The following is a 72,089-nucleotide window of genomic DNA, read 5'->3' as shown; positions in this document are numbered from 1 at the left end:
GCCTCATTCAGCAGGGGTGGTCCTTCCGCCCTCCGGGCCGGGCCTCGGACCCTCTTCATAATTATTTTCTTCTACGAGACCGCCTCTCGGTCTTGGAAGGAGTTCTCCTTCTGGCTACCGATGATACATCTCCTCGCGTGGTTGTTCCTGCAGGTTTACGAAGGGAGGTCCTCACGTTATTACATGCAGGGCACTGGGGTGTTTCCCGTACTAAAACCTTGGCTCACAGACATGTGTACTGGCCCGGTATTGACAGAGAAATTGAGCACTTAGTGGCCGCCTGTTCCCAGTGTGCGAGCCAACAAGCATCTCCCAGGGCAGCGTTCTCTTCATGGCCGCCGGCAACCCAAGCATGGGAACGTGTTCACATCGATTTTGCGGGCTCGTTTCTGAATGGCTTTTGGCTCATTGTCATTGATGCTTATTCCCGATTCCCATATGTGGTTCGCTGCTCCTCAACCACTTCAGAAGTTGCAATCCAGGCACTAGCAAAAATCTTTTCTGTGGAAGGTCTGCCAATCACCCTGGTCTCAGACAATGGACCGCAGTTTATTTCGCAGACCTTCCAGGATTTTTGTAGGCGCTTCGGTATTCGGCACGTTTGCTCTCCCCCCTTCCATCCACAATCGAATGGGGAAGCCGAGCGCATGGTGCGCACATTTAAGACGCAGATGAAAAGGTATGTGCACGAATTTCCTGCAGAGGAAGCCTTGACATTTTTCTTGACGGCATACCGGACCACACCGATGGGCGAACGCAGCCCCGCAGAGCTCCTCCATGGGCGTCAACCTAGGACTCTGCTGCACCTCCTCCGGCCTGGTCCTCGCCAGTCTTCACAAAACGGAGTACCTGGCTTTCCACTGGGTATGTCGGTCTGGGCCCGTGGGTTTGGTCGCAATCCACGTTGGATACCGGCGGTGGTCCTGCGCCGAAATGGCCTCCGGCTCTATACCTTGCAGGCGGGGGATCGGGTGGTCCGTTGTCACCAAAATCAGCTACGTCCACGTTCGGGTACCCACCCTCCGACCTCTCGGACACCGGCTTCCCCATTGCCGGCACCTGTCTTGGTTTCACAGGGGACGTTACCTCCTCTCCCCGCTGTGACTCTGCCGCACTGCGATGGTTCTCAGCCTTGGCAGCCTCCAGTAGCTCCAGCACCGGCATCGACATCATTCGAGATGCCCCAGCGAGAGCCGGCCCCCCTAGCAGGCCCGGTTTCTCAGGGGGCTAGTTCACCTGTGGTCGTCCCTTCCCCTTCGTCCCCGCCACTGGGTCTTGCCCCTCCCGAGGTGGAACAGGATCCGGAGTTCGACAGCTTGTCACCCGTTCTGTCCCGAGCTCCGGTTGTGGGATGACGGGGTCCTCTTCGTGTGGGTCACTTCCAGCCATATTCGAAGGTTCCAGCTCGAGGGTTGGCAGATCCCCTCGACTCCGGCCATCCAATGGATGTGGAGGTCATCGCTCCTGCCCGACGCTCCACCTTCCGACGCAGTGGATCACAGTGGCTTCACCCCCCGAAGGAGGAGGAGTGTAGTAGCCACCAGAAAGATCGCGGGAGGCGCACATTGGCATGGCGCGTCACGGGCGATAGTTGCTGCAAGTAGAGTCCCGTCCACCAGAGGGCACGCGAGAATTCGGACGCGACCTCTGCCGGCGTAACAACAAGAACAACAACAACTACTCCGGCAGCACGGGCCGTGCCCAGTCAGTTAACATCGGGCATGCCTAGGACACAGTCCCGGTCTACGCTAAGTGAAGTGTGACGTAACGTGAACAGTGTTACTACAGATTCTTTTAACAACCATAATGACCTAGTAGAAGAACAGATAAAGAAAATCACAGGCACAAACACAAATATTGAAGTCACACAAAACTAGTTAGTTTTGACAGTAAAAAACTTAACCACTGTCATTAACAAACTAAATAAACACTATGAAGGCGGACCTCTAGCTGTAGAAGAGCTTACTTTAAGGGTAGCATCATTAGAAGTTAACTCAGCATGGGCTAAGAAGGAGAGAGATAATATCAATGAAAATTTGAGTGATATCATTAGTCAAGCTGAAGCAGGGTAATACCATTGCAGAGTAGTTAGTAACCGATTGTAAGTTATACACAGATGTAGTAGAAAAGGCTATTCAGAAAAAAGAAAATGAAATAGTGAACAAGGTAAACATTAATCTAAAAGCCACGGAAAATGGGATGTGCAATCTTTTAGAAGAAAATATTACTGGGTCTCGAAATACGCATTTAATAATACACAGGCTGCAGTGAACAAACCACAACCTGTTGGTATCCATTCACAAATTGTGACGAGTCCCACAGTGGATACCAATGACAGTTGTAGAGTGAAAAAGGTAACCATACCCACAACTCCAATACTTGAACAATTACCAGCCAGAATTAGAGGTAACTACAATAACCATCTAATATGACCGAAAATGGCATGTGTATATCACCTATTTTTGCAGACATAGGTTTGCTGAGACTTCAACAATTTCCTACATTCACTACCGAAGGTAAAAGAATGAATCCCGTAGTATTTATCAGTGCTTTTCGTCATGTATTTCCACACAACTGGACGGGAGCATAGAAAATCAGATTTGTCTTGGGATATACGCAAGGTGATGTGCTTTTATAGGCAACTGAAGCGGCCGAATGTTGCAGCATTTATATCCAATTTGAACGAGCTTTCCTCGAAAATACTGGTATGAGGAAGTACAAGAAAGACTCAGATGCGAGGCTTTCAAACCTGCACCATTCAATGGCAAATACAGTAGTCTACATGGCTACTTTGACAAATACCTGAACAAGACACACTACTGGACGAACTCAATATCACAGGTAGACGCGTTAAAAATTCTGAAAAGTCATTTACCATTGCACATCAGAGAAAAATTAGTCACAACGAAAGAGCACGACACTGAACTTTTTCTGTCAATATTTGATTCTGTCGACTTAATCGATGTGGAAAGACCTGTACCCAATACAGCAACAGAAAATCAGGTACAACAACAACTTAATTATGTAAATCAGTCAGTATAACGGGATCTAAACACACAGCAAGGATGGCACATACAAAAGCAAAATTACATACCCAGAGGTAACGAGTATGGTAACGTGAACGGAAAGAACAAACGATTTAAAAGAAATTAAAAAAAAAAACAGCGGTAATTTCAATGCACGAGCGAATCACAATTCACCATCACAAGGCCCTATGCTGAACATGAATAGAAACAGTCAACCGCTGCAGTGGCCGACGCGCGGCAACAATGCGATGCCTTACACTGTACCGCAGCCGACCTTTGGGCAGCAAAATAAGTGCACAACATCTAACGACACAAATTGGCGAAGTACCCACACAGTGAAACTAACTGAAATATCTTCAGGTAAGGTATTAAGTCACACTACGCCGTCGGAAAACACCAACAGTTCGTAGTTAAGATCCAGGCTATTGACCTCTTAGGGAGTGGGGGCAGGCAGAACTACAACTATGTTTTATGAGGTTTGACAAACAAGGTGACATCAAGGATGGTTTGTATCACTTCGAGTTAGATATTGTAGATAAAGTCAAGGAAGAAAAAATACAAGCAATCGTTAAGGTAAAAATATTTAACATTGACACACAGTTAATTTTAGATACAGGTTCAATTAATAACACAATGTCAAATGAATTTTTTGTGAATTGAAGAAGGGAGGCAATTTCCTAACATTTCCCGCCCAAAATTGCAAGGTGCAGACTGCTAAAGGCAATAAGGCTAAATTGGTTCAACATCAGGAACTTATTCCATTACAAATTGAACACTTTACAGAGAAGTGCAGCTTTCTAATAATCGACAAACTTATAGTTAATTGTGTCATTGGCATGGACATGTTTAGAACATACAAACACAGATTGATATAGGTAATGGTAAATGCCACTTTTTTTGTAAAGGATCAGATCTTTTTTATTGATTTAGTCACAACACCTGATGAAAGTAACAAAAGCAAGCCAGAGTCAAATGTAGTGGTACAATATTCCTTTCCAGCTGTATACGAGGGCTATTCAGAAATTAGGGAATGTTTTGGCATTAAAAAAACTATGTACAAGAAATACATTTTATTATATACCTCTATTTGAGGTTACTTTGCTCCACTTTTTCAGATTTTTTAAGAAAATTGTTTAAAAACATGGGTTCCTTCATGTTTTTGTTCCTCAAAATGATTTGATTATTTACAACAGTCTTTTGCAAAGTAATGTGTATTTACACCTCTTAATATAACCTTTTATTTCTATTTTTTATTGTTTTTTAAAGAAGTGGTGCAAAGTTTCCTTGCCTTGGATGCCTAAATTTCATTAAAAATGAGGATTACATACGTCTGGAGTTATGTTTGACCATAGGAATGAAAGGGTATAAATCAATTACTAAAGAAATAAGGACTACAGAGTACTGGAACAATAATTGACCATCAGAATTAAGAAAAAAATAACAATCTCGTTAGCACAAACAAATTTTATTACCAAAATAGTTTAACAAATTAAAGACTTAACACAAAATGTAGCCTATATTGTGAGTTAATAGGTCCAATGTCCTTCAAGCTGTCGTATGGAGAATAAGCCATGTTTGCTTATCTGTTTTGAAGGCTGAATGGTGCAAATTATTTCATTGAGTCATACTTCATTTCATCTTTTGGCGTTGGCCACTACCTTGATTTCTTAGACTTTTGCATTGAACTTATTGTAGCTCCATCATCGCTTACATCAGTAATTAATCCAGGAAAATATTCCCCCTCATATTTGAAGATCACATACTAGCCCACAGTGTGCACAACTTCACCAAATTCTGGACTTTTATTCGGCCTGGTTAGTAACTGGGTTTCATCCACTTCAAACTCTACAGGTGATGGTGACAGATGAACAAAATGATATTCTCACCACAGAGCTCTAGAACATAAGTTGTCAAATGTGAGGACAAATTGTCACAGATTACTACTTTCTTTCCTTCGAGCTTTTTCAGTCTTAGTAGCATCAACTTGGTGAACCACTCGTTAAATGTATTACTGTCAAACCAACCACTAGGACTATGTGAGTAAAGGCAGCCAGTGGGCCCATTTTCTGTCCATGTAGACCATAGATGTGCTGATTTGTAAACAACAAATGGAGGTGAAACTTCTCCCTCAGCATTGCCAGGAAACATTATAGGTATGCTGCTCTTGGGGGAATTACAGATGTTTTTTGAATATTTTGAACCTCTTTTTGTGAGTACTTTCTTTTTCCCTCGATTGTCGGTTAGGTTGATTTCATCAATATTCCACATATTACTAGCTGGCACATATCTTTCAGTTCAACTTGCAAATGTTCAACATATTCTCTGACAACTCGCTCATCAACTGCAGCTCTACTCCTTTTAATGTTAGTTGCAAAACGTACAGGAGGTTCAGGATGGCGTTTGGTGAAGCCCAAGAGCCATTCATAGCCTGGACAATTGTCTTTGCATCTAGGAACTTTATGTCCATGTTTGGCAACGTATGACTTCACAATCATTTGGAGTTCCATTGGACTAACAGGGAACCCATATTTACTCAACTGCAACACACATTTTACAAACTCTGCTTCTTCTTCATTGGTAAAACTCTCTGGGAATCCTGGACGTGAATTACTTCCTTCCTTTGACTTCAGTTTATTAATTATGGTTCTTCTTGGGATATTAAAAAGTTTTTCAGCTTTCCTTTGTGACATCTCCTTCCTTCTAATGGCTTGTAGGCATTTCTCCAGAGTTTCTGGGCTGTAATCAAAGTATCACCTATTTCCGACCATTCTCTTATACTTTCGTGGCATTTTCACCAGTCTGAAAGAGATTACAAACATTGTTCACTGCCAGCAGCACACTACGGAGGTAAAATAAGTCAGAAATGTTTGTAGATGTGGAAGAAATGCACTCTGGGGATACTTTGCACCACTTTTGTTGTGGTGCAATGTTTCCCCAAAGTAAGATTTTTCGTAACCTACAACAGTAAATTGACAATGACACAAACAATAGTCCATCAAACGAAAAACTACGATACTTTTCTGCAGCTAGACGTTCTGAGTAATTAAAATAATGGTGACTGACCTTCACAGTGACCAGTTCACCCTGTGAAAAACACACATTTTCCAGCTTAAATTTATACACACTTATGAACGTCTTTACTAAGATGCTTGTGAAAAATTCAAAATGGCTGACAATTGAACATGCAAGCAAGGTTGCCAACCTGTAAGTGCTACCTTTCATAGAAAACATTGTTCACAGATATACAGCAAGTAGTGTAGCATCTATGAACCATAGAAACTTTTTTTTTCAAATGGTGAAAAGTTTGACACTATGGAGCAAAGTAACCTTAAATGATGGTATATCTGAAATAGTGACTGATGTACTACTTTTCCACATAGCCATCAAACACATCGAGGCACTTATCAAAATGGTGGACAAGCTTTGAAAGACCTTCGTTGTAAAATTGTGCCGCCTGAGACTTCAGCCAGGAGTCACGGCCGCCTGGAGTTCTGCATCGTCATCAAAGTGCTGTGTTGCAAGCCAGTTCTTCATCTTGAGAAACAAGTTGAAGTCGCTTGGTGCAAGATTGGAGCTGTAGAACAGACGAGAGAAAAATTTCCCATTTAAATGAATTAAGGAGTTCTTTAGTGCAGCTTGCCATGTGAGACCAGGCATTGTCGTGCAAAAACAAAATTTTGGACATCAGCTTTCCTCGTCGTTTGTTTTGAACTGCTCTTCTAAGGCTGTGCAAAGTTTGACAGTACCGGGCAGAATTTATGATTGCTACTCGTTTGAGAAAATCAATAAGAAGCACACCTTGCCTAACTCAAAACACTGTCGCCATGAATTTCCTAGCTGGCAAGGTTTGCAAACATTTTCTTGGTTTTTTGTGGGACCTTGTGTGCCCACTCCATGGGCTATAATTCTGTCTTGCAATTGATGTGTTCTACCCAAGTCTTGTCACCAGTTACGATTCGATCCAGTAATGAATCACCATGTTTGTGGTAGGCCTCCAGAAATGTCAACGTTGGCCCCATTCACTGTTCTTCATGGTGCTCTGTAAGCATTTTGGGCACCCATCGTGCACAAAATTTATGGTAGCCTAGCTTTTGAGTGACAATTTCACTCAAAAATCGCTCTAAGCACTGTGGGACTTAACATCTGAGGTCATCAGCCCCTAGACGTACAACTACTTAAACCTAACCAACCTAAGGACGTCACACACATCCATGCTCGAGGCAGGATTCGAACCTGCAACCGTAGCAGCAGCGCTCTTCCAGACTGGAGCGCCTAGAACCGCTCTGCCAAAACGGCCGGCCAATTTCGCAGTTCACGATAAATTTCTATAGGTTTTAGGTTTTTGCCAACAAAAACCATATCACAGACCGCTCCTCACAACTGGCGGGATTTTCGATTGCAGCGCACATTTCAAATTCGATTATCGAAAAAAAACAGACATGCAGAGACGTTCCCGCTATCAGGGATGGATGCTGACTGAGCTGCCAAGCATGCACATACCAAAACATACGCGATCGACACAAGCCTAGCGAGGTCAGATGGAAATGTTCCCTACTTTCTGAACAGCTCTCAACTTGTTATTTAAGTATGCCAATGTTTTCATTAAGGAGCCAGGAGTAATCAAAGACTATGAATATAAAAAATGGCTCTGAGCACTATGAGACATAACTTCTGAGGTCATAAGTCCCCCAGAACTTAGAACTACTTAAACCTAACTAACCTAAGGACATCACACACGTCCATGCCCGAGGCAGGATTCGAATCTGCGTCCCTAACGGTCGCTCGGTTCCAGACTGTAGCGCCTAGAACCGCTCGGCCACTCTGGCCGGATCTATGAATATAAATTTGAAGTCTATTCACATGAAACATTTTGTGTAATGTCATATCCTATTCAACGGGCAAAACAAGAGGCACTAAGGAAAGAGATCAATCATATGATTAAACGGGGAATTATACAACCTTCATTTTCTATCTATTGTAGTCCAGTATGACCAGTAAGCAAACCAGATGGCTCTGTAAGTTAAGTTCACAATGCTAGAGGTATCAATAAGATTATACTACCAGTATGCATAAGACCAGATAACTTGGAAGAACAGCTTCTAAAGTTTTACAATACAAAATATTTCAGCATACTCGATCTCAAAATGTTCTACTGGCAAAGAAAGCTCCATTAAGAAAATCGAAAATATACAGCATTTGATTGTGGTGGCAGAAGTTACGAACCCCGTGTTCTACAGCTTGGACTGAACATTAGCACAGGAGTGTTTATATCTGCATTGGACAAGGTTTTAGGACCAGAATTGCTTAGCAAAGTCACTGTTTATGTAGATGAAATGCCAATAACCACAACCACTTGCTTAGAACATATCAGGCACATTGAATAGGTGCTTCAACGCTTTGCAGATTATGGAGTAACAGCCAATTTAAAAAAGTTTGGTTTTGGAAAGGAGGTGGTCAAATTTTTACGACATGTTATGTCAGAACAGGTATATTACCTGATCTGAAAACACACAATTGTCCAGCTCCAAGGAATAAAAAACAACTGAAAGCTTTTTTAGGACTAGCATCCTTTTTTCGTAAATTTATACCACAGCAACTGATGAACAGTGATGTATTGCTCAACTTGTTACGAAGAAATAGGCTTTGGTTATTGGATGATAAGTGTCAAGACGACTTTAATAACATTAAGCAGGCATTAGTCAATGCAAATATTCTTAGCCACCCTGGCATGTCCAAGGATTTTTGTCTATGCAAAGATGCCTCATCTCAAGGGCTGGGGGCATGCTTATTCCAGATGCGAGAGGAAGAAGGTAAGGAAGCACCCAAGGTCATCAGTTTTTCTAGAATTAAAAAGTTTAGGTGTAACATGGGTATTTAAAAAGTTTGTATATTTTTTGTGGGGCAAGAATACCAAATTTTACGGTGACCATTAGTCACTGTTATTTCTTTTAACATGTAAACTATTAGACTGTCGATTAGCTAGGTGGTCTCTATATTTTCAAGAATACAGTTTTGAGATCATTTATATTAAAGACAGTCAAAATGTTATTGTGGATGCCTTGTCCAGGTTACCACAAGGTTTAGAGGAATTTGGTGAATTAACATCAAGCCAAGCTAAAGTTTTCCGGGCACAAAAACGTGCAGTAAGAATTACATGTGGTGTGAACTCAAGAACATCCTGCAGAAGCCTGTTTAGGGAACTAGGGATACTAACTACTGCTTCCCAATATATTTATTTCTTAATGAAATTTTTCATTAAAAATATATCACTTTTTCAAACCAACAGCTCAATTCATGGAATCAATACTAGGAATAAGAATAATCTTCACAAGGATTTAAAGTCACTTAGTCTTGTTATAAAAGGTGTGTATTATTCAGGAACACACATTTTCAATAACTTGCCAGCAGCCATAAAAAGCTTAACAACCAATGAAATTCAGTTTAAGAGAAGCCTAAAGGATTTATTGGTGACCAACTCCTTCTACTCCATTGATGAATTTCTTAGTAAAACCAACTGATTTGTATATAAGTACAACATAACTTCTGCACAATTTCAGTGCAGTAATGTGTTCATTGAAAATTTGTGTGTGTGTGTGTGTGTGTGTGTGTGTGTGTATGTGTGTGTGTGTGTAAGTATAATCTAACTTCTGCACCATTTCAGTGCAGTAATGTGTTCATTGTAAATAAGTATTACAGTAGTTGTATTACATGTTTATTACCTTGTAAATAAATAAAAAACTTTTTTATTTTAAATTCAGTGCATTAGTATTTGTAAAATGACTCTTAGTGTTCGTTAAAAAATGACGATCATTCCACTTGGGACCTGTGGAATGGTACATTAGCTTATTTGTTTTAGTTGTAAATATTTGTCATGTATTGTTGTTTTTCTGACACGTTCCACATCCTGGAGGACCTCCTCACTACGGATCAATTGGAATGAAAGTAAATCTAATCTAATCTAAACAGAGCAGGCTGCAGAAATCAGAACATTATTAATGCAAGGTACAGCACAACAGACTGATTACCAGAAGGTTTGTAAGCAAATGCAAATTATATAACAGCTAGATTGCAGATGGAGTAAAGTCATGCAAAACCTTCAGCAAGATGAAGGTGGAAAAGTAAATAAATGGTGTCAGGAGTACAAGGGTGTTTTGTTTCATAGGAAACATGGAAAATCTGATCAATGGTGTGTGTGTGTGTGTGTGTGTGTGTGTGTGTGTGTTCATGAAGATTATATTGACGAATTTATGAGACACACACATGAAGTATGGGGACATTATGAGGTAGGCAAATGTACTGAAAAAATTGAAACACTTTGTTATTTTTCAAATTCGAGAAGGCAAGTCCTACAAGTATTAAGAAAGTGTGCAATATGTCCAAAATCAAAACAGTCCAATGTGTCAAAATATACTGAGCTACACCCAATACTAAAAACCCTATACAAAAAACCCTATAGTGATGGTATCCCTGGACATAGCTGGTCCATATCCAGGAAGTAAAGGAGGAGTAAGATACGTAGTAGCACTATATGATATTTTCTCGAAACATATCAAAATGTATGCCATTAAAAATGCAACAGCCACAAATATCAGAAAAAGTACTGAGGGAGACTATTTGAGAAGAGTGGGTAAACCAAAGATACTACTGGTAATGCTTCATATTTCGTTGGGCAAAAGTGGAAACAATTTATACTTCACAGGGCATAAAGCACATATTAGTAAGCCTTTTTCACCCAGAAGCAAGACCAGTAGAACGAGTCTTTAAAGAATTTAACTGCTTTATTAGGACATACACACTTCACAAACACACCCGAAAAAAAAATGGTTCAAATGGCTCTGAGCACTATGGGACTCAACATCTGAGGTCATCAGTCCCCTAGAACATAGAACTACTTAAACCTAACTAACCTAAGGACATCACACACATCCATGCCCGAGGCAGGATTCGAACCTGCGACCGTAGCAGTCACGCGGTTCCGGACTGAAGTGCCTAGAACCGCACGGCCACTGCGGCCGGCAAATACACCCGATGGGTGGGATATGTAACTCCTTTCATGCAAGTGCTCAATAACCTTCCACATTCTTCAACAGGTTTCACACCTAATGAATTGATGTTCCAAACAAAACAAACGAATGAGTGGTAGTTGCCATACCAAAGGTACCCACTACAGAAATGACACTACAAGACAAAATCAAACATGCCACAGTTACACTAGAAAACAGGGCTGAGTGTAGAAGGAAAATTTATGACAAAAAACTGAAACATGTTACACAATTTTTTTTAAGGGCAAGTCCTCTTACGGACGCACCATAAATCGACAAAAGTTGGCAAACTGAATAAGAAGTGGCAATTACTCTATTCAGGACCATATGTACTCCGTCTTCAGGCCAGGAGTGGCCTACCAGGAGCATCTGACCGCTGTGTCATCCTCAGTGGAAGATGCAGATAGGGGGGGGGCATGGGGTCAGCACACCACTCTTCCGGTCGTTATGATGGTATTCTTGACTGAAACTGCTACTCTTCGGTCAAGTAGCTCCTCAATTGGCATCACGAGGCTGAGTGCACCCCGAAAAATGATAACAGCGCATGGCGGCCTGGATGGTCACCCATCCAAGTGCCGACCACGCCCGATCAGGACCATATGTAATTTCCAAAATACCATATCCTGGAATCTACAGGTTAGTTTATGAGAAAACAGGAAGAGACAAGTGTCTCCACCCTCCACCCTCACAAAGATATAAAAGCCTTTATAGAATGACGAAGTGTGGTAACATTTTTTTATTGTAAGATAATAGTCCATAGTGTACATAATTCAAAGTGTAATTTTTCTTCAAGAGTGTATTTTAAGATAAAGTAATATGTATAGGCATAGATAATTCCTTTGATTTTGTACACGTAGGCATAAAAATTAATAACAATGAGAAGTAACACACCGCTTCATGCGAAGTGAAAGTCTAAACGAAATTAGCTTATGGGTCAGCTGTCACATGCTCAACAATATGCGCTGACGTCAGTAGCAGGAGAGGAGACATTGACTTGTGTGCTTTCGCAACAGACTGGCAGAAGACGCTACCAAAATTGGAACGCAATATGTACCTAACCTAAATACAAAGTAAACAGAAATACTACTCAAATATATCTACTATCTAAAAACTAAGGAATCTATTGATATACGTACACAGAGATTTAATTAAATAGTAAGCTACATACAACATATTTACAACCAAAAGGAAGCATTATGAAAACTATATGAGACATTCAGGCTAAGGACTAATGACAAAATACCGTGAGAAATGTCAAATAATTTTCTTTGCAGAGTAAATGATCATAATGGGTAACAGAATAAACTAATGTCTATGAAGTTACACGAAGTATGGAAATATCTGCGGACGTATGCATTGACCAAATGTATCAGTGGCCACTGAGCTACAAAATGCAATTAGTTTTAAGTTTTTTTCTTTCAGCGAGCAGTGCATAGTCTTTGTGCAGAAGAAGAGAATTACGTCGAGAGTAGCAGGTACCAAATGAAGAAACGGGTCGCACTTAAATAAACAATTTAGTTATAAGGATATTTTAAAAAGATCATAAGGCAAACGAAAAATTAAATATGCATCGTAGCAGTGGGTCTCTGTGACAATTATCAGTACCTATTTGTGAAAGGTACACATAAACATTTAAGCATGAGATTTTACAAAAACCAGTTTTTACTGTGTCAGATGAAAGCTTGAATGACATTTCCAGGTATTTGAGAAGGCTAAGTCTGCGATGGTTAAAACGTCATGTTTCACACTGAAGTAAACAGCACTAGCACAAGAAGAAACAACATGATACTACATGGGTGATTAGTCGGTACACCTTATTTGAGTGAAACCAAAGTTCCTTGGCAACTAGTCCATCATTGTATGAGTAACATTTCCTCATAAATCCTTGAACCTTCTTCCTTCCCAAACAAAGGAGGCAGTGCCAAGCGTAGTTAGGCCAGCAATGCGTATTGTTTTAGTCCTACTTCCAACGTTTTTCTCCCTCGTCTATCTAAGGAAGAAATGAGCTCCCATAAGTGATGAAAGCCAATCCATAAAATGAAACATAAATGTATCATATGCTTGTACTGTGTCATGATAATGTGATATGTAATTAATTTGTACACGTGATGTGAACAAAGAGGAGTTGAAACTAACAAACTGTAGTAACAGAACCCAATTAATGAAAATGTTATGACTTTTAAAACTTAAGAAATTTATGTTTGTAATATAAATGATGGATGGAATGTCAGCCATAGGTACAAGCTATCATGTTGTGCATATTGTTGTAATTCAATACTTGTATGAATTTTCATTGGAAACCAAACACCATATGAAGAAATGAGCTTTAAGGACAAACAATTTATACTATGTTTTGGACAGCTATATGTGTCTTTCAACAAGTGAGTGGTTAAGTTTGATGACAAGAACATGCGAGTGCAACGAAATAATGTCTGAGTATCGTGGCTCACAATGCTTCACACATTGACAAGTGAAATATAGTTGTTCAAGCCGGTACTTACCTCATCGACAGATGCTGTTGATCAGGGTTCTCTCCATTGAAAATGCGAGTACAATAGGTAATAATGATGCCCGGGCCATAAATATGGAGATCTTCTGCCACAGCATTGGATTTTGAACAATAAGCACACACCCATTGCTCCCAGAATGAAGACAAATGCAACAGCAGTTCTTCGATATGTGACACTCGGGTGCAAGTGTGATATTCAATGTGAAATCAACACTAAGAAAGCGAGTGCACACACGTGCAACGGTGGCTTTTAGCAAGTTGACCATTAGTGTCTAGCTCTTAGACGCCAAATCGGCCAGTGCGCCAGTGCGAAACACGGCAGCAAGAATGAAGCAAACTGAACATTATTGTTAGCGTGCTAAATTCAAATATTTAATGGACTGTCATATTATGTATACTGTCTTTTAATTTCTTGTAGAATTCTAACATATATGGGATAAGCTGAAATATCCATCCCATTAAATAATAAGGAAGCCGACAATATAGGGCATCGAGCGCTATCGGCGAAAGTATAAAACACTGTACATCTCCATACCATGGCAACATACAGTGTGTGGGCAATTATGTAGGTGCATGATGAAAGGCCACCAGGATGCAGTAAAATTAAAATTTATTAAAAAAAGAACAATAATAAAAAAATAATAAAAAAAGTGCCGAACAACTGTAAAGTTGGCAAAAACGTTAATTATGAGTGCACGGTAAGGGCAGACAAATGAAAGAAAAAACATTCCATTTTTGTACAGTTTTTTGTTTTTCTTCTTACACACACTCACATGTAGAAGGGCGATGAAGATGTGTGATTTTAGATATGAAGCATTGCGAGGTCTACGTATCATATGTGTGTGTAGATAATATTTATTGAAGAACAGTATCAAGTACTTCTTTCTTTTATTTATTGAAGTGAAGTGAAGAACATATAAGAAGGATTATCTTGATTACGACAAGCGCCGCGGTTCCCGGAGTCCACCGCCTCCAGCTACAACTAAAATATAAGAGAAGTCCGATGGCCAAAAGATACAAATAAGCACAGAACATTTTAATAACGCAATCATATTATATCCTACAAAAAGGTGTCTCGATATGCGTAGTCAATAAAATTTAGTAATATTTATTCTTTTTTATTACACTCTTTGTTCACATGAAGTGCTATTGACAAGGGATTTTAAATTGTTTCCGTATTTCTGGATTTCCAAAAGACTTTTGACTCCATATTTTACAAACAGATTGCAATCAAATTGCATGCTTATGGGATACTGTCTCAGTTATGTGATGGATTTGTGATTTCCTGTCAGTTCGTAGTAACCGACAGAAAGTAATGATTTCTGGTGTTCCCAAAGGTAGTGTTATAGGGCCTCTGCTGTTTCTTATCTATATCAACAATTTAGGAGACAATCTGAGCAGATGATGCCATTGGATACTGTCTAGTCAAGTCATCAGAAGGTCAAAACCAATTGCAAAATGTTTTAAATAAGATATCTGTACAGTGCAAAAATTGGCAATTGACCCCAAATAATGAAAAATGTGAGGTCACCCACACGAACACTAAAACGAATTCATTAAACTTCAGTTACACACTAAATCAATCAAATCTAAATGCTGTAAATTCAACTAAATACCTAGGAATTACAATTACGATAAATTTAAATTGGAAAGAACAAACAGAAAAGGTTGTGGGGAAGGCGAACCAAAGACTGTGTTTTATTGGCAGAACATGTACAAGATATAACAGATCTACTAAAGAGACTGCCTACACTGTGCTTGTCCATCCTCTTTCGGAGTACTGGGATCCTTACAGATAGGAGTATTATCGAGAAATAAAGGAGAGCGTGTCACGGACATGATACAGGATTTCAAGTGAACATCATTACAACACAGGCATTTTTCGATGTGCAGGATCTTCTCACACAATCACCAACTTTCTCCCCTGAATGCGAAAATATTTTGTTGACGATGGTCTACATAGGTAGAAATGATCATCGTAATAAAATAAGGAAATTAGAACTCGAAAGGAAAGACACAGGTGTTCCATTTTTTCCGCAGGCTGTTTGAGAAAGGAATCAACAATTAGTGTGAAGGTGGTTTGATGAACCCCCTGCCAGGCACATAAGCATAATTTGCAAAGCAGCAACATAATGTAGATGTAGATAACTGCTCTCCTGAAAAATCTACAAAATGGACTTAACTCTTTCTTTTCCTGTAGTTTTTTTCATAATATGTCATTATTCTACACAATATGCACCGCAGACTGATCAAGAAGAAACTTTTACTAAAAGATTGGCATCTCTCTGACTGCCAGGCTTCATCGTATCCACAATGACGATGTTGGCCGAAATCTGCAAGGATAAGGAGGATGGGTAGAAATGAGGAGGAGGAGGAGGAGGAGGAGGAGGAGGAGGAGGAGGTGGTGGTGGTGGAAGAGGAGGAAGAGTTAGCAATGAGGAAAGAAAGCGAACAGAGTTATAAAGTCGAGAACTGGAGCATAAAATTTGTTGAAGAGAGAGCTCCCACATACACTAAAAAGCCAAAAACATTGTCACCACCTCTTAATACCTTGCTGGTTCACTTTTGGAACACAATTCAGCAGCACTTATGCACAACATGGATTCGACAGTTCCTTAGTATGCTTCTAGAGGTATATGGCAGCAAATGTTGATGCACAGGTTGTACAATTTCTGTATATTACGAGCTGATGGTTTGTTGGAGTGGAGCTGGTGCCCAACAGCATCAGAGATGTTGAAACTACCTGGAAGATTAAAACTGCGTTCCGGACCGAGACTTCAACTTGGGAACTATCCCTTTCACAGTCAAGTGCTCTACCATCTGAGCTAATCACCACCCTTTCTCATAACTTTAATTCTGCCAGTACCTCGTCTCCTACCTCAAAACTTCACAGAAGCACTCCTGCAAACCTAGCATTCCTGGATGAAAGGATACCGTGGAAACATGGCTTAGCCACAGTTTCCAGAATCAAATTTCCACTCTGCAGCGGAGTGTGTGCTGATATGAAACTTCTTGGCAGGTCAGTCAGTAAAGCACTTGTCCGCAAAAGGTAAAGGTCCAGAGCTCGAGTCTTGGTCTGGCACACAGTTTGAACTGCCAGGAAGTTTCCTATCAATGCACACTCCACTGCAGAGTAAAAATTATATTCTGGGTTAAAGATGTTTTGTATCAGGTTCAAATCTGACAAATTTGGTAGCCCCCACTGTAGCACAATTCTGGGCTTGTGACACGGACAATCATATTACTGGAAAATACCATCGCTTTTGGGAAAGACATTAGGCATGAAAGGATGCACGTAGTCTGCAATAATGTTCACTCAGTCCACAACTGTTATGGTGCCTTCAAATGCTACCACAGGTCCCATGCAACTCATGGTGAATGCCCCAAATAGCATAATAGTTGTACTATAGGCCCATGTCCTGGATGTGGTGTATATTTCAAGCAGCCATATGCTTGGATGATAGCCCATTCAGACACGAACATCAATCTAGTGTAATAAGAAATGTTATCAGGGTTGCCACAAGTTTCCCCAAGTGAAATTCCCCAATTTCCAGACAAATTTTAGGATTTTTCTCTGACAAATTTTGAGATTTCATGGGTAAGTTACAACGTAAGTTGAGAATCTGTCTTTGCAGCTACGGTACAAGAAACAGTAGTGTAAACGAGGAAAATTCTAAAGAAAAACTTGCAAGCAGATGGCATTTCCTGATGTGGGTAAAAATCATAAGTACTAACATCAACATCTTTTGTAATGAACTGTTTTTAGAAGGAAAAAGCAAGCCAAATGGTATGTGTGTTTCATTAAGATCAATGATGTTATTTTATTTCAATAAAACGGAACTAATTTGATGATAAACATATGAATTTCCTTGGAGTCTCAAGACAGATTGAAAATATCTTCACTGATTTCACAAATAATCTCAGAAAAAAGTGGACCCCTTAAAAGAAATGTGTAAGGTGGGTTCGACCTGTGTAAACCAATGCTGTAGGTGACTGTCGATAAAATGTTGGTTCCACTACGTTTTTTATTGTCGGTTATTGCCCACTATGTTATATCTATAATTTTACAAGTGGTTTGTGATTTTTCTTTTGAGAAATATATGAGTACATAGTGTACAACCCACCAGCAACTGACACAGTTTTCTTATCCTTATCATACATACTTTCTAACATATAAACTACTTTTGAAGTGCCAAAATGTACTAGAACAAATAAAATGTCTATAAAACACCACAGCGTACAACGTACTTGAGGGGAGACAGTCGCAATTCCTGAAATCGATCCCCCATGGCCTCTAGCCTGCTGAGGAGCACCGCAGTCTTGGGTAAAGCATGAAAATCTGCTGTATTACGCCACACACAAAACAGACCCGGCCTGTGGGCAGAACGGTGGGACTAGATCCAACGGGCGGGGTCTGCACATTAGTGGGAACCGAATGGCTTCAGATGAGTAGGCCCAATCCATTGCACATATCTGCAGAAGCGACCTGCAATTTTTGCCCGTCAAGGAAATCCACTTGTGTGGCCAGCATTTCATGAGCCACAGGCAAAGTGTTGGTAAATGAGACCATGGTGGTCAGTCCATACAAAAGATATCTTGTTCAAATACTCAGAGAATCAATAACAATTAGGATAGGTAGCAACTCGCCATAAAGATGATAGTTGAGCCACAGACAGGCACATAGAAAAGACAATTACCCTCGCACAACTAAATTTTCAGCCATAGCTTTTGTCAGAAAATGAGAGCATGCACTTATTCACACAATCAATCACACACAACTCACGCACATGTGTTTGCCGTCTCCAGCCACTGTGTCTACAATATCTGAAGATCCGATCCAAACACATCACTCCTCATGCCTCCCACCTCTCATTGGCAGCTGCTAGGCTAGCGGCAAGAAGTGGTGGCAGCACTGACTGCAAGCTGAGGGGAGTGGTAGGAAGGAGAGAAGCAGTAGTGATGAGGGAGTAGGGAAGCGGTGCACATACTCAGCTGCGCCCAAACAGCAACGATGCATGACACCACAGTAAACAAACCATTTCATCTACCGAGACAAAAATGAGATTTTTCCTGTGTTTTTCTAAAATTTTTCCTGATTTCCCTGACATTTTGAAATTCTCTGATTTCCAGAACCTGTGGCAACCTTGGCTATTCATCTAACAAAGAAACATGTTTCAACTGATTCAACATCAATTTCATTATTTTGGAGCCGACATGCATGCTGAATAATAAGTTATCAATTTTTTTTTTGTGTTACATTCTATCACACAGACTGAGGCGAGAAGTTAATGAATAGTTTATTCTTTCTCATACTAAGTGAATGTAACATTCTTTCTCTCTCAGGTTGTTGCTGATTTTTAAAACCTTTACACAGTGATCAGAAGCACTCAAACAATAATTCTTTCTGCACTCAATATGTGAATGGAATGGAAAAAACCCTAATAACTGGTACAATAGGATACATCTCTGCCATGCACTTCATGGTGGTTTGCTGAGTGTTGATGTAAATGTAGGTGTAGATGACTAGTTCACCTGCTGAGTCACTGAACTAAAACTATTGAGCAGCTGTTTATGTACATTACAAATGCAATACATACATCAAACTAAAAACAGAAAAAATCACCACTTGATTTGCCCAAGCCCTGAGGAAAAAAAAGTGGGGAGGATAGGAGGGAATACACTTCCACCTCACAAGTGTACACATTCTGTACTGTAATATAAAACAAGACACTACCCCACAACGTACGTTTTAAGTATTCAAAATTTTAATACTGAAAGTCAATATAAACCATGCACTTTATTTAAACAGTCAGCATAAAATATTTGTATTATTATACAATAAAAATGGAAATAATATTACATCAACTATTTACCGATCACAGATGTTGCACAGTGTCACTTACAAGGAAAATCCATGAAACAATTTAACTGTCTATTAATGACACGATAACTGCTACATCATTTTCACGTTCTTCTTCCTCTTCTTCGAATGCTTGCTTTTCTTCATCACCACTGTCAGTATTAGAACTGTCACTCAATGACTCCTGCCTCTGACGGTAAAGCATCTGTCCACTTATATTGGATAACTTGAGACCCATGTTACCACACTGTTCAGCTAAGCGCTCTTGTGCCTGCTTCACTTGTGCCTCCTGTAAGAAAAACAATGTTACAGTCTGAAACAGTATTTAAAAATGCAAATATACAGTCTACAGTTATTATTATTATTATTATTATTATTATTATTATTGAAGTTGAGAGAGCTAATAATCTGTTCATTGCAGATCTAGATTTCAGTCACTATGTGGCTCTAATCATTGCGGTAACATGAAGGTCAAATCATCATTGTCACTTTTGCCTATACAAATAGCTCCTACTACACTATCCATGTTAGTATTTCAGTTCACATCAAACGATCAAATATTGGTCATTACACTTTTGCTGTTCACGCAGTAAAACTTCATCACAGGGCATGACATTTCAATTGATTACTTCTTTAGTACTAAATCTATTTACAACTGATTTTGCAGAAAGTATCCACATATACCACTCAATGTACTGGGGGTCCATAATCAAAGTTCCAGTTTGAAAACACAGTAAAAAAGAGAACCACTGCTCAGAATGACATCAAATTTAAACAGTGCCTTACTGACACAGGATGAATATAAATGAGCTCAGCTACGAAAGACAGATGAATTGCAGTACAACATCTATGGTTTGAGAAGCGCATTAAACCATCCATACTATTCACTGCGCATGACTGCACACGTTCAACAGTTGACAGTGGTGGCATCGTTAGTTAGGTAAACCCATCCACCACGGCACGGTTGTACTACATCTGACAGGAAAAATAATTTTTTAATTGTCCTGAGGCCAAAAACTGCATAAAAAGCAACATCGGTTTCTAATTATTGTCAGACTGACAGAAGGTATGTTTCAATGTGATATCAACCATTTTCTGCCACAAGCTGAAATCAAAAAACAGAATGACTGGAGTGTCGCAGGGATCACATTCAGAACACATTGCACAATGTGTGCCTTCAGTTCAGCTATGTTCCTACTTGGAGCACTGAACACATCATTCTTTCAGATAACCACAAAGCCGGAACTCTCACGGACTACGATCAGGGGATTTGGATGGTCACGCTGTAGGGAAATGATAGCTGATAATTCTACCATATCTGAAAGTTCTCTGCAGCCGATATTTGACTGGCAGCGCAATGTGCAGGGGAACAACATCGCAGTCTTGCACAAAAATGATCCTATGTACACATCCACTCTGTTGAAGTGTTGGAATGATGTTGGTATGCAAAAGACTCTCATTGTGTTTACCAGTGATGATACAGGTAACAGGACCTACAGGACTAATCTCCTTGAAAAAATATGACCCTACGATAAAAGATGCCATCAATCTGCACCACACAGTCATCTTTGCAGAATGAGTGGTGTTGGTTGATGCGTGTGCCTGATTTTTGTTTGCCCATATTCTGCAATTCTGTATACTGAAATGTCTTTGGAGCTGGAAATGGGCTTTGTCTGTTGACAGAACATTTCATGGCCACTCATTGTCCATTCTGATGTTAGCAAGAAATTCCAGGGCGAACGTTTGTCAGCAAAAAATGGTTCAAATGGCTCTGAGCACTATGGGACTTAACATCTGTGGTCATCAGTCCCCTAGAACTTAGAACTACTTAAACCTAACTAAGCTAAGGACATCACACACAGCCATGCCCGAGGCAGGATTCGAACCTGCGACCGTAGCAGTCACGCAGTTCCGGACTGAGCGCCGAGAACCGCGAGACCACCGCGGCCGGCCGTTTGTCACCTGGAAGCAACTCCTGAACAAGGGTGATTTTGTATACATAACAATGCAGAATGTTTCAAAGGATTTTATGCACTATGCTCATTGGCATGTCCAACATTCGGGCAATTCCCCATATACTGCACGTTTGCACACCACTGCTCGACTCCTCTTGCAATGCTGTGGATACATCTTTGACAGACATTGGATCAACTGCTTTTCTCCCTCCGGCACATTGCATTTTAAAAGAACATGCATTTTAAAGTTTTGTAATCTTTTCTCCATACCCTCAGCAGACACTGTGAAATATGCTCTCCCGGCTGAGACACAAAGTTGAAATATGCTCACTATTTTTTATTTACTTAAATTTGGCATATTTCGTGGCAGTACCTTTTCCGTATAATGTTTACAAGGCGGTATTGGTCTTGGCTTCAGTTGTCTAGTGGAAGTATGATTCCACAATGCATCTTTGTCGGCTGCAGAAATGACCTGGTTCAATGTGTTTGCCTCATTTTTGGTGCTTCAAATACCATTTCTTCGAATGTAGTTTCTTCTTAAAGTTTATATAAAAAAATAGTAACATAATTCAAAATTATTTATGACGGTGACCTGCACATTGTTCTACCGTCAACACACACCAAGAGTTCACTGCCGACTGACTATAGTCAAAGATGACTCCAGCATCAAAGACATTTTACACAACACACAAGCTTCCACTTGTAATCAGTCTCTTTGCTATTCTTCAACACATTTACTAATAGTAATCAATATGCTTTCACTCTCAAAAATATAAGTAAATTAACATATAATAAGGCAAATTATAATAAAAAAATTCTGACAAAAAATATAAGAAAACATTTACAATTTGGTATCGACAAATCCGGTAGAAAATAACACATCTCCCAGATCCATTACAACTGGAACAACGCCTTTTTTTTAAATCCTTGAGTGTCCGGAACGTCTGCAGTACTGCTGGTGAACAGTTGTTGTTCTTCTAAAAGAGCTTTACCAGCAGTGCATGATCCTTCATGGAGATAGTCATGTTGAGCATTCTGGGCACAAACTGAGTAACAGCCATGTGTTGTGCATCTGTTGGTATGCTTATTCTGATGCTTACAGCACCGTCTATTGGTCAATACTTTTTTTGTTTTTTCCCCAAGATGTTTGCACCCTGCACCAATAACATGTTCTTGAAATTTAATACCATTCTGTGCAGTGATTCTCTCTCTAAAACATTTTGAAATTGGAACTTTAATTATGGACACCCCGTACATACTAAATTATATCACTGCATTATGCATAGTTCAGGAAATATGGTGTCATAAACATTGAAATGTATGAAACACCAGCTTTTCTTAAAATGGAGCATGAATTACACAGAATATTCTCATCTAGTATTCGATAATAAGAGCACTTAGTGACTTGCAACAAACTTTAAACGTAATTTCAAACCCTTCCTGAACTTTTTCTCATTTACAGCCCCACATGCTTAACGAAATATTTGGCACATTAACTCATTTCTAAAATAATCAGACATTTGATGCAGTTTCATACAAGGAAGTTCGATTCTTTAAAGACTCTGGTATGAGGGAGTTATCTGTTCTTCCAGAACAAAACAAATTGAAAATTAATTTGTTAAGGACCAAACAGAACTAAAAATTTAACCAATAATAAAAAAAGATTCCAATATATCTGTAACAGTCTGTGTTTAATAGTAATAATCCATGGTGTTTTAATGTGGATTTTGATCAAAACCTGGGGATTGTCCAGCAAGTCATGGAGAGATTTTTGTTAGGAATCACCAGGAGAGTCATGAAAGCAAATAAATGGAACAAGGAATATACTGGAGTGGAAGAAATAATTATTAATGTATTGAAAATGAAGTTGAAGTGGGACAGGACATTTAGCCACACAAATGGATGAAGATCCAGACTACTGAGTTGCTAACAAGAACACAACACAGCAACTAGATTTTTGTAATTTTTTCCATCTATGGAACACCAAGTTCAAAACTCAAATATCGATATCCAAAAGCAGTTCAATGCAACTCTCAAATAATTATGAGAAAATCAACTTTGAAGTTGAGATCTCTGCCCAAACTCTTTGTCTTTAAATATGTCTGCTTGTGAGATGTCTGCTTGTGTCTGTATATGTGTGGATGGATATGTGTGTGTGTGCGAGTGTATACCCATCCTTTTTTCCCCCTAAGGTAAGTCTTTCCGCTCCCGGGATTGGAATGACTCCTTACCTTCTCCCTTAAAACCCACATCCTTTCGTCTTTCCCTCTCCTTCCCTCTTTCCTGATGAGGCAACAGTTTGTTGCGAAAGCTTGAATTTTGTGTGTATGTTTGTGTTTGTTTGTGTGTCTATCGACGTGCCAGCGCTTTCGTTTGGTAAGTCACATCATCTCTGTTTTTAGATATATTTTTCCCACGTGGAATGTTTCCTATATATATATATATATATATATATATATATATATATATATATATATATATATATATATATATATATATAGGGAAACATTCCACGTGGGAAAAATATATCTAAAAACAGAGATGATGTGACTTACCAAATGAAAGTGCTGGCAGATCGACAGACACACAAACAAACACAAACATACACACAAAATTCAAGCTTTCGCAACAAACTGTTGCCTCATCAGGAAAGAGGGAAGGAGAGGGAAAGACGAAAGGATGTGGGTTTTAAGGGAGAGGGTAAGGAGTCATTCCAATCCCGGGAGCGGAAAGACTTACCTTAGGGGGAAAAAAGGACGGGTATACACTCGCACACACACACACATATCCATCCACACATATACAGACACAAGCAGACATATTTAAAGACCAAGGTTTGGAGGAAAGGTTAACTACTGAATTAGGGTGTTGTGGTGCCAGATTGTGTTGATTGGAATTTTGAGGTTTTGGAGGGAGTGGAGCTGGAAGTGGGAGACTGAGTAGATGGGAGAGACTGGGTTTGTGTGCAATGAGAGGTGGTTGAGGTTTGCTGGAAAGGTTGTGAAGGGTGAGTGAGTTGCCTTTCCGGAGGTGGGAAACCAGGAGATTGGATAGTTTTTTGAGGTGAAGGGTGGCATGCTGTTCTAATTTGCGGTTGGCCTGTAGGAGGATGCTCTGAATAGCCGGTGTGGATGTGGGAGAGGAAAGATTGAGGACTTTTATTAAGGATAGGAGTTGACGGGTGTGTTCATTGGCTGAGTTGATGTGTAGGTGAAGGATTAGGTGGGTGAGGGCAATGGATTGTTCAGTTTGGAACTGGTATAGGGACTGATGGAAAGAAGGGTTGCAGCCAGAGATGGGAACTTTAAGTGTGAGGCCTTTGGGGGTTATGCCAAATGTCAGCCAAGCCTGAGAAAATAAAATATGCGAGCGTAATCTGGCTAGGGTGAAGGCATGTTTGCGGAGGGAATGTAAGTAAAACTTAATGGGGTCGTTGTGGGGGTGTTGTGAGGGTGACATGGTATTAGAAGGTGGAAAGTGTAACATGAGGTTGAAATGAAAATGAAAGATAAACATATATGGGGAGAGATAAGGGTGAACTAGAAAGTAACTGGAGATCTGGTATGAAAAAAGGCGAAAAAGTGTTGGTTAAGTTGATCTTGTGGTGAACTTGGGTTGGTAGACAGCCATGTGCATGAAGGTTAGGTGGATGTGTTGCCACTAAAACACGTTAAAGGACGGAGAAATTCGGGAAAATTTCGAAAAAACGTGTAAATGTATTAAAGGAGTGGTGTTGTGGTGAAAGATTACGAAAATGGGGCTAACAAAAGTAATAATGACGTTAAAACCTGTGGGGAGCGGTTAAAAATGATCAGTGATGTGTGAAAAACGGAAGTGGAAATAAAGTGAAAGTTATTAGAACTAGTCGAAATGGTTGTTTAATACGTGAAAGCAGCTGTTATTGAACTAGAAACGGTGGATTTTATAGCAGCGGTAGTGTTGAAAGCGGAAAATAAAAATTTTTTGGTTATGGTTTGGAAGTGGGTTACGTTTATTGAGTATATATAGGCGGGATAAAATTGTATTACGCTAAAAAGGGGAAGGTGAATACAAAGTGAGACTACTGGTAAAAACGGAAAGAGAAAATAAAGAGAAAATAAGACGACAGGAAAGATTTCGAAATGCAACAGCGACAATAACAAACGTAATTGTTGGGTTCAAATTAATGATATGGTTATAATAGAGGGAAACATTCCACGTAGGAAAAATATATCTAAAAACAAAGATGATGTGACTTACCAAATGAAAGTGCTGGCAGGTCGACAGACACACAAACAAACACAAACATACACACAAATTTCAAGCTTTCGCAACAAACTGTTGCCTCATCAGGAAAGAGGGAAGGAGAGGGAAAGACGAAAGGATGTGGGTTTTAAGGGAGAGGGTAAGGAGTCATTCCAATCCCGGGAGCGGAAAGACTTACCTTAGGGGGAAAGAAGGACGGGTATACACTCGCACACACACACACATATCCATCCACACATATACAGACACAAGCAGACATATTTAAAGACCAATATGTCTGCTTGTGTCTGTATATGTGTGGATGGATATGTGTGTGTGTGTGTGTGTGTGTGTGTGTGTGTGTGTGTGCGAGTGTATACCCGTCCTTTTTTCCCCCTAAGGTAAGTCTTTCCGCTCCCGGGATTGGAATGACTCCTTACCCTCTCCCTTAAAACCCACATCCTTTCGTCTTTCCCTCTCCTTCCCTCTTTCCTGATGAGGCAACAGTTTGTTGCGAAAGCTTGAATTTTGTGTGTATGTTTGTGTTTGTTTGTGTGTCTGTCGACCTGCCAGCACTTTCATTTGGTAAGTCACATCATCTTTGTTTTTAGATAAAAAGGTAAAAATGATGTATTAATTAGAATGTAAATGATGAATTTTATATTTGAATGACGTAGGTATTTGATATGAATGGAACCAAACGAGAAAAAATAGTGACTGAATCAAAGCTTAAACCAGTGATTACGCCTTGAGTACTAAAACTGCCCCATCCCCTCCTGACCCATTTTTGTGTACTTTATGCTTCATGGAAAAACTCATAAAGCAAAGTTGGTTTTCTTGTCAATTTTTGAGAGTCACATCGAAATGCTTTTGGTGACTTATTTGAGTTTTGAACTTCAAATACCATACGAATGAAAAAATTACAAAAACCTGATTGCCCTGTTGTCGATTGTGGAATAGGGTCTCATCCTAACTCTGCACATATATCCAGATTGTTGCAGCAGCAAGGGCAGTTTGTTTCATTCTGGTAGTGGCTACAAAATGAATGATTTACCAAAAAGTGTTCTCGGAAGTAAGGTTTAGATCCAACATAGTGAGATGATTCATTTTAAAAATTAATACTGAATTCTAAGAGAAAAAAGAAATTTGAGATTACGGGATCTGTCAGACAAGTATTTCCAAAAAAAAGTCCAACTTAAGAAACTGACTTCAGATCTCGTGTATGAGAAGTTTCCATGTAAGGGGTATGAACATTATCTTGTAATATCAATGGGTAATCAGCATGAATACGATATACTAAACTGTCAGCAACTAATTCATTGTTAAGCTTCCACAAGATTAACATGAGGATGCAAGTCAGTGGTCCTCATTGTACGTTTTCACATTGGTCCACGTTTATAGCATTTGGAATTAGTGGATTAACTGTAGCCTTCACTTCTTCTTCACAAACTCACAAGCAACCTGTAACCTTTCAGCCTAACCTAGGAATCAAGCTATGTCACAACAACTAAGGTTTCGTATTCACATACATTGGTTATGCAGATTAATAATCAAATTGTCATCTTGCAGTGCAAGCTACACTTCGGGTTACACTACAGATCAGTCTGACGCCACAACCTACATTCCAGAAAAAATATAGACACAAAAAAGTTTATATGTGTTTTGTTCTCTCTGTGTTTGTGAATGTAAGACGTCACATGCCACAACAGCATTATTTCACATGACGAAGCTGACATCCGGTATCAGTATGTTCAGTTAATCCAAATTAAGAGGCATGACAATGGTAGGCACACAACTCTGTTCTGTCCCAATTTTGAATAGATTAGCCATATAATTTCTACAATTAATATTCTCTACAAACTGTTCTACTTCTATATAAAATTTTCTTACAAGACATGATGTTTAATATTTAGTAAATAAGCAAGTCATACTGACCTTTAATCTCAATAACTGTTCTTTCTGAAGTGCAAGTGATTCCTCTAGGGTTAACACCTTAACATCATTATAAACTGGGGGTGGAGGTGTGGCTGCAGTGACTTCCCAATGGGGTCTAGTTTTTTGTATCTGGGGCTTCTCTTCCTTATCTGCAGATTTCTTTGACATATTTGGTTTGAAACGTTCTTGTTTTTCTGTATCAGGCTTTTCCACCTTGTGTATGACACTTTTTACATAGGGTACTTCTCCAAATTCTCTTGCAACTTGGTTAGCTGTTAGATTTCTTTCTTGCTTTTCCTGGCTGGAAGATGTAATTTATTTATAAGGATCAAAAAGAAATCATATATCATAAGGATACTACAAAAACAAGAAGTTCAAGAAATGCCACTTTGAGAGTCAATCCAGAAACATCTCTCACATAACTTGGTAAAGCCAACTATTGTACAAACTTGGAAAACAATCTAGAGGTACACAGCAAAATTTGTACAAGATTCACAGAAATGTCAAAATTAAAATAAAAAAATATATACAACAATGGAAAATCAAGGATGAAATAATGATAACAGTATGTCTATCTGCGACTCAGTATCTCCACTACATGGTGGGTAGCAATCTATCCTTTTCATAATATTATATAAACATCCACTGAGAGCAATTCCACTGAGTATAATTCTTTTTCCCGCCTGAAAAATATAGATATGAAGAGTACACTCACCAAACATTAAATCAACTGTGTGATTATCAACATTTAAATATATCAAGTTCCACAAAGAGGTAAGTTTTTGAAGCTTCTATTTAGGTTCATAATACTGGAAACTACTTTCTTTGGAATGCCTTACACTCTTTGCATCTCACAGTGTTACAATTTAGTTATAGGGCTACAATGCCTGATTCAAAAAAAAAAAAAAAAAGTGAAACACCCAAAGGAGATGAAATGAAACTGCACACATTGACTGTGTCATAAAACCATTGTATTCTCTCCTTATTAGGCAGCTTATTCCTTCATATTTAATTTACAGGAGCTTTCAATACATTGCCCAGTTTTATTCTTTTATTTATCAGTTGTTTCATTGAAGAAATGACATATGTGTCACAAGCTTGGTATTTCATATTCATGTATGTGTACCGTTCCCTGTTATTCTTAAAACACAAAAAAACTAAAGAATGACAAATAATTTAACAAAGTTCTGGAAGCAAATTAAGGAAAAATGTGTTCAGTCTCAAATTACAACTTCATACAACATTCTACCAAAAAGTATAACAATTTCATTAAATTTTCTACCACAAACCTCGAAAGTGATTCTGTAAAGATGATACACATTTCAATTACAAAATTGTTAGTAAAGCTCAAGTCATACCTTTGAAATTCAGAGTCTTCTGAAGATGAAATATTCTTCCTTCTTGTTTCATCTTGGCTTACTTTCTTTTGACCATTAACATTTAAACTGGGACTGCCTGACCATTCCACATCATCACTTCCAATTTTCATGTCAGCAAGAATACTGGTAACTTCTTCAACTTCATTCCTGTTTGCTTGCTCTTCTTTCAAAGCACTTAAAAATTTTTGTATTTTTTCGCCTTTATCGGGTAACTTGCTAAGGAAAGGCCTGAAACAAAGAAACCACAACATCACTGCTTGTGATATAATTTGAAATTTTACAGTTAAATGACTTAGCACACCTCATTCTCCTTTTTCAGTCTCCCACAATCCCATTCAATATTTTTTCCTGCACCATTGACCACATAGTCTTCCTCCTTTTTCACCTGGGTTTGTGTCTAGAGAAAGGAACATGTTCTTAACAAGACTGAGTAAAGGTGGTCACATAAAAATATCTTTTGGTCATATTAAAACTTCAGATTGTGCTTTCCTCTGTTTTATCCAATACAAAACTTCTGTAATGACCTGCCTCTGTATAAATACAATTGTATGCTGTTCTGGATTTTCACTCATTTCTCATTTTGGTAACAAGTGGATCAGTAAGTGCAACCCAACTCTCCATTTTAACACAATTCATTCAAGACCTTACAGTTCACATTCTATATGTTGGTGAACCTCGGGAAATCAAAACTGCATTTAAGCAATGAAAAATCCACACTGGAATATCAACAATTACGAAAAGGATAGATCACTACTCTCCGCAAAGATTACACACTGATTTGCAAACTGGCATAACAAAAGGACTGATCCACACTGAGCTTTTGGCCAAAGTCTTCTTATGGAAAGAAAGGAAACCATACACAAGCACCCCTCCCCCCCCCCCCACACACACACATGACCCCTATCTCCACTCTAGCCAGACTGAAACTGTTGTGCTGAACTAAAGCAGCAATCGGGAGTGGGGAAACGAAGGGGGACGGATAGCACAGTATGGGTGGGGGGAAAGAAGAGAGTTGTCTCAAAGGGTGCGCACAAACTACAGGGGGGAATGGGGAGCAGAAAAGGAGAGGGGGTAAGACTGGCGTGTGAGATGGCAGAGAGGTAACACAATGCGGGTGAGAGAGCATGAACTGGAAGGAGGTTATAGGAGAGAGGGGACGGCAACTGCTGGGTAGAGGGTGTGAGGACAATAGGTTATCGTAGGTTGAGGATGGGATAATTTCGGGAGTGGAGAATGTTTTGTATGGATAACTCCCACCTATGCGGTTCAGAAAAACTAATGGTGGAGTGGAGCAGCTATTAAAATCAAGTGTATTATGTTTCACTGCATGTTGTGCCACAGGATGGTGCACTTTGCTTGCTCACAGTTTTGCGGTGGCCATTCATTCTTGTGGTTGATGGTCATACCAATACAAAAAGCTGTGCAATGATTGCAACAGAGCTCATATATGACATGGCTACTTTCACAGGTGGCCTGGGCTCTGATGGGGTAGGATAGGCCTGTGACAGGACTGGAATGGGAAGGGGATGAATGAATTGGGTATGTCTTGCACCTGGGTCTTCCACAGTGATATGATCCCTGCAGCAAGAGCTGGGATTTGGAATGGCACAGGAATGGACTAATGTGTTGGGGAGGTTGGGTGGGTGGCAGAACACCATTTTAGGAGGGGTGGGAAGGATCTAGGGTAGAATGTCTCTTATTTCAGGTCACAATGACAGAAAATCAAACCCCAAGACAAAGGATGTGATTCAGTTGTTCCAGTCCAGGAAGGTATTGGGTGACATAAGGTGTATTTCTTTGTAGCTGTTCTTTCTTGGGTGGTGGGAGGATTGGGGGTGTGTGTGGAGATATGGCACAGGAAATCTGTTTGAGGACTAGGTCTGGGAGATAGTGCCTGTCCGCAAAGGGCTTTGTGAGACCTTCAAGTATATTGGGCAAGGGAGTTCTTGTCACTGCAGAAAAACTCTCCCCAGGTGGCCGGGTTGTATGGGAGGCATTTATTTTTGCTGTGGAAGGGATGGCAGCAGTCAAATGCAGGAGTGGTTGGTGGGTTTAATGTGGACTGAGGTACAGTTGGAGCCATCAGGGAGGAGGTGTTCAATGTCCAAGAAGGCGGCACACCAGGTTGAAGAGTACCAGGTGACATGGATGGGAGAGGAGGTATTGCGGTAAATGACTGAGGATACAGTGTCTTGGCCCTGAATCCATAACATGAAAATATTGTCAAAGGAGCAGAACCAGACGAGGGATTTGGGGTTTTAGAAGGCCATCCTCTAGATGGCCCATAAATAGGTTGGCATACGAGTGTGCCATGTGAGTGCCCACGGCTGTGCCACAATTTTATTTGTATATCTTCCCTTCAAAGGAGAGCAGTTGTGTATTATGATAAAGTTAGTACGGTGTATCAGGAACGCGGTAGCGGTCTGGAGTCTGAAGGACATTGGGACAGGCAATGTTCAATAGTGGCAAGACAATGGGCATGAGGGAGCTGGTGTAGAGGGAAATGGTGTCACCAATGACTTGTAGTAGTCGTGGTGGTGGTGGTAATGGTGGTGGTGGAAAGTCAGTGAAGGAAGAGTTTGATATCTCTGACATGAGAGAATGGTTCTGGAAATAGGTTGGAGGTGTTGGTCAATGAAGGCTGAGGGCACAATAACCAGCTACAATAGGGTATTCAGGATCATTGGGTTTGTGGATTTTGTTTTGAGTAGTATGTAGAAGGTGGGTGTGCAGGGTGTCATGGGGAAGAGGAGGGAAGTGGATTCAGGGAAGAGGTTCTCAGAAGGGGCTATGGCTATGAGCATGGATTGGAGGATGTGTTGGACTTCTGGGATGGGATCACTCTGACAGAGTTTATAGATGGAGTAGTCAGACAATTGGCAAAGACTTTCTGCCAGGTAGTCTTTGTGAGCCATAACAACAGAGGTGAAACCTTTCCCTGCAGGTATGATGATTAGGTGAGGATCTGTTTTGAGGCTGTATATGGCTGTCCTTTGTTCTGCTGAAAGGTTGCTGTTCTTAGGAAGGGACTTGGGCAAGGACGGGAGGCCAAGTTGGGGGTAAGGAAATGCTGAAAAATGGACAGGGTGGTTAGGTGGGAGGGAGAGGTTATCACAGTTGGATGCTGGTATCAACTGGGATAGGCAGGGTTCAGTGTTGGGATTAGGTTAACTTTAGTTGGAGGGATTGGTGGCAACAAAGTGTTTCTATTGCAGAGATCAGCAGTCGGAGAGTAGGCCTTTGACAAGTGCAACAGGGTTAAATCTGGGTGTAGGGCTGCAGATGACACTTTTGAATAGGACTGAAACTTTTGTGCGGCTGAGGAGTTTGGTAGAAACATTACCAACAGTATTCTGGGATTGTTTTGGCTCTGGATTTGGTGGAGTGTTGGAAGGGAGATTTGAGAGATGTGGAAAGTTGAAAATGTCAGCTAGTCAGGGTCTAGGTGCTATGAGGGTTTCATGAGGAGGAACAATGTGTGTAGGATAGTGGTTGGATAGTGCTGCTCTAAGGTGGCAGAAGGCTATCAGCGGGTTTTATAGCTTATAGAGGTGGTATCTGGAATGCTCTTCCAGGTGCTGGAGAGCAAGGGATTCAATTACAGAGACATGATGTATATACCGGTAGTAGAGACTGCACAGCAGCAATATCATGGGGGGACAGCACAGGTGGTTCTGGGATGCCAAAGTATGGGTGGGGGAGAGAAGAGCACTGTCTGGTGGAACATGCAAATACTAGAAGGCATCAGGACAAGGCTGTGCCCAGAGGCTATGGGGAGAGGGGAAAGGGAGAAAGACTGGTGGGTGTGTTGGCTGAGAGCAAGCACAATAAGGGTGACGGGGGTGTGAATTGGCATAAGGTTATAGGACAGACTGGGTGGAAACTGTTGTGTGGAGGGTGTGGGGACAAGGTTGAGGCTGGGATAATTTTGGGAGCAGAGAGTGTGTTGCAGGGATAACTCCCATGTGCACAATTCAGAAAAGCTGGTATTGGAGGGGTGGATCCAAGTGGCTCAGGCTGCAAAGCAATTATTAAAATCAAACACATTATGTTCAGATGCATGTAGTGCCACAGAATGATCCACTTTCCTCCTGGCTACAGTTTGGCTATGGCCATGGAAATGTGTTTTTGCAGTACCAGGCTTGTGAGGGACATGGGCTGGTATAATCTGCAAAGGTGATTAGGCTGTTGGGGAGGGGGGTGGGAGATTCCATGGTTTAAGCAGCATTTAAGGAGTATGATATAGGACTGGGTTTTAGCCAGGGAAAGGGATACTTTTTTTGAAATGCGGCAGAAAGATCGAGCAAGGGTCCATAGTGGCAGGTATGGTGTTGGGAAACAGGAAATGACACAGGAAATAGGAAACTGAAGGCATTAGATGGCTATGAGGGGAGCTGCATAACAGAAAAGGATGCACGAAAATACAGACGCACAAAAATACTCACAAATATGTAAAATTCGCAGGAACAAATACGTAAAAAATATACAAAAACTTGGGGAAAAGGGTGAGAATGGATGAGGTATGGAGACATTTGTGTATTGGGCTCACGTAAGAGAGAGGGGTGATTGGTTAGGTTAAAATTCAAAAGTTTGTGTGGCACAGGTAGGGAAAAATAAGTGAAAATACACAGATATGAGGGAAGAAATGGAACCAATAAAAATAATTTAATTATCGTCGGGAAGAATTTGGGACATAAGGAGAGGCACCAACAATCCGTACCGCCATATAGCCACTTGTTGTGCACAGGCAAGACTGATGATACAGTGTGGCTCTGTGGTGGGCGAACTCGGGTTTATGACAAACCAAGATGAAAAGTTTGCATAAACCGAGTTCAAATCAAGTTAAACCAAGTTAGGACAAAAAAACTGATACAATATTCAGCTTTGTACTCTCTTTTGCGTCTGCGCAGATTACGACTCAGTTCAGTAAACCGACCCGAGCTTCACAGTTCCCCAACCAGTGATTGCATACATAACAGTCACGAGCACGATGGAAACACCATAAGATGCATTTTTTGGTTTTTCCGCTTAAGATTTTGAAGACAGACTTGTGGAAAACCTGAAACATGCAGTACAGATTTTGAACACAATCGGACAATCATAAGGTAGTTGAATGGCTGTTCACGATTATGACTGGATACCTCGCTACAGGTCGCCATGTTGGATGTTTTGGTTTCAAACTTTGAAAATGCACTTGTGAAACATCCCAAATTCTCAGTACAAATTTTGACAGCCACTACTCAATCGTAGGGTAGACAAAAACCTGTTCAAAATAATAATTACATACCACACTACAGGTTGTAATTTTACATCTGCTGCTTGGAAAACAGATTATTTTGCTGTATAGATACTGACAGCTATCAGACGACTCTACGGTAGCCAAATTTCCGTTCACAAGCATGACTACAGGCTGCAATTTTGGGTCTTTTGGTTCTGAATTTTGCAAATACACTTGTGAACAACCATTGGGTGATCATAAGGCAGCGCTGTCTGCCCAGTAGATTTCCTGTACCATATACCTTTACACACCCAATCCTCCCACCACCCCGAAGCAGCATAGCAGTTACAAAGCAGCACTCCCTTCGTCACTCAATACCATCCTGGACTGGGATGACTGAAACACGTCCATCTTCAGGGCTTTCCATTATCCGTCATCATGGCCTGAAATGAGACACATCCTACCCAAGATCCATCCCAGCCCTCCTGAGGTGGTGTTCTGTCACCCACACCTCCGCAACACCTTAGTCCACCCCCCATGTCATTCCCAATACCAGTCCCTTGCCACAGGGATTATAATGCTTTGGAAGATACTGGTGCAAGATCTACCCAATCCCTCCATCCAGCACTTCCTATTCCAGTCTTGTCAAAGGTTTATTCTACCCGGTCAGAGGCCAAGCCACATGTGAAAGCAGGCACATCATATATCAGCTCTACTACAATCACTGCACAGCTTTTTATAATGGTATGGCTACCAACCAGCTTTCCAGCAAGATGAATGGCCATAGCCACACTGTGACCAGGAGGAAAGTGGATCAACCTGCAGTACTAAATGCATCTGAACATAATGTGTTTGATTTTAATAACTGCTTCATGGCCCGAGCCACCTGGATAAACCCCTCCAATACCAGCTTTTCTGAATTGAGCAAATGGGAGTTATCCCTGCAACACACTCTCTGCTCCCAAAATTATTCCAGCCTCAACCTTGTCCCCACACCCTCCACACAACAGTTTCCACACAGTCTGTCCTACAACCTCCGGCCAATTCATACACCCCCTCACCCTTATTGTGCTTGCTCTCTGCCAACACACTCACCGGTCTTTTCCCCTTTCCCCTCTCCCCATAGCCTCTGGGTGCAACCTGGCCCTGATGCCTTATAGTCTTTGCATGTTCCACCAGACAGTGCTCTTCTCTCCCCCACCCATACTCTGGTATCCCTCCCACTACCCTGTCCCACTCAAGAGTGTTGATTTTGTTCAACACAATAGTTGCAGTCTGGCTAGAGTGGCTGGAGGCAGTGATCATTTGTGCATGAAATGTGCCTGCTTGTGTGGATGTGGGTGTGGCTGAAAACTTTGAGTGTAACAGTTTTTCTGTTATGCCTGTCTGCAGCTCAATTTGTTGTCTTTATAGTGAGTACCAATTGGATCTTTTCATAACTGTTGATGTTCCACTGTTTGATTTTGCCTAGCTCCTTTTCTTCCATCGCACAACCCTGTGGTGTTTTCCTTTGTTACTATCTCTGAAACATTTCTCTACTCACTGTCCACTCTTTCTCTTCTTTCCTGTTTGTTTTTTCATTGCCTTCCAAACTGCACTCACTCTGACATCCAAGCCACACTGTATCAACCACCTCATCTGTGCACAGCACACAGCTATGTGACTGCACAGATTGTTGGTGCATCTTCTCATGCTCCAAATTCTCCCCACCACTAGTTAAATTATTCCTATTTGACCCATTTCCATTTGATATGAACTGATCTTCCATTAACCACAGTTCCACATCAGCAGTCATCCTCTTTGTCAGAGCACAGTAAATCTTGAGAGTGTGGTTTTTTATATGATTATAAAGGTTTGTGTCAGAGTCCTGATTAGCAAGTAGGCTATTGTTCTATTCCCTGGAACACAAAATATTCCACTGTAATGCTGCACATTAAGTCACTGATGCCAGCTTGGAATTTACATTATTTGATGACTGGTGACATTAGCCAGATCTCAGCTCATAAGCCCCAGATTTGTTATACCAGAATTTAACTTCAGCCAGTATGGCCCAACCCCTTAAAGAGCTTTATTGACATATCCCCCACCTCCAAATAATCTTGGAGACATACACTATCTGCACAATTCAGATGACTAAAGCTCCTGAAACATATTTAAATGTCAGCTTTCTTAATTACTACAGGAGTTCTCCTGTTATGTGGTCATCTGCTAGTGCCTGTATTCAAAAGTCTGTGCCTCATTGTAGTATGAGGAGAACTCTTTTTTTTCCATATACCATCCCTTAGTATTCTTAAGTGTCTATATAAACATGGACAATGTGGCTGCTTTTGCTGATAATGTTATTAAGAACAAGGCACGAAGTTATTTCAAGTGGAGAACTAGTGAATATATAAAACTAAATATCAAGCAATATTACATATTACTATACAAAGGAAAGTAGTCTCCAACAAGAAAGCCCACCTTGACGCAATACCTGATTAGTTGGTTACTTACATGTTCGATGGATTATTTTGCATGATAGATCGTAATGATGAGGAACAAGTAATTTTACATTTACATCGTACATTAATTTGTGCATTTGGAACATTCTGAAATTTTCAAAGCATTTTTTTCCTTTTTTACAAAAAAGAAAAGAGAGATACAGAAGTGAGTTCATAATTCCTATCACTACCTTATACACGTTAAAGTAATAGAAATTCTTCAATGGCACAGTTATCAAGGAGAAACCTTCTTCAGTTTGTTTTCAAATTTTACTTTGCCACCTGTCAGACATTTTATATCACTGGGAAAATGATTAAAATTTTTTTGTTGCAGCATTGTGCACCCCTTTCCGGCTAACCTTAATATGAAATTAATGTGTGTCATTTTTCTTTCTGGTATTGTAATTATATACACCGTTGTTCCTTTTGAACTATAGTGGAATATTTGCAACAAACTTCACAAGGGAATAAATATACTATGAAGCAGTAGTCAGCATGCCCAACTTCTTAAACAGATGTCTACAAGATGATTGTAGGTGAGCATCACATATAAAGTAATGACAGTCTGGTTATGCATTGGCGAAGTCATCAAATGGGTCATGGCTAGGTATTTGAAAATGTAGCAACCAGATTGCGAGATATTTGGGTGTATTTCTCAGCGCATTAGACAAAGTATCACACAGCAATAAAGGAGTCTAATGACAACATGAGCCACAGGTATATTCCTTGAATTGTGCCACCACATGCTATATATTACGTGGCACAGTTACAAGTAGCCTGCCTCCCCTTTGAATGTAGATGCAATATTTCTGCTTCTGAAATAGAATAAACAGCTACACTAATGGACATATTTATGCAATAATCAATTGTTAGCATTCTTCTGTCAGTATTTCAGTTTATTTCATCAGTGAAATTAGATGTCTCTCTTTGCAGTCTGCAAAATGACTTCCTCAATAGAAGAAAGAACTAAAATTGTGGGAACTATAAGAAAACAGGTTCAATTAAGCAAACTCGCAAAATTTTTGGGGTCAAGTAGCTGGATAGAAGACTACCAGGAATGAGAGCAAACAGAATCTGTATAAAAACTGGCACACCTATGGACTGTGCAAAAAGTAAACTGACAAAGAATCCCTTCAGTTCGCACAGCAGAAGTTGCAGACATTTGCCGAAGAATTATTTAGAGCCCAAAGAAATCTACACGTAAACTGGCCCAAAAGGCACATGTAAGTAGGAGGAGATGCCAGCAGATACTGAAAAGTCTTAACTTGGAGTCATATCGTCTGATAGTTGTGCAGCAGTTATGGGAGGATGACTGTCAGAAACATGTACACTACTGCACGTGGTTTTCAAATAACATCAACAGTGGTTTGTTAGGCACTTTCTATTTCATCATGAGTGATGAAGCATAGTTTCATCTATACGGTTATCTGAATTCACAGAACACGAGGTACTGGGCACTGGAGAACCCTAACACAGTGTGTCAGCAATGACACCATGATGGAGAAAAAAAAAACCCTGCAGCATTTGGTTTGGTGTAACAGGAACATACATAATTTGACTGATTTTTTATGGAAATTTTTGATACATTTTTGCTCAACTCAAAGAACACAGGGTTGCCACAAGTTTCCCAAAGTGAAATTCCCTGATTTCCAGACAAGTTTTAGCATTTTTCCCTGACAAATTTTAAGATCTCAAGGATAAAATAACACATAAGTTGACGAACTGTCTTTGCAGCTATGGTACAAAAACAACAGTGCAAACAAGGAAATATATAAAAGAAACCAGCAAGAAGAAGGTGTTTCACGATGTGAGCAAAATCTTAAGTAAAAACATAAAATCTTTTGTAATGAACAGTTTTTAGAAGGAGAAAGCAAGCCAAATGGTATGTGTGTTTCATTAAGACCAATGAGGTTTTTTTATTTCAATAAAACAGAACTAATTTGCTGACAAAAATACACATTTCCTTGGAGACACAAGACAGATTTATAACCTCAGAAAAAAGCAGGCTTCTTGCGAGAAGTGTGTAAGGTGGGGAAGAATTGTGTAAACCAATGCTGTATGTGACCACCAGTAAAATGTTGGTTCTACTATGTTCATTATTGTCAGCTATTTCCCACTATATTCTTCTTCTTCTGTAGTGGTCAATCCAAGGATTGGTTTGCAACAGCTACAATGGCAGCTTGTCTCCATTCTGTGCGTCTTTCAGCTTTTCTCTTCATTTCTTTATAGGTGTTACATCCCACATCTTTCACGATTTGATCCATGTACCTCAGTCGTGGTCTTCCTCTTGGTCTTTTTCCCTCGACATATCCCTCTATGATTGTGTTCAGGAGTCCTTCATGTCTTAATAGATGGCCTGTAAATTGCACTCTTCTTTTAACAATGAAACTCCAGAAGCTTCTCTTCTCACCTGCTCTTTCCAGAACCACTTTGTTTGTGACCTTGTCGATCCATTTTATTTTGAGCATGCATCTATAGCACCACATTTCAAAAGAATTTAGCTTCTGCTGTTCCTCTGTCCCGAGAGTCCATGTTTCACACCCATAGCATGCCACACTCCACACATATGATTTCAAAAATCTTTTCCTGGTTTCAAGGCTGATGCTCTTAGATGTTAATATGTTTTTCTTCTTGTTAAAATCAGCCTTTGCTTGAGCTATTCCACTTCTCACTTCTGCCTTGCTCCTTCCATCCCTGGTAATATTACTGCCCAGATAAGTAAATTTATCAACTTGTTCAAGCAGTTCATTGCCTACATGAACTTGGACTTTCACTTGATCTTCTTTGTCGCATGCCATTACTTTTGTTTTTGCTTTATTAATTCTCATATTATATTCTTCACCCATAACTTTATCCATTCTATTCAGTAGGACTACAAGATCTTCTTCACTTTCAGCCAGGACAGCTATATCATCGGCATATCTTATCATATCTATTCGTTGGCCATGAATTACTACACCTGTCTGTGAATTTTCCCTTACTTTTTTCAGCGCCTCTTCAATGTATACGTTAAAGATAACAGGGGATAGTGCGCAACCTTGCTGGACACCTTTCCGTATCTGCACCTCTTCTTGTTTTGTCTGTCCACGGATAACTGCTGTCTCGTTTTTGTACAGGTTCCATATCATTTTTCTATCTTTATGATCTATTCCTACTTTTTTGAGTACCTCAAACATCTTATCCCATTTAACATTATCAAAGGCTTTCTCTACATCTACGAAAGCTATGTATGTTTTCAGGTTCTTATCTAGTCGTTTCTCTATTATTAGTTTTAGAGCAAATATTGCTTCTCTGGTTCCTCTATCTTTCCGGAATCCAAACTGGTCTTCGGAGAGTGTAGCTTCGACTTTTTGTTCTATGCGTTTTAGGATAACTGAGGTTAATATTTTAGAGGCGTGAGTAACTAGGCTGAGTGTCCTATAATTTTCACATCTTGTGAGCATTTGCCTTCTTTGGAATGGGGACTATAATGTTTTTCTCAAAGTCTGTAGGAATTTTACCCTGCTTGTACATGTTGAAAACAAGATTATACAACTCCTGATTCAGTTTTGCTCCTCCAGATTTCAGAAGTCCGGCTGGGATATTGTCTATACCAGGCGATTTGTTGTTTTTAAATTTTTTCAGAGCTAGTTCAAACTCTACCTTTAATATAGGTTCACCTATGTTGTGTGCATCTACTTCTGTTTCTTCTTCCATGATGTTTTCAGACAGGTCTGGTCCACTGTACAGTTTTCCTATATATTGTTTCCATCTTCTTGCAACTTCATCATTGTCATCCAACATATTGCCATTTTCATCCATCACAGCCCTACATTTGTTTCCTCTGTCTCCAAAGCAATGTCTCACACATTTATAGGCCCTGTCAATATTTCCCTTGCTCATGTTGTCCTCAACTGAAATACAGAGATCATCAAGGTATTTTTCTCTTGCTTGTTTTGCCTCTCTGTTGATTCTGTTTTTCAGACTCTTGTATTTCTCTTGGTCTTCCTTCTTCACAGAATTTTTTTTAATTTCCTTCTTTCTTCCATCATATTTAGTAGGTCATTAGTGCTCCATTCCTTCCTTTTCTCTGTCCTTTCTTTTCCTATTACTTCTTCTGCTGCTTCTAAAATACCAGTTTTTATTTTTTCCCAGCTGCTTTGGATGTCATTGCAGCCCTGTGTATTTGTTTTCTTGTCTGTTTCTAGTTGATAGTGCTTCAGTGTATTTTCGTTTTTCAGGTTTGTCAAATCCCACTTCTTTTAATGTTCTTGAATTTTAGTTCAGTCGTCATCATAACGAGTATGTGGTCACTTTCCACATCACAGCCTGAATATGATCTGCTGTCCTTAACTTGGTTTTTAAATCTTTGCTTCACTAATATGAAGTCAATTTGATATCTGTTAATGTCACCAGGCATTTTCCCACTATATTATATCTATTATTTTACAGGTATTGTGCAATTTTTCTTTCAAGAAGTATACGAGTACAGAGTGTACATACCGCCAGCAACTGACACAATTTTCTTCTTCTTATCATCCCTACTTTATAATATTTAAACTACTTTTCCAGTGCCAAAATGTACTAAAACAAATAAAATTTTTATAAAAATCTACACTTTACAATGTCCTTGCGGTGAGACAGTCGCAATTCCTGAACTCCATGGTCTCTGGCTTGTTGAGGAGCACCACAGTCATGGGTCCATGAATAAAAAACCATGAAAATCCACTACATTATGCCACACACAAACAGACATGGTCTGAGAGCAGATCGGTGAGACTAGATCCGAGAAGGAGGCCCTGCACATTAGTTGGAACTGAACGGCTTCAGATCAGTAGGCTCGATGCATTACGGATACCTACAGAAATGGCCTTCGGTTTTGGCACGTCATGGAAATCCACCCATGTGGCCAACTATTCAAGAGCCACAGACAGCGTGTTGATGAAATGATATGACGGTGATCAATTCATGCAACAGTTAATTTGATCAAATACTCTGAGAATCAATAATAATGAGGATAGGCAGCAACTCACCATAAAGACGATTGCCAAGCCACAGACAGGCACATAGAAAGACTATCTCACTCACAACTAAGTTTTCAGCCATAGCTCTTGTCAGAAAACGAGAGCACACACACACATTCACACAGACACAACTCATGCACACGACTGACTGCAAGCTGATGGGAGTGGTAGGAAGGGAAGAAGCAGTAGGAATGAGAGTAGGGAAGCGGTGCATGAATTCAGCTGCACCCAGCCAATGATGACGCATGACAACTCAGTAAACAACCCACTTCATCTACTGAGACAAAAATGATATTTTTCCAGTTTTCTTTTTTCAATTTTCCCTGATGTGTTTGAAATTCCCTTATTTCCAGAACCTGTGGCAACCATGGAATATTAAAGACAATACTGCTTCTTCAAGCAAGATGGGGCAAAATGTCACGCATCTGAAATATCCCTGGAACGAGTCCATGTCTTCACTGAGGGACAAACTGTCAGCTAGTATTTATGATCACCACGTTAGCCGGATCTAACACCACATGATTTTTTTCCTGTGAGAACACTTAAAGAGAAAGGTCTATGACACAAATCCGAACAGAATACAGGAACTGAAAGGCAAAATCAGCTGAACTTTATACCGAGTGTATCTGAATATGCTTAGACGTGCACAACTGTGCACTGATGTTGCAGGCGGCCACTTTCAACATCCTCTATAAATGTATTTTTCACTGTAAATAAATAGTACGTCCATTTCAGCTTTCCATTTCTGTAAATTCACTGCAGTTCCTTCATACATAGATGGGCTACCTTTATCTGTGCCACCCTGTAGATATCTGGGTTGTTTTTGTTTACTTGTTTCAGTCACAGATGTGTGAGTCAGTCATTGTTTTCTTTATAATGTAATTCATTTCTTTTGTGTGTGTGTGTGTGTGTGTGTGTGTGTACACAATGAACAGTAGCGTATCCCTCGGTCTAGGTTAGGTTGGAATGTGATAACTTGGTTGTGACGTGACAATGCATGTACCATAACAAAAAGCTACTGATGTTAAATAAAGTTAGTAGTGTCACATTTATTTGCAGTGTAGGCCTAGGTTAGGTTGTAAGATGACAGTCTGGTTGTGCGTTAGCGAAGTCAATGAATGTGTCATTCGACTGGAGACATGAAAATGTAGTTGCTAAAATTCACATCCAAATTATTTTTGTTTGTAAATGATTAGATGCACAAAATTAAAAGGTTGTTATACCATGTGCCTGAAGATGAAGCCTTTATGCTTTGAACTTTTCTGTTAAGAAAAGTGGTGATTGATGAGATTTTTGAATGGAATGTTGGCTTCTGCAAAAACTTCAACAATTTTCCAAAGTGGTCTATGCTTGTTTTCTTCTTCTGGAACTATTTAAATTTCAACGAATGTATGTTTCTGATGAGAAGCAGCAGCATTTTCTTACTGGTGAACAGAGCGCTTCTCTGATTTCAGGTGTTTGATATTATTTTTTTCTTTTTTCAACCAATTCAATAACTACACTATCCAAAATCTGCAGAATGTTTTGTGGGCATTCATAGCTGTGTGACCTATATTTGGCAGAGCTACAAATAGAATTCTTGATATTAGCACTATTGGCACTTTAGGGGGAAGACTTTCAATGTGGCTGAAATACATTCATGAGTCTTCTTTTATCTGTCACTACACCAGCTTTTGAGATTTGGCTAGAACAAATGTACACACTGCTTTGTTTGAAGATGAAAGTATCACAGCTGAGTCCTACATTGCGTTATGTGGCGTGTATCTTATACAGACCATTCAACTGCCTGTACTGGTGTCGCACCAGAGCATTAAGTCTGCTGATATGTTGTTGGGTTAGTGCTCTTTTTGCGTTGCAAAAACATTCGTCTTGCCCACGTTACCTTTCCAAACTGGGCCTCACCAGATGTACAATACCAGCAAATTACTTACATGTTCTATATGCAGAAAATGAAACCATTGCCAATCATTTCTGATAAAATAGTTCATCTGGGTATGAATCATTTTGAAATAGCATTTATTTAGCAATTTTGTGTTTTTGGAATTTCAGGCAGAATTTGCACCTGTATTTGCATTTATCACAACTAAAGTATTTCAGGTCCCTAGTCGTTCCAAACTTTTTTTAAAATACAGACTTCATGGTCCATAGTTACACTTCTGATAAAAACCCTGTTTCTCAAACCGTGATCTTAAATTTACAAGATTTTATTTTTCAAATGTTTTTGTGCTATTAGTGACATCAACTGCTTGTTGTTTCTCAAGGCTCATATCTCCACCATGTTAATGACACCATTGGTCTATCAGCACAATATCATGTTGTTAACTAATCACAAATATAGAAAATCAGTAAAAATAGGCAGCAAATTTAGTAAGTATAAGAGCAAACTGATAAACTTGTCTCAAAGCACTCGTGTTATCAGGCTGGAGTCTTAACCATTATGCCATGTTAAGTTCATGGGAAAACAAACATACTAAGAATGTACTGAAAAGATATTCCAAAAATATTAATGACAAATATGAAAGATGCTTTGAGATAGTTTAGTTCATAAGGAACAGGCACCTAATGAATACACGGAATATAGAATCAGAGAGACAATCACTCTGAAAACTGGAAGAGGCTTTGTATCAACTGCAACAGAAATTGAGGAAGAGCGACCTAGTGTCATGTCAGCTGCTGCTGCTGATCAAGTACAGAGTGTAAAGTTGTGAATAGTATACGTAGCTGACCAAGCAGAACAGCTTGCACAATTCATATTACATTGGTAATCACCTTACACAAATTTTATTGTTATTAATAAGTTGTTATTCTAACTAAATGTTTTACCTGCACCATAAAAAAAAACTATCGGAAATATCGTTAGGCCTACCTTTATTGTGTCTTATTGTTTTCATATAAGAAATACTGTCTGTAATACCGTAAAACTGCATGCTACTAAAAATGGTTGTCAACATGATCTGAGAGAGTTGTTCATGCATATTTTCTATATATTTTGGAATATGGGACAAACTGTTTCTGTTGACTTTTACTGAATAATAATTATAGTTTATTCGGTTTCTTACCCCAATTGACTTTCTAGCTATGAAAATATCTTGCATGAAAAAGTCTGTAATATGCAATTACTAAAACATGCAACACAAAACATAGAGTGATGCAACAATCCTCAAACGAAACATATACAATATTATTTAGCTGCAGTCGTTGCGCGAAAAACTCAGCATACCACTGCTGTACAACACTTTCATTGCATTAGCGAACCCATAACAACGGCCGTATCGGCCGGCTTGTCGTCAGTCAACCTAATTAAATTGCTGTGTATCACTGTTGACGTACAATTAACAATGCCGAAGAAAAAAAAAAAGTCACAGAACTGAGCAGAACCGATTATAAACTTAAGTACAAAGAGTAAAGTGCTGTTGTCAACTATCGTGAGTGAAGTGAACAAAACAAGATACACTGCCGACATTTGCACTGTTACGCACATATTTTCAGTGCAATACAAACACAAAGGTAAATGTGGTATGAAATCAAACAAAAAGCATGACTTTCTAACGAGCCACAGGTCCTTCAAACGAAGATACTTTGGACTTATATCCGAACAACTTGGGAAAGTTTATCGGTGGAATTCGGGTTCACCACGAATGCTATAGAGACTTGATAACCAATAGAATTTCAAAGAACTTTCTTTCTCTTGCCAACTACACGTTTTGAATTCAGAGCCCCGCATTTCCATGCAAAAGTCTGATTGTTAGGATATAACATACCACTGAATACAATTGTGATTTATTGCCTAGTTCTTGTCAATCAGTCAGAGCAGCTTATTTCCTGCTCACTGAATGTATTGTCACATTTTGAACCAACATTCCGCGATATATACGAATGATGAACGGCGAAATAAGATCTTACTTATTGGATACAAGTTTCTCCTGTCTGGCAATAAGGTCCAATAATTGCGAATATGGAATCGTCGACAAATCATCCAAATGTCCTTGTTTTTCTTTGCCGGATATAGGAGGCAATTTGCCAGGTATCCTCTTGATTATTCGATCATGGAACATGGCCCGAACATGCAACTCACAAGTCACAACGCTACACAGCAGTTTAACCCATTCTGAAAGAAAGTCAAAACAAATACTACTGTTTACTTGACCGATATCGATACCACGGACTTTCGAGGACGCCAATTTCGAGATACCTACATCGTTCATAGAAGCAAGGAACATGATGATGGGAGGTAGCATCGATAGGACGAAGTGTCATCTGCTTCACATCTGCTGTGCAGCGAGCTACGTTAATTTATGTATTAACTGTATTTTTCTTACTTGTCACTTCTTCTTCCGTGTGTTTTTGCTTTTAGGAAGCTTTAATTTTCGAGTACTAGCAATAGTGTTCCATAGATTTCGTGTTTATTTTGAATACAGTCAGAGAGATTCCATTTAGTCAGCTGTAGTGCCAGTAGTGCTAGCGTTTGTTTTGAATACAGTCAGAGACAGGTAGAGCTTATTTTCATTGTTTTCAACAAGAAGTGTCTAGTAACCACAGTTTAGTCAGCTATCAGCCGCATTTAGTGAATTAGGAGTCTAGCTAAAAGTTGATTAATCCTGTACAGTAAATTGATCTCTTAGGATGGATAGGATGTGTGACTGCTGTGTACGGACGCAGGAGGAGCTGGCCACTGTTCGCGAACAGCTGAACGTGTTGATGGCCGCGGTCAGCCGTCTTCAGGCTGCTGCTTCGGAGTGTAGCGGCAGTGGGGAGCCTGGTGCGTCGCATGGTAACCCCAGGTGTTACATGCTTCGCCCACGGTCCCTGCTGTCGAGACATCTTTGTGGATACCGAGCGCGGTTGGGCCACCCTCTCCCTAGGGGGACATTCGATATGTGGAGGAGGCCTTGCCGGCGGCGATAGAGAGCACTGGGTGCACCCGACTGCAAATTGTTGCTCATGTCGGCACCAATGACTCCTGTCGTCTGGGTTCAGAGGTCATCCTCAGTTCAAACAGGCGGTTGGCAGAGTTGGTGAAGGCGGAAAGCCTCGCTCGCAGGGTGGAATCTGAGCTAACTATTTGTAGTATCTTTCCCAGAACCGATCGCGGTCCTCTGGCTTGGAACCGAGTGGAAGGCTTAAACCAGAGGCTCAGACAATTCTGCGGAGATCTCAGGTGCAAATTTCTCGACCTCCCCTATCGGGTGGAGAAATGTAAGGTCCCCCTGAATAGGTCAGGCGTGCACTACACGCAGGAAGCGGCTACAAGGGTAACGGAGTGTGTGTGGAGTGCACATGTGGGTTTTTTAGGTTAGAGAATTCCCTCCCTAGGCCTGACAAGACGCCTCCTGAGATGCGACAAGGTAGCAGTAGGCAAAACGCAACAGAGAATAACAATATTAATGTGGTAATAGTAAACTGCAGGAGCGTCTATATAAAGGTCCCAGAGCTGCTGTCATTAATCAACGATCACAATGCCCACATAATACTAGGGACAGAAAGTAAAATAGTACTAGGGACAGAAAGTAAACAATAATGAATCTCTAAACTCAGATTGGATTGTATACCGCAGAGACAGGCTGGTCAGTGTAGGGGGAGGCATGTTATTAGCGATAAAAAGTGGAGATCCGAAATGTGAAATAATTTGGGTGAAGGACACGGTTAAAGCAGGCTCAAACATGGTAACTGGATGTCTCCATAGGACCCCTGGCTCAGCTGTTGTGGCAGAGCACGTTAAGGAAAATTTGGAAAATATTTTGAGTAGATTTCCCGACAATGTTATAGTCCTGGGTGGAGATTTTAATTTGCCGGATATAGACTGGGAGACTCAAACATTTATAACGGGTGGCAGGGACAAAGAATCCAGTGAAATCTTTTTAAGTGCACTATCTGAAAACTACCTTGAGCAGTTAAACAGAGAACCGACTCGTGGCGATAACATATTAGACCTTCTTGTGACAAACAGACCCGAACTATTTGAAACAGTTAACACAGAACAGGGAATCAGCAATCATAAAGTGGTTACTGTATCAATGATTTCAGCTGGAAATAGAAATATTAATAAAGGTAGGAAGATTTTTCTGTTTAGCAAAAGTGACAAAAAGCAGATTTCAGACTACTTGTCTGAAGTACAGATAGTGTTGAGTATCAGTGGGCAAAGTTCAAAACCATCGTACAATACGCATTAGATGAGTATGTGCCAAGCAAGATCGTAAGAGACGGAAAAGAGCCCCCGTGGTACAACAACCGAGTTAGAAAACTGCTGCAAAAGCAAAGGGAACTTCACAGCAAACATAAACATAGCCAAAGCCTTGCAGACAAACAAAAATTACGCGAAGCAAAATGTAATGTGAGGAGGGCTATGCGAGAGGCTTCAATGAATTCGAAAGTAAAATTCTATGTACTGACTTGGCAGAAAATCCTAAGAAATTTTGGTCTTATGTCAAAGCGGTAGGTGGATCAAAACAAAATGTCCAGACACTCTGTGACCAAAATGGTTCTGAAACAGAGGATGACAGACTAAAGGCCGAAATACTAAATGTCTTTTTCCAAAGCTGTTTCACAGAGGAAGTCTGCACTGTAGTCCCCTCTCTAGATTGTCGCACAGATGACAAAATAGTAGATATCGAAATAGACGACAGAGGGATAGAGAAACAATTAAAATCGCTCAGAAGAGGAAAGGTCGCTGGACCTGATGGAATACCAGTTCGATGTTACACAGAGTATGCGAAGGAACTTGCCCCCCTTCTTGCAGCGGTGTACCGTAGGTCTCTAGAAGACTGTAGCATTCCAAAGGATTGGAAAAGGGCACAGGTCATCCTCGTTTTTAAGAAGGGACGTCGAACAGATGTGCAGAACTATATACCTATATCTCTAACGTCGATCAGTTGTAGAATTTTGGAACACGAGTTATGTTCGCGTATAATGATTTTTCTGGAGACTAGAACTCTACTCTGTAGGAATCAGTATGGGTTTCGAAAAAGACGATCGTGTGAAACCCAGCTGGCGCTATTCGACCATGAGACTCAGAGGGCCATAGACATGGGTTCCCAGATAGATGCTGTGTTTCTTGACTTCCGCATGGCGATCGATACAGTTCCCCACAGTCATTTAATGAACAAAGTAAGAGCTTATGGACTATCAGACCAATTGTGTGATTGGATTGAAGAGTTCCTAGATAACAGAACGCAGCATGTCATTCTCAATGGAGAGAAGTCTTCCGAAGTAAGAGTGATTTCAGGTGTGCCAAAGGGGAGTGTCATAGGACCGTTGCTATTCACAATATACATAAATGACCTTGTGGATAACATCGGAATTTCACTGAGGCTTTTTGCGGATGATGCTGTGGTATATTGAGAGGTTGTAACAATGGAAAATTGTACTGAAATGCAGGAGGATCTGCAACAAATTGACGCATGGTGCAGGGAATGGCAATTGAATCTCAATGTAGACAAGTGTAATGTGCTGCGAATACATACAGAGAAAGATCCTTTATCATTTAGCTACAATGTAGCAGGTCAGCAAGTGGAAGCAGTTAATTCCATTAATTATCTGGGAGTAGGCATTAGGAGTGATTTAAAATGGAATGATCATGTAAAGTTGATCGTCGGTAAAGCAGATGCCAGACTGAGATTCATTGGAAGGAAATGCAATCCGAAAACAAAGGTAGTAGGTGACAGTACACTTGTTCGCCTACTTCTAGAATATTGCTCACTAGTGTGGGATCCGTACCAGATAGGGTTGATAGAAGAGATAGAGAAGATCCAACGGAGAGCAGCGCGGTTCGTTACAGGATCATTTAGTAACCGCGAAAGCGTTACGGAGATGATAGATAAACTCCAGTGGAAGACTTTGCAGGAGAGACGCTCAGTAGCTCGGTACGGGCTTTTGTTGAAGTTTCGAGAACATACCTTCACCAAGGAGTCAAGCAGTATATTGCTCACTCCTACGTATATCTCGCGAAGAGACCATGAGTATAAAATCAGAGAGATTAGAGCCCACACAGAGGCATACCGACAATCTTTCTTTCCATGAACAATACGAGGCTGGGATAGAAGGGAGAACCGATAGAGGTACTCAAGGTACCCTCCGCCACACACCGTCAGGTGGCTTGCGGAGTATGGATGTAGATGTAGATGTAGATTAGGTAAAGCCGTGCACAACCAGTCTCATGAATTTGAAGCCAAGCAAGTTAGTTTATACTACTTTATTGCTTGAAACGCGCAACAGTTATCTGTACCTAATGATTTCTGAGGAACGTTAATAATCGCTAAAAGTCGGTAACCCAAAGGAGTTTGTGGAGTATTTTCAAATTTTTTAGGATTTCTTTTCTTTAAAAAAAATGTGTACCTACTAAACGTTTTATTTACAAATATGATAAGCATTCATACACATTCCTCTAACTTTTAGTAATATTTTGTTGATGTTTTCGCATATTTCAATAATGTAAGATCCTGTTTTAGATATTCAAAAAATTCTTTACGTGTTTCGTTAAAATTCACCATAATTTGGACCTCTGCCTCGATCAATTCTGTACTACACTTGTTTTTTTATCTCATTCTATTTGTTATTGATTAATAAGAACAACTTTTCCACAAATCATTAGTTCCTGGTGCACTGAACAAGAATTCCATTATCTTATAAACGTTTTTAAATTCATGTTCTGGTTCAGCTGAAAAGAAATGTAATCACTTTGAAACGTCACTATTGTCCATGTTCACACTTTCAAATAAGTTAGCCTTGAATTCAGAGAATTATTCATACAAGCTATCAATATAAACGTAATCTCTCAGATTCAGAATTTCCATTGTAGTTTCAGAGTCTATATATTCATTTTCATTTTCCAAGGAAAACCAAGCTCATCATGCATATTGATTATTGGTAGTAATGTATGTTTTTTCCACGTACTGAAGTAAATACAGTAAAAGCCCCTGAAATCTGATGAAACATTTTTTTGTAAGTAAGACGATAAGCCATCCAATAGTTGTTTTGCCTTTCAGCCATAAAAACCATACTTTTCTCTCTGTTTAAGCTTATCAGTTAGAATGTGTATTTGGTTTATGGTTTCAAAGACACTTAGATCATAACCTTCTAATGCTGTGTTAGAGTAACTGTATCCAAAAGATTTTCAACATTGCTCACAGAATGGAAGTGTATTTCTGGCATTATGTCATGCTCAGGGTTTTTCTTCAGAAAAACTGACCTCAAAAATTTTGGAAATTGCTTTTGATGGTATCCCAGTTCAGAAGAATCCTGTTTACAGCTATAGTCAAAGAAAGCCATATTGTGAGTACATGTGTAAGTATCTCTGTCCATTTCAGTTCCACGAACTGGTAAAAAGATTTCAATTACTTTAAACTATGCTTTCCACATCGATATCTAATTTAGTAGTCGCTTTCATAATTGCATTGGTGAGTATATGATCAGTGCAATTCGCCACTGTATGAAGAAACTTTATTTACACTCAACTTGTGGATATCTAAACTTTGCAGTAGCAAATCAGTCGCTCCTGAAGAGGTTTCATCAGCATTTTGAATGAAACTCAAAAATTTGTTTTGTACTCCTTTGGATCGAAATGGCGAAAACAAATAGGAAATGTCTTTCTGTTGCCCTTCTGTGATGCGTCTATTGCCAATGAAAAATAAAATTCGAGGTCTTTATGAGCCTCTTAAACTGTCTAAGAAGTCATTCACACTTTTGGGAGCCAGCACATTCTTCACCAACATTTTCACTTTTGTTCATCGATAAGAAATCTTTGAAGCCATTGCAGAACTATCGAAAATATGCTGCGTTTCTACACTAAGGCCGATTCACTTGACGCGACGTTTTGATGTTCCATTGTATTCTTTTTACTTACGGAATAATTCTGCAGTTTCTTTGATTCAACTCTACATTTCTATTTTAATGCATGTCCCGTACGTGCTTCGAGTTGGCGCAAGTCGGTTTGCTTGCCGTGAGGAATGCTAAAATCCTTTCTGCATAAAACATAAAATGCCCAATATTCGTTCGGTCCCGATTTAACCCAAGAAAACATATTTTCCAAAATCTTTAGATACACTTGAGTGTGTTTAGATTTCAGTTTTTTCTCTTGGGGCGTCTTGTGCGAATTTTCAATTCCGTATTCACCCATTCTAAAACTAATTAAAACCGCCATTTTACTACACTAGTACAGATATTGATCAGCCAAAACATTATGACCATTATCCACCGAGGCGCTGGATGCCTGGTGGCGTTGCAGGCACATGACGTGGTATCAAAAATGTGTAAGTGGAGCAGACATGGGCGGTGGATCACCATAGCGAAGATGTGAGCTACAAAGGGGAAATTCATTGAGATAAGCGATTTTGACAAAGGGCAGATTACTATAATGCAGATCCTGTGAACGAGTATTAGGAAAATAGCGAAGCTGGTCGAATGTTCATATGCTACTGTGGTGAGCATCTTCAGCAAGATGTAGAAGGACAGTGAAACTACCATTAGGCGCTAAATGGTTGGACATCCATGACTCTTCACAGAACGTGGGGTTCAGTGGCTTGTCTGCTTTGTAAAGTGGGATAGATGGTGATATGTGGCATCTGTGCCGAAAGAGCACAATGCTGGTGCACGCACAAGTGTTGTGGAGCACACAATTCATCGTACATTGTTGATCACCCCTACCCTATATCTTCAAATGTTAACCCAACGACATCATCAATTATGATTGCCATGGGCGTGGGACCATCGGGATTCTACCATCGATCAATGGGAACGTGTTGGCTCTTCGGGTGAATCACATTTTTGCTACAGTAGGTCGATGGTCGTCTCCACAAACGCCATAATCCAGGTGAACGGTGGCTCGAATCGTGCACTGCGCCATGGATGCAGGCTGGTGGAGGCGTATTATGCCGTGGGAGATATTCCCCTCCACTCGCATGGGACCTGTGATAGTAGTCGAAGACAGGCTGACAGCTGTGAACCACCCACATCCCTCCATGCCTGATGTCTTCACCAACAGCGATGCCATCTTTTAGCAGTATTGTAACAACTAAAACGGCTTCTGATACCAAATGTAACAGTTGTGTTATTAAATGTGACACTTCTGTCACTAAATGTAACTGGGTTTTCTCTTTCGATGCGAGTCAATTGTCAGGATGAGCATTCTAAAGCATTCTGTCAGGGTGAAAATATTAAATAAATTAACTTTTCTCTCTTAACAACATGTGGGCAGGGTGGGTTCTTCCTTGGCTCGGGTATGAGGTCGAATGAAACATCATTTTTACATAAAATAACTTTTATTGAAGATTTCTACAACTGTATCTTACGGAATGTTCTGGTTCGGAGAGCGGCAGCTGTGTCGTTTGTGAAGTCTTCTGCTGCGGCAGCGGCGGCGGCGGCGGCGTCTGATTACGCGTAGCGGTGTGTATCTCGTGTCGCCGTCTCGCCCAGCTGACTGGAGACGCGCAGCGTGAGGTGGCCGGTTTAATTATTGCGAGCGAAGTCGTGCATCGGATGATACCTTGGGTGTGGCGTCCCAGTGTTTCTCTTCTCTAAGCGGCCGCGTGTGTTCTGCGTCGGCCAGCGGAGCGGCGCGGCAGGGGAAGGCCAGTGTGGCAGACTCGAACCACGGACTCCCGCTTGCCAGTCTTCGGCTGTCAGGTCTTCATCCCAGCTCACAGGTGACTACTGATGTGAGGCCGTCTCCTTCCCGTCCTCACGAGTCACCCGGGTATGTAAAAACCAGACTTCAAATACCTTTTAACTTCTGTCTTCTGGCGCCGCGGCTGCTGCTTGCTATTCCATTACAGCGGCGGACTTGGTGCGTCTGTGCATGATGCAATCTCTTCTTGCATGACGGTCTTCAGCACCGAAACTGACTGAAAACTTCTTCGTCTTCTTCGTCTCTCCTCTCCGTCTCCGTCTTCGTCTCCGTCTCCGTCTCTGTCTCCGTCTTCATCCCTCTGGCCCACTGCGTCTCGCGTATTTATTCACTTCAGTTTACTGGAGGTGAACGACTTCACGGTCATTGCCTCGTCTGTCACGTTGAAAAGCTTCTCGAAGAATCTTCTTAACGTCGGTCGTTGGCTCTTGGAATGTAGGTGAGGGCCTTTGATCACATGTGACGACTGAGAAACACGTGAGCCGGTCATTGCCTCTTCTGTCACGTTGAAAAGCTTCTCGAAGAATCTTCTTAACGTCGGTCATTGGCTCTTGGGATGTAGGCGAGGGCCTTTGCTCACATACGACAACTGAGAAACACGTGAGCCGGTCGGGCGATGCCCTGACGGCTGAATCGACAGCGCCCACTTATGTGGAACTTGCTGACTTCATGGTCATTGTCTCTTCTGTTCTGCTGTTTTGCCCGCTGAATGCCAGTATGTAACTCTCGAAACTAAACCAAGTTTTTCATTTATATCCTAATTTCTAGTTCACTTTGATTTCACTGATTTATTTACTTAAGTACCACTCAACATTCCTCCACCCTTCGGAGAAATTCGCCCTCGAATTTACCAATCAACATTCCTCCACTCTTCACACGGCAAAAGCACTAACATAAGCAATGAAACTCTCGACTTAGAAGATTACACACGCTTCACATTAAGTATGTTGAAAATATTTTATCACTTAACAAAAGCACTGAACGGTCATGAATCGCATAGTTCTTACATAAATGGTTGTAATAAGTTAACAAACCTTGATGACAATGAATAAACAAAAATAGATTATTCACTTAGAAATTTACATAGCAACACCTGTTTAATCTACCCTATACTAATGCAAGAATATCTATTCTACAATATTGTTTATTTTAACTGTTTAGTAAAGACTGAAGTGCAACAAACAAAATTAATACACTAATGCTCAAAAGTAACAACTGAAGTACACCAGTTAAGAGTGTGGTATTCAGTTAACAGGGATTTGATGAAGTGGTATATTATTATTTGGCTTCTTTTTTCGTCTTAAATAAAAGAAAACTGTACAAAGCAGAAACACCAACACAAAGGTTCCAGATATACCCGTTCCTAGCATTATAATTTTAGTTTTGTGTTCACTTTTTAATTTTAAGACATGTTTCATCATAACATTGGCATCAATTTTGCCTTGCTGTGAGTTTATGAACGTATCTAATGACTTCAGAAGGGAACTGTCAAGGGAGTCATTGAGGTAGGACAGGTTTTGTGTAGGAAATGCTTGCATGGCGTTTTCTGAAAAAAGCACACAACATGGTTATGAACCTACCAACCTAGTAAAAACAAAAACGAATAAAAGAAGGAATACATTGTTAACTACAAGATCTACATTTTTTTTAAACCATTATCATGTATTAATTATTTACATTTGTATATTATCCACAGTCTACTAAGATTCCACTAGGACATTCGTACCCTTGATCGAAGATTGTATGGTGCCATGTCTGTATGTTGTGCTGGCGTGGCAACTCTTTTTCCTTTACGGGAACTTCCTCCACCCTTCGGAAAAGCAGACACTATTGTTGAAGGAATTACATCTGGAGCGCCCTTAAAAGGTTTTAAACGACTTGCATGGACAATAGTAGTTCGGGTGGGCAGTTGCAGTTTGACGTTGACTGGTGACGTGATCTCAATAGTTTGATAAGGACCTCTGTAGTTTGTTACAAATTTCTTCGTTTTTCCTTTCGCAATATAAGGAGTTGAAAGCATAACCCACTGACCGATTTTGTAATTTGGATATTTAGCTTGGGTATTACCTAATCTTTCCTGTCGTTCCAAAGCCTTTGTATTAGATTTTTGAACCTTTTTCCATACATCCTTCATCATTCGACTGAAATCTCTTACTGTTTCTCCGACTTTTCCGTTTTTCTGCCTGATTACATCAAAAGGGGACGGCATTTTTCTCCCATAGACCACTTCATAAGGTGACATGCCAGTTGCTTCATGCGTTTTAGCGTTGTATACCGACACGATTATTGGTAAATACGTATCCCAATTAGAATGTTGTTCGTTAATATAATAACTAAGCATCTTGCCAATTGTCCGATGAACTCTTTCTGTACGCCCGTTGCACTGAGGGTGTAACGGAGTTGTGCGTAATTTACGTATTTTTAGTAAGTGGCAAAGCTGTTTCATTAATTCAGACATAAAATTAGATCCCTGATCTGTGATAATAGCTTCAGGTACGCCAAATTTAAGTATCCAGTTGTTAACTAAAGCTTGGGCAGCTGTATTTGCTTGCAGATCTGGGAGACTCACCATAGCTAGGTAGCGTGAAAAGTGATCTATAATTGTAAGGACATACTTATTACCAGCAGGTGTTTTATGAAATGGCCCGTAGAGACCCACTCCGCAGATTTGATATGGACATGAAGCCTCGGGGAGCCTCTGTAAGGGAACGAGAAAGTTCAGCTCGTTGTGCGCACGCAATGCAATTACGAATGTACTGCGCAACATCCTGCTTTCTGGTTTGCCACCAAAATCGCTCTGCTACACGTCTTTCGGTTGTCCGCTGTCCACCGTGTCCTGCTAGGATATGATCATGGGCCTCTGCCATTATTTCTTGTCTAAGGTGTTGGGGAACAACAATTCGCGGTCCAAGTTTTGTTTTACGGCATAATACACCATCTTCAAAGCAAAATTGTTTTTGAGTTGCGTATTTTTTGCATTCTGTATCCTCATCTTGTGCCTTTCTCCAGTCCTCAGTATCTCGGCCTGTTGCTTCCAAAAGTGCTATTTTCCGACTTAGGCAATTTGCATTCGTGTGTTTTTTGCCTGGTTTATGGATAACTTCGAAATCCATTTCGGAAAGACATAGGGCCCAACGGGTAAGACGACTAGATGGATCCTTTAATCCAAGCAACCATTTTAAAGCTGCGTGGTCTGTAATGACCTTGAATTTCCTACCATACAAGTAGCATTTAAAGTATTTGATACCATAAATATCACTTAACAATTCTTTCTCCGTTGTGGAATAATTTCTTTCTGCCGTTGTTAGTTGTCTCGAAGCGTAGGCTATGGGGTGTTCCGCGCCATTAATATTCTGACTCAAAACAACTCCTACTGAATGACCACTTGCGTCACAGGATAAAATAAATTCTTTATTATAATCTGGGTAGGCTAATACTGGACTGTGTGTTAACTTATCTTTAAGGGTTTGAAATGCTGATTCACAATCTTCAGACCAATGAAATTTTGCATCCTTTTTCAATAATTGGGTTAAGGGTCGGGCAATTTCAGCGAAATTTTGAACATATTTCCGGTAGTACGATGCGAGACCAATGAAACTTTGTACTTCCTTAACGCGTTGTGGTGTTGGGAAGTCCTTAACTGCCGAAATTAATCGAGGATCTGTTTTAATTCCTTTTTTACTAATGACATGCCCTAGGTATGTAACCTCTGTCAATGCAAAAGTACATTTTTCCATATTTAATGTTAATTTAGCTTTTCTAAGTCTCTGAAAAACATTACGCAGACGCACAGCATGTTCATTAATGTCTTTGGAGAATACAATAATATCGTCTAGATATACACAACATTGCTGAGTTTTGAGTCCTCGCAATACTCCATCGAGTAGTCTTCGAAAAGTTGCTGGTGCATTTTTCAAACCGAAAGGCATTCTTTTAAATTGCCAATGGCCTCCAGGGGTAGAAAATGCTGTTTTATGCCTATCTTCAGGAACAACTTCCAATTGATGATATCCGCTACGTAGATCGATTGTTGAAAAGTATTTACTGTTACCCAAACTGTCAATGATATCTGTAATGTTTGGAAGAGGATAAACATCTGAGATAGTTTGTTTGTTAAGGTGTCTGTAGTCACAACAAAATCTATATCGTTTCGTACCGTCGGGAGACTTCTTTGGAATAATTACGATATTTGAATTATAAGGCGAATCAGAATATTCTATAATTCCATCTTTTAGATGCTGTTCTATAAATTCATCCAGTACTGGCTGTAAGTGATGCGCAACTCTATAAGGCTTCCTATAAACTGGGGGGCTATTTCCTGTTGGGATCCTATGCTGTGTGAGATCTGTTGCTGGCAGTGGACCTTCTGCATTAAATAAATCTTGAAACTCAACTAAAACTGCTTCTATCGTGTCTCTATCATTTCCTTTCAAATGCTCAATCTTCCGGCGTAATGCGGTTTTATAGGCGTCTGGTTTCTGACCATCATTAATATTTGACCAAATGAAATCTTCTTCTTCAAAAGTACTGACTGTAGCTACTAATATTCCCTTATGCAACTCTTTGTCCTCCACTCCGAAATTGTCAATATGTACCGGTATTTTTCTTTCTCCCTCAACGTCTTGAACCCGTACAACACTTCTACGTACAAAACAATGTGATACATCTAATTCCTCATTTTCCTCTAAAGGCTCTATTAGACACACTGTATCTGTAGGTACTTCGGGGTCAACGGTCATCCAGAAAAGTTTTCCTGAGCCAGATGGTATCTGATCCCGCGAATCAACCTTCAAGGACGTTGCACGCAGTACAGTTGATTTCGCCTTCCGGTTGGGGAAATCTTGCGGCAGCGGGCCCTTTGCAGTGGTGTCACCTAGCTGAAACACTATTCCGCTAAGTTCTACAGTTTGCTGTCTGAGGTCAATTTTAGCGTGATGTTTATTCAGGAAATCCAGTCCTAGGATCGCGTCGTACCCGTCAGTTACCTTTGTTAACACTTCTACATCTTCCTGAAATTGTACACCGTGAATATAGAAAATCAATGATGTACATCCTAATGACTTCACTGTACCTCCTCCTACTCCACTCAATCTATACCTTGGAGGGTCATATTTCTTTTCTCCAATACATTCATTACTCACTATTGATACGTTTGCGCCTGTATCCACTAGTATCCTTGCCTCTTTATCCTGTATGGTAGCAGATAACCAGCATTCCGCCTTCACATTCGCCTTAATGGCATGAAATTTTATTGGGAACGCCTGGCGGCGGTTCCGACATTCCCGTTGGAGTTTAACTGATTTCTATTTCCAAAAACTTTCTTAGACCTGCATTCCTTGAATGTGTGACCTATTCTTTGACAATTAGTGCATTGAGGTTGTCTGCAATTTTTTGCTATATGTCCCTGTCGATCGCACCTAAAACATCGTACTCCTGCTGAAAATACATTTCGCTTCTCCTTGTATCTGGTGGCAACGTCTATTTCTTCGAAAGCTGTCGCCACAGATACAGCTTCCGCTAAATTTTTAGGAAACTCTGCTCTGACACGACGGGACGTTTCAAGAGGTAACCCACGTAAAAATGTATCCAGAGCTCTATTTTCTGCCTCTTGTAAAATAACTTTATTTGCTTCATCACTAGTTGTCAACTGATAGGTGTTAATATTAACTTTTCTAATCCTATCTACAAAACTTTCTAACGACTCGTTTTGCCTCTGAGTGATAGTGTTTAATTGTTCCCTATAAAATCTACAGCTGTTCTGTTTTTGAAAACGTTTAAGCAATCCTTTCTTCAATTCCTCAAATGTTGGAGCATTCCGTAATTCTTCATGGTATAAGACGTGTGCTTTAGCCTCTCCTGTCAATCTTAACTTTGTCATTTGTAAGAGCTGTTCATCTGACCATGATCCTAACTTTGCAGCTGCTACTAAATCATCAAAAAAGGCTGTTATGTCTTCGCCAGGTTTACCTGAAAAAGGAGATACTAAGGCTGCTGCTGAGGAATCTAGGGTGGGAGGGATTGAACTGGTTTGCCTAACCTCACTCAACTGTTCTATCTGATTAACTAAGATCTGAATAGCTTCCTCAGTAGAAACCGCTTGTGGTGCTGACTCTGACTTTGTACGATTTCGTGTCATCATTTTACAAACTAGTAGTTACACAATCTTACCACACTGAATAAAAAAGATGTTTAAATATTTTCGACAAACCCTTGAAATTATGAGAGAAAATACACTTCTAAATAAAGAAAGTATTACGACTACTATGCAACATCTATCCTTTCTCACATTAAACAATACTAACTGTGGACCATTAGTGACTGTCATTCACACCTCATATTGAGCCAAGGGTTCTTTCTCTGACACCAAATGTAACAACTAAAACGGCTTCTGATACCAAATGTAACAGTTGTGTTATTAAATGTGACACTTCTGTCACTAAATGTAACTGGGTTTTCTCTTTCGATGCGAGTCAATTGTCAGGATGAGCATTCTGAAGCATTCTGTCAGGGTGAAAATATTAAATAAATTAACTTTTCTCTCTTAACAACATGTGGGCAGGGTGGGTTCTTCCTTGGCTCGGGTATGAGGTCGAATGAAACATCATTGTTACATAAAATAACTTTTATTGAAGATTTCTACAACTGTATCTTACGGAATGTTCTGGTTCGGAGAGCGGCAGCTGTGTCGTTTGTGAAGTCTTCTGCTGCGGCAGCGGCGGCGGCGGCGGCGTCTGATTACGCGTAGCGGTGTGTATCTCGTGTCGCCGTCTCGCCCAGCTGACTGGAGACGCGCAGCGTGAGGTGGCCGGTTTAATTATTGCGAGCGAAGTCGTGCATCGGATGATACCTTGGGTGTGGCGTCCCAGTGTTTCTCTTCTCTAAGCGGCCGCGTGTGTTCTGCGTCGGCCAGCGGAGCGGCGCGGCAGGGGAAGGCCAGTGTGGCAGACTCGAACCACGGACTCCCGCTTGCCAGTCTTCGGCAGTCAGGTCTTCATCCCAGCTCACAGGTGACTACTGATGTGAGGCCGTCTCCTTCCCGTCCTCACGAGTCACCCGGGTATGTAAAAACCAGACTTCAAATGCCTTTTAACCTCTGTCTTCTGGCGCCGCGGCTGCTGCTTGCTATTCCATTACAGCGGCGGACTTGGTGCGTCTGTGCATGATGCAATCTCTTCTTGCATGACGGTCTTCAGCACCGAAACTGACTGAAAACTTCTTCGTCTTCTTCGTCTCTCCTCTCCGTCTCCGTCTTCGTCTCCGTCTCCGTCTCCGTCTCCGTCTTCATCCCTCTGGCCCACTGCGTCTCGCGTATTTATTCACTTCAGTTTACTGGAGGTGAACGACTTCACGGTCATTGCCTCGTCTGTCACGTTGAAAAGCTTCTCGAAGAATCTTCTTAACGTCGGTCGTTGGCTCTTGGAATGTAGGTGAGGGCCTTTGATCACATGTGACGACTGAGAAACACGTGAGCCGGTCATTGCCTCTTCTGTCACGTTGAAAAGCTTCTCGAAGAATCTTCTTAACGTCGGTCATTGGCTCTTGGGATGTAGGCGAGGGCCTTTGCTCACATACGACAACTGAGAAACACGTGAGCCGGTCGGGCGATGCCCTGACGGCTGAATCGACAGCGCCCGCTTATGTGGAACTTGCTGACTTCATGGTCATTGTCTCTTCTGTTCTGCTGTTTTGCCCGCTGAATGCCAGTATGTAACTCTCGAAACTAAACCAAGTTTTTCATTTATATCCTAATTTCTAGTTCACTTTGATTTCACTGATTTATTTACTTAAGTACCACTCAACAGTATAATTATATGTGTCTCGGAGCCAGAACCATACTACAATGGGTTGAGGTGGATTATACTGAACTCACATTGATGTATCGGCCACCAAATTCGTCTGATGTAAATACTTTGGAAGCCAGCTGGGTCGCTATCAGACGCCATCATCGCGTATGCAAATCAGCGACTCGTTTTTCGCGTGAATTGCGTGTAGAAATTTAATGCCACATACCGCCACAAACAAAGAAACTGTCAGGTCCTTGATACGCATATCACAGCATCTTCTTCCTGTCGGTTAAATTTCGCGTTTGTAGCACGTCATCTTCGTGGTGTATCAATTTTAATGGCCAGTAGTGTACAAACCATAGAGCATGTATATCTATGGAGCGAGCATAGTCTACTGCGCATGTTATCAACATCTAATGCCTTTAAAATAAGTTGCAACTTTTGACAGTTCAGTACGGAGCGAGTGGAGGGAAACGTAGTTGTCAGCGTGTGCCTCGCTCGTCAGCAGTATAGTACCAGTCCTATTCCGTGTGGAACCGGCAGGGTAGCTTAACTGCGTGAACAGCACGCCGGCCGATCTGCGATCTTTCTGAAACGATTTTAAAGAAACTATTTAGTAATAATCTCTCATTCTCGCACATTTTATAGTTTAAGTCGTCAGCTTCGTTTTGAACCGCCTGTCATTCCATTAATGGTCACAGTCATTGCAATGTTTCGATACTAAGTAAACAAATGCAAGAAATTCTTAGTTTGCAGTGAAAAACAGGTGCGCTATGAATTTGTGTTTGGTGCGTGTTAGGTTAGATGTTGCTGTGGAGTAAATGTAGGTAATACATTGATTTATTCTTTAACTTGGAAGGATACAGCGTCTGTTTCCAATCTCGAGAAAATGGAATGTATGTAAAGCGCACGTGCTTTAGTGAAAAGGCTAGAATAAAATATTCCTAAATTCTTCGTATCTTGTAAATGTTTTGAGATATCGAAACAAGATTTTGGCATACGATAGCGCGCAACGACAAGAGTGTTTTGCCTTCCATATCTACTGCAATATTCAAGAGACTACAGATTTTTTCAGCGAAATAATGTACTTATTGAGGGCCATCGATAGCTGGTGAAACGAGAACAGCTGTGGGATTTGTAACAATAAAGTGATGAACTTAGATGTTTATTTTTATACTGAGAATGAGCTGTTTCGTAAACTATTTAGCCGACTTGCACTCAGTTATTACTTTAATAACACACTATTTCACGATTCTGTCGCAGTTTCAACTGCATTTAGAAGTTAATGAGATGAACATTTCTAAAATCTGCAGTGTTCTGATAAAAGAAGCAGATTTTAACATAACAACAAGAGAAATTACGTATTGGTTCAAATGGCTCTGAGCACTATGGGACTTAACCTCTTAGGTCATCAGTCCCCTAGAACTTAGAACTACTTAAACCTAACTAACCTAAGGACACCACACACAACCATGCCCGAGGCAGGATTCGAACCTGCGACCGTAGCAGTCGCGTGGTTCCGGACTGAAGCGCCTACAACCGCTCGGCCACCGCGGTCGGCCTTGTACAACACTTATAGGTTCCATTAACTTCGCCTTATACACACTAGGTTAAACTTAATCTCTTGGAACATTTCTTTGAACCCAGAGCAAAATATCAGCTTTCCTACACTGCAGTGTTGGAGCTTTATGCATCACAACAGAGTAGTATGGCATTTTGTCCATTACTGTTGTCGAATTCCGAGGAATGTTTCGCAGTAGAGCGTTATATTCTTCAACAACGCTTTTATTGCAAATCTCGTATTCAAAATGTGCTGTACTGTTGTTATTGATGCACCGCCAACACAGGACACTTGTTCACAATATCTGATGGCTACAGAACATTTCAATGCGAGAAAATACGACTTTAGAACGAGAGCTGACAAACGTAGACGCATCTAATGTGTGTCACCACGCGGTACTATTTACTCATGGTATGGGAACAGGGGCGCTTTACCAGCCGAACCGCTGGCGATGTGGTAGAAAGCCGGCTCGCCATTGGTGTTACCTGAGCAACGGTATCTCGTCCCCCTCCAGTCAGCCAAACGTCAAAAGTCGCAATTAATTTTAAACGCGCTATAGTTTAAAATTTGTGGTAATAGCGAAACTTAAATACTGCACATATTCACCTTGTCCTATATACGTTTCTGCAAGTTTGATTTTTAGTAACAGTGGTGCAGTGTTGTCTTTACTACAGATGTAAAGAGAAGTATGTGAAAGGAGGATGAGTTATTTTTCATATGTATGTGCAACAAATGTATAACTGTAAATGTCATATTCATACGATGCACTTTATAAAAGGTGAACATAATAAAACTGACCAACTACAGGGCCGGATTCCAACCTAGAAGTGGAGGAAAAGAGATCCTATGAAAAAGTGTTTGGAAATGGACGATATGCATGCAATGACAACACAGTATGGATCTGCATCGCATCCACATGACACATGTTCGAACTGGTTTCCATGGGATGTAGTGGATGTGTTCACGTGTCGCATCATGGATTGCTGTACTCTTTCGCACGTTCCAACCTCTCTCCAAATAGTGTCACAAATGTTGTGAACATCTTGTGAAAGTGTCTCCACGTCAGGAACAAGTTAAGTATACACAACGCTTTACTGATACCCCCAGAGGTAAAAATCCAGAGGATTTAAGTCCGGCGATTTAACAAGCCATGCTGCAACCTATCCAGACTCCAGGGAAGGTGTTGTTGAGGTGTTGGCGAACTGTAATGCGGAAGTGGGGTAGTGTTTCCTCATGCAGAACCCACATAACCTGTCGTCCGGACATAGGCAAATTCTAAAGCAGCCCAGGCAGAGTATTCTGCAGGAAGTCCAGGTACATTCCTCCACTGAGGCATGGAATAGTAACTGGTCGAAATATGTGGTCACCAAGAATCCCTACTTGCACATTAATGCGGAACTGCTGATGATGAGATGCCTCAACCATTCCCCGAGGATTATATGTAGCCCAGGGATGACGATTTTGCAGATAGAACTCCCACAATGGTGATGGTCTGGTGCAAAAACCATCGACAAAATCCTTCCCATAGAGGGAAATCTGCCGCTGATAATTCTTGAACTCTGTACAGGTGATAAGGATAGCAGCATTTGTCATGCAGGATACACATAATCGTACTTTGGCTTACACCATTCTGGCAGGCCACTTTCCTGAGATTGTACTAGGGTTCGTCTCAATATCCTGTGGAACCCGGTCTTCCTAATCTGGTATACGCACAGTCAGCTGCCTCACTGCACATTCATTTGTCTAAAAGGACCCATAATCACACAAAAACTCCCAAAACGGCTTGAAATGTTGTGTGGTGTGAGTGTTGTCTGTGAGGAAAATTGGTTTGGTATAGCTGTAATGCCTTTTAACCGTTTCCATCTGCTTGGCTGTATACGAACAACATTTCGTCTTGTTCCCGACATGAACACTGGACCATTCTGTTGCTTACAGTTCGCTGTATCAATCACACAGCTTGCAAAACACAAGGGACGCATGGCACACGGTCAGTGTTATCTACAGTGGCAACGATACATTTCCAGACGCACGTTCATAGGATCTTTTCTCCTCCATTTACCGTCAGGAATCCATCCCTGCAGTTTGGCGGTTTTATTAGTGATTGTCGGTACCTGCTTGAATTACCGCGGTCGACGGTTTAACATCTGCGTGTGCTTGCAGGCTGAATTAGGGAAGTAGGCCCCTACACTTGACTCAGCTTAATGTAACAATTTATCAACGAAGCCCTGCGGACAGAACAGACAATAATACAGTGCAATCAATAACTCGTGCGAAGGCGTGAGAAAAGTTCAGTATGGTAAATTATCCCGTATCTAACGCTTGAATTCACGCTTTACGTCAAGGAATAGGACGTGGAACAGAAATCAACAATCAAAGAGTAAATCACAGAACAAATGTCGCTTGAGTGTAGCGTCTACGGCGTCCAGCGGGAGAGTTTCGCGGCACTGTGCTTGCAAACATCCGCGCATGTCGCGTTGGACGAAGACAGAAGACGCCACAGTGTTCACACTTTATGCTGAAAAATATCGAGACACAGTGTTATAAAGTCTTGTTGATGTAATTTTTGCGAATTTATTGCCACATGTTGGGACTAGTGCAGCAGGGGATACAACCCGTCGGCTTTGAACAATGACGTCACAAGTCGCCAGAGAGCATGTATTACAGAGATGAAAGAGCTGAGGAGAATGTTGAGAAACAAAGGAATGCGAGAGAGATAAACATTGATCTTGTCAAAAGCATAAGTGTTTTTTGACTTTTTTTAAAAAAAAATCTCACGAGATAGAATAAACTGATCCTACTTTATTAAGCAATATCTTGTCAAAAGCCGAGAAGCGATTGTTCTTAATGTTCTAGCTCCCTTCAGTACGTAATAAGTGTTTTTTGACTTTTTTAAAAAAAAATCTCACGAGATAGAATAAACTGATCCTACTTTATTAAGCAGCTCCCTTCACTACCTAATAACTGTTTTTTGCCTTTTAAAAAAAAGAAATCTCACGAGATAGAATAAACTGATCCTACTTTATTAAGCAATATCTTGTCAAAAGCCGAGAAGCGCTTCTTCTTAGTGTTCTAGCTCCCTTCAGTACGTAATAAGAGTTTTTTGGCTTTAAAAAAAAAATCCCACGAGATAGAATAAACTGATCCTACTTTATTAAGCAATAGTGTTTTTTGGCTTTTTAAAAAAAAATCTCACGAGATAGAATAAACTGATCCTACTTTATTAAGCAATATCTTGTCAGAAGCCGAGAAGCAATTCTTCGTAGTGTTGTAGCTGCCTTCAGTAGCTGATAAGTGTTTTTTGGCTTTAAAAAAAAATCTCATGAGATAGAATAAACTGATCCTACTTTATTAAGCAATCAGTAAAAAAACGAAATGGAAAGATAACAGCAAAAGCTGTTATGTTTTAGTTTAGTTTTTTTTATTGATTGCTGAATAAAGTAGGATCAGTTTATTCTATCTCGTGAGTTTTTTTTAAAAAAGCCAAAAAACACAATCCACATTACCTCAATATCATTACGAAAAATATTAAGGAGCGGACGAATAAAAAACAAACAATTAAGTTAATTAAATCACACATTTAATGATGCACCGAATATCAAGCGATCGCTTTTAGATTAACATTCAATTATTTTAATAATAGTGCTTATTAGAACACAGAACTGCTTTATTATCTATGCCTCGAAGTGAAGACATTACGATCTATCACTAAGGAATGACGTCATTGTTCAAAGCCGACGGGTTGTATCCCCTGCTGCACTAGACCCCACATGTTTATGAGACAAGTGCTCAATAAATCTGCAAGTGTGTTCGAGTAAAGTGTCAGTCAATGTATACATGCTGGTGCTATGTTCATATGCTGACAAAATTTATACATGACAGTCTGATTAATTTCCTCCACTTGATGTGGTTTCTCAAGCTCTTTTATGTATCTAAGTACTTCTGCATGAGACAGTTTCATATACAATGTCGTTGAAACTTTACTTAATTAGAGTGGATCCAACAATACGAATCAGTACAATATAAAACTTAAAAAAAATTGTTGGATGTCACTTCTTTTATTACTCCAGAATTCGAGCACTGATCTTTTTTTGTGTGTAGCGTATAGTTTTACTTTTCTAATGAGATGGCGAAAAAGGGTGTAGATATTTTACTTGTATATAAAAGACAAAAGGGGATATAAAGAAAACTGACGATAGTAATGGACAAGCAAGTGGTGCACACCGGTTTCCGTATTTACTGTGAGAACTTCATACTACCAAACGCGGTTTTTTGTGACACTTTGCCGCCGTCAACAGTAGCATTATAACGTAATTAATTCAACAGGGATCTGAAAATGTGAATAAGTACAATAGAAAATGGAAAAATAATATTAATGGCTATAATCCTTATTCCATAACCGAAAAAACGCAAATAAAGAGGAATCTGATCTATGATACTGCTGCAAAAAAGCACAATACCATTGCTCTTCACATCTTCCATGGTATCTGTGCATCAGAATGCTCACTCCATGACATTTATGCTCTACGCTACTACATGTGGCCGAGTGGAGACACCTCTTGATGAATATCTCATTAAAACCAACTGATTTGTTCAAATCTGTGTGAAATCTTATGGGACTTAACTGCTAGGGTCATCAGTCCCTAAGCTTACACACTACTTAACCTAAATTATCCTAAGGACAAACACACACACCCATGCCCGAGGGAGGACTCGAACCTCCGCTGGGACCAGCCGCACTGTCCATAACTGCAGCGCCTTAGAGCGCTCGGCTAATCCCGCGCGGCAACCAACTGATTTGTGTATCAGTGCAGTAATGTGTTCATTGTAAATAAGTGTGTGTGTGTGTGTGTGTGTGTGTGTGTGTGTGTGTAAGTACAATCTAACTTCTTCACCATTTCAGTGCAGTAATGTGTTCATTGTAAATAAGTGTTATAGTAGTTTTATTAAACGTTTATTACCTTATAAATAAATATTAAAACTTTTTTTATTTTAAATTCAGTGCATTAGTATTTGTAAAATGATCCTTTCATATAGTGTTCATTAAAAAATGACGATCATTCCACTTGGGATCTGTGGAATGTTACATTAGCTTATTTGTTTGAGTTGTAAATATTTGTCATGTATTGTTGTTTTTCTGAGATGTTCTACATTCTGGAGGACCTCCTCACTACGGATCAATTGGAATGAAAGTAAATCTAATCTAATCTAATAAGGATAGCTGTTGGGAACCTGTGAAGTGTCAATGTGCGAGTAAGACATTATTAGATTTCAGTTATTTATTCACAATGTTTACAAGTCGTCATTCTTCTGTAGCAGTCTTGGCTGTTATTAATTCAGTTGTGTGCTAGATTCTAGATGACACTCATTGAGTCAGCTCAGTACTTGCGCTCCCAGAAGGTGATATTAGCGACACCGGTGGTGCAGCGGCATCCAGAGAGCGGGGTGGTGGTTGCCCAGAATGAAGTGCTTCTTGCACCAGTTGTGGAGTGTACTCGATCTCATCCCACTCTGAATTCTACAGTGTCCCTTGATCGCCCATACACGACGTACCTGGTGTCAGTTGTCACGTGGTCAATTGGTCTCCTGCCCCATCCCGGCAGGTTTCAGCATCCAAAGGCGCCTTAACGTTTAGCAGGAAAATGGACGCCCAGAGGCCTTGTTGCTGGCTTCCACGTTCACATCTGGCATTAGCAGCAATCTGCGATGTGGTGTTTTCGGAAGACATTTAATTTCTTCATCAGTAGATGGTAAGTGGCGAGCAGTATGAAGTTTATCCATTGAAAGCAATCATTTTGAGTACATGTTCAGCTAGTCTAAAGACTGTGCTGGAGCATCTAGGACATAGGTTCACTACAGTGTTGTAATCAAGGAATCGAGTGCTATTAATGTGAATGCCATAAATCCCAGTGACCAACACATGACAGAAGTTGGAGAGCTGAAGTATTTAAAGAGAGTTAGCATGAGGCTGTGATGCAAAGCTCGGTTTTTAATGATCATGTGTGTCCTCCGATTCTGCTACACCCACTTAACAAGCTGTTAACTGCTGCATCAGTCCCTCACTGTGTGCTGTTATGAAGTAGATACAGTTTTTTGCAACATGCCTCATGAGCTAATGAACTGCTTGGCTCCCTTCCTTTGGTTTTATGTCCTCTTTTATGCTGAATGCTTGTCCCTTACTCAGCAGACAGTGTCATCGACCTGACCCACTTGCGACACAATGGCTTGCTTCCTGCTTCTGTCTCTGTCTCTACATTACTTGAATTTGCCTGCAACAATGTGAGTGAATTCTAATTAAATTTTTTCTAATTTCTACCCTTTACTGTTCTGTGCCATAAACCTAGAAAAAAAGCTTCTTGCAGTCTTACTGTAACACATTAGTAATAGGGTAAAGGGGGCATCAAGCCACCCTGCATTGTTGCCAAATTTATTCAAGATGGAGGATTCAAGATGGCGGCTATAGATGTGACAAAGTCACACTGACGCCATGGCGGTAAGTTCAAATTTTGCCAGGAAAATGCATCATTTGGGCTACCTCCACTAACCTAACTCCACTACTCCTCTTTCCTCCTCCTCACCTCCCCCTCTCCTCCCCTCCGCCCATCTGGAAATTGACACGAAAACGACTCAGTCTGTGCTGGGACACCAGATATAATGGACACGATTCTTTATTTTGAATGCAATGTAACATATTGTTTATTTAAACAATTTGAGCTGTTGTAGACAGCAGCTTCATCCAGTGTGTTCACCTTCAGATCTGGAGTCCATCTGGCCTAGTTCACAACACCATCCGTCAATGAGGTGAGTACCTGCTCGATCAACTATATTTCACTTGTCCATGTTCAAGCGTTGTGAGCCACGATATTCATAAGTAATTTTGTTGCACACACGTGTTCTTGTCACCACACTTGACCACACACTTGTTGAAAGACACATATAGCCATCCAAAACATTGTATAAATTGCTTGTCTTTGAAGTTCATTTCTTCATATAGAGTTTGGTTTCCAATGAAAATTCATACAAGTATTGAGTTACAACAATATGGTTAACATGATAGCTTATACCTACGTCTGATGTTCAATCCATTGGCTATATTACAGACATAAATTTCTTAAGTTTTGAAACGTCATAAAAAATTTAATCAACTGGGTTCTTTTACTACAGTTTGTTTGTTAGTTTCAACTTATCTTCCTTCACATTACATATACAAATTAATTACATATCATATTTTTATGACACAATACAAGCATATCATACATGTTTGCTTTATTTTTTAGATAGGCTTTTGTCACTTATTGGATCTCATTTCCTTCTTAGGTAGAGGAGGGAGAAAAACATTGGAAATAGGACTAAAACATCACGCATTGCTGGCCTAACTATGATTGGCGCCGCCTCCTTTGTTTGGAAGGGAAGGAAGGAAATACTCATTTACTGGTTGAAGGATTTATGAGGAAATGTTACTCATACAATCATGGACTAGTTGCCAAGGAACTTGTGCTTCATTGAAATAATGTGTACTTACTAATCATTGACGAAGTGACAGGTTGTTTCTTCATGTACTAGTGTTGTTTACTTCAATTCACGGATAGCTTAGTATGAAATCTGATGTTTTAACCATCGTATACTTATCTTTCTCAAATACCCGGAAATGTCATTATTCAAGCTTTCATGTGTGACGATAAGAAATTAATTGGTTTTTGTGAAATCTCATGCTTAAATGTTTATGTGTACTCTTCCTGGTTCTGTTATTTCAGTTTGTTTGTTAGTTTCAACTCCTCTTCGTTCACATCACATGTACAAATTAATTACGTATCACATCATCATGACACAATACAAACATATAATACATTTATGTTTCATTTTATAGATTGACTTTCATCACTTATGGGAGGTCATTTCTTCCTTAGATAGACGAGGGAGAAAACCATTGGAAATAGGACTAAAACAATGCGCATTGCTGGCCTAAGTACACTTGGCGCCGCCTCCTTTGTTTGGGAGGGAAGAAGGGAAATACTCATCTACTTGTTCAAGGAGATATGGGGAAATGTTACTCATACAATGATGGACTAGTTGTCAAGGAACTTTTGTTTCACTCAAATAAGATGTACTGTCTAATCACCCATGTAGTATCATGTTGTTTCTTCTTGTGCTAGTGCTGTTTACTTCAGTGTGAAACATGACGTTTTAACCATCGCAGACTTAGCCTTCTCAAATACCTGGAAATGTCATTATTCAAGCTTCATGTGACGCAATAAAAATTAACTGGTTTTTGTAAAATCCCATGCTTAAATGTTTATGTGTACTCTTCAGTGAATATGTACTGATAATTGTCACAGAGACACACTGCAACGACACATATTTCATTTTTCATTTGCCTTATGATCTTTATATAAATATCCTTATAACTAAATTGTTTACTCAAGGCGTGACCCATTTCTTCAGTTGGTACCTGCTACTCTCTACGTAATTTTCTTCTTCTGCGGCAAGACGATGCACTGATCGCTGAAAGAAAAAAACTTAAAACTAATTGCATTTCGTTAACTGCTGTGGAGTTATTTTGCATCCCAAAGGTCGGATGCGGTACAGCGTAAGGCATGGCATTGTTGCCGCGCGTCTGCCACTGCAGCGGCTGACTGTTTCTATTCATTTTCGGCATAGGGCCTTGTGATGGTGAACTGTAGTACACTCGTGCGTTGAAATTACCCCTGTTGTTTTGGAAATTTCTTTTGAATCGTTTGTTTTTTCCGTTCCCGTTACTGTACTCATTACCTCTGGGCACGTAATTTTGCTGATGTGTGTACCAGCCTTGCTGTGTGTTTAAATCACGTTTTACTGACTGATTTACATAATTATGTTGTTGTTGTGCCTCATTTTCTGTTGCTGTATTGGGTACAGGTCTTTCCTCATAGATTAAGTCGATAGAATCAAACACTGACAGAAAATTTCAGTGTCGTGTTCGGATGTTGTGACTAGTTTTTCTCTAAAGTGCAATGGTAAACGACTTTTCAGAATTTTTAACACGCCTGCCTGTGATATTTGGTTCGTCCAGTAGCGTGTCTTGTTCAAGTATTTTTCTAAGTATCCACGTAGACTACCGTATTTGCCATTGAATGTTGCAGGGTTGAAAACCTCGCGTCTGAGTCTTTCTTGTACTTCTTCATACCAGTATTTGTCGACGAAAGCTCGTTCACATTGGATATGAGTGCTGCAACGTCCTGGCACTTCAGTTGCCCATAAGAGCTCATCGCCTTGCGTATATCCCACGACAAATCTGATTTTCTGTGCTTCCGTCCAGTTGCGTGGAAATACATGACGAAAAGCACTAATAAATACTACGGGATTCATTCTTTCACCTTCGGTAGTGAATGTAGGAAATTTTCGATGTCTCAGCAAACCTTCGTCTCTAAAAATAGTTGATAGACTCGTGGCATTTTCGATCGTATTTATGTTGTTATTTTAATTACCTGTATTTCCGGCTGGTAATTGTTCAGATATTAGA

The 72,089-nt window shown here is 40.3% G+C and overlaps 1 protein-coding gene across 1 annotated transcript; it reads right to left on the bottom strand.

The window, feature by feature from the left end:
- Positions 1–19,355: 19,355 nt before the first annotated feature.
- Positions 19,356–45,789, bottom strand: LOC126236149 (DNA-directed RNA polymerase II subunit GRINL1A). The gene is made up of 4 exons (XM_049945238.1): positions 45,535–45,789; positions 28,910–29,158; positions 27,552–27,852; positions 19,356–19,726 (listed from the first exon to the last, which is right to left on the bottom strand). The coding sequence occupies exons 1-4, from the start codon at positions 45,684–45,686 to the stop codon at positions 19,502–19,504; spliced, it is 927 nt and encodes a 308-aa protein (XP_049801195.1). The 5' UTR covers positions 45,687–45,789; the 3' UTR covers positions 19,356–19,501.
- Between the last annotated feature and the right edge of the window lie 26,300 nt (positions 45,790–72,089).

Source organism: Schistocerca nitens, chromosome 1 (assembly GCF_023898315.1).
Source record: "Schistocerca nitens isolate TAMUIC-IGC-003100 chromosome 1, iqSchNite1.1, whole genome shotgun sequence".
In the NCBI taxonomy this organism is placed as follows: Eukaryota; Metazoa; Arthropoda; class Insecta; order Orthoptera; family Acrididae; genus Schistocerca; species Schistocerca nitens.
This window is presented reverse-complemented; position numbering and strand designations above follow the sequence as displayed.

Bases quoted from the DNA above. Each gene is read 5' to 3' on its own strand.
- LOC126236149 (XM_049945238.1), bottom strand. From the start codon at position 45,686: ATGTTCCATGATCGAATAATCAAGAGGATACCTGGCAAATTGCCTCCT. The intron at 29,159-45,534 runs GTAAGATCTTAT...TCTTTGTTTCAG, and splicing joins GAGAAACTTGTATCCAATAA to GCCTTTCCTTAGCAAGTTAC. The intron at 27,853-28,909 runs GTATGACTTGAG...TACATCTTCCAG, and splicing joins GAAGACTCTGAATTTCAAAG to CCAGGAAAAGCAAGAAAGAA.